Genomic DNA, 72,089 nt, shown 5'->3' with positions numbered 1-72,089 from the left:
TTTAACGTTCTCGTCTTGTTTTCTAAATCAGCCTACTTCAATGAGGACAACGGATATAGCCGTCGTTGAGTATGGTTTTTGTAAAGACTTGTATCACAGGCAAAATTGCATAATTTCATTTAGTTGTTTCACTAAAAGATATGGAAATAAATAACTTTTACGGTCTGTCTTTCATGTGAATTAATTTTTTTTCTCGCAATGCTATAATTTTTTATTCAAAGTAAAAATTCATCTAAAAAAATTGCGCATGCAAAACAACAATCAGTTCTCAATTTTAAGCTTTCAAATAAGACGTTTACTGCAGAAGAAGCCCTTCATTTATTGATGGAAAGTGACAGTGAAGACTTTTCTGAGTCAAACGAAGAGTTTTCTTGCAAATTAAATGAATTTGGAAAATAAGATGTAGGAAGCGAATTCCTTAGGACTGATGTTCGAGGAAAAAAACTAGACGAATAAGAATTTTCGAAGCTCTTAGGAATTGTCACAGTAAATAGATTAGACTTATTTGAATGACGAGTAACACACAAATGAATTTTAGTAGATGGCACAAAAGGCGCTAGCCCGTTAGAGCATTATAGTCCATTATAGCATTTATAGAAAAGAGAAAGAGAAGCAACATTACGATTATTTATTTTACAATATTACGATTATTTTGATTACAAACAGATAATTGCGATAACTATTAGCTAAAAAAAGTGTTTTTTATCTGATTTAAAGTTCACCAGCCATTGAGAGCCCTATGCTTTAGCAGAAGTGAAATCTTTTTCAAGCTTAAATGCCCCCTCTTAGCAATTAAAAGGTTTTGGCGTTATATCAAGTCCAGATTAATCGTTAGTATCATCCACAAACAATGCCACCTTAGATGTGAGAATTTCTGGGAGATTGGTAGAGTTAATTAAAAAAAGTATGGGGTCAAGGTTACCTGATACACCGTTATAAGAGAGCTTATAGAGAAGACCAGTATGCTAAACTTTATTAAAAGGCTGTATAAATATTGAGAGCCATAGCTTAACCTATCCACATTTATCTAACGCACGATAAATTCTATCAGTTATTTCCGTTAACAAATCAGCATTAAAACGAGATGATCGAAATCTTTATTGATGAACAGAAAGTAAGTTATTAGATTTAAGATAAAAGATTAAGTGATTGTTAATTAATGATTTAAAAACCTTGCATACAATAGTAAGAAGACTAATGGGACGATCGTTTGAAAAGTCAGATCGCTCTCCAGAATTTTTGAAAATAGGGATAACAGAAGCTTTTTAGCTGGCTAGAAAACAAGACTCTAATAAGCACTTGTTAAATAGTGATAAAAGTATAGACGACTGCTCCAGAAAACACTTCTATAAGACAATAACAGGTATGTTGTAGAAGATTCAGAACAGGAAATCACTTTAGATACAGAAGCTAGAGTGATACTAACGTCAAGCAATAGATTTACTTGTTTGTCGGCTATATCAGGTAGAATGCGACTAATGCAATCTATCAGAGACAGGAGATCCTATTAATGAGAAGTTATTTAGTAAATAAGTCGGCTTTGTTTTGTAGAGAGGTGGAAACATATTTACCTTTGTTATAGATACTGTTAAAGATTCTCCAGAAATCATAGTCTAAATTTTAAAAAGAAGTAAGAGACCTAACATTAGCGTGACTTGACGTATAACGAAACCTTTTACAATGGTTTCTTGCAATAGTAGACAGACGTTTGTTTTCAGGAGAATTGTTTTACTGATGGATATGAAAGTTATAGTTTCAATTTTCTTGAGGAAAACCATGGAGGAGAGTGCTGTTTGTCATCCAATCGTCGAGAGAGAATAAGAGGTTCCATGCCAGCCTGAATCCAAGAAGTTATGTAAAAGCACATTTGTCAGCAGGAAGACGAAAGATTTCCAAGTCAGCTTTAATTTAGTTTTTAAAAGTGCAATGATAAAGAGATTCTGATGATGATTTAGAAGAATGAGATAATAGTTTTCAGAGATCAAACCATGATATGATGAACCTCAGGGTGTATGTGGAGAAAATGAGCACTGACTGCGAGCAGAAACACGATATAAGTTGAGTTAAAGGTATATGATTCGCGATGTCTGGGAAGCGAGTTTTATAGTTGACTATTTGTGTAAAAGATTGCGAAAGGCAAAATTCGTGGGCCATCCTTAAAGTACGTACGCAGGAATGGGGAGAGAGGTTTTGCAAAAGCTTACAAATATCTACTACAATTCGTGTTTGTATTGATACAAACAATGAAGAAGTGTTAGGAAGCCTGACTTTTTATCAGCAACTAGGCATCCTACTGGTTTTTCATACCCGTTAGGTGGTTAAAGAAAAGCTTAGTTTCTCACAGGTTGAATGCATAATATAATGGCGCTTAAAAGATATGAATAACGCTAATGTTAAGTTAATTGATATTAATAACGCTAATGTTAAAACTGTGAACAGGTGCCAATATTTTAAACAAAATACAATTTTTCTGTATTTTAGCAGATCAGATATTAATACAAATAGAGAAATTAATAGATAGACTCAAAGTTGATACTGTAACTCCATTCCTTTTAGCTTTGTTGTTTTACTGCATTGGTTAGAGTTTAATTCTGCGCATTTGGTTTTGCCTTAATAATGTAACGTAATATTTTTGCAGATAGAAATAATATCGCACAATCTTTAAAAGGAATTGTGCTTTGATTCAAACCTCATATACCATAAATGTCTTCAAAAGCTAATGAAACACAATATTCTTGGGTAATGAATAAGATAATGCATTTTCAGAGTCATTTTGTCATATTCAGTTTTGAACAGGTAAAGAAAATTTTCAATGAGATATGTTAAATATGTAATTTGATCATGTTTAAATGTGAAAGAAAATAAATCGTCTTATATTTGACGAATCAGTAAAATTACTTCCCAAAATGATGGAAAACTATCATCATTTATTGAAAGGTAATTAATAATAATTATTGTAAATTTTTGTAAAAAGTTTTCTTTTTTCAAAAATTTTCTTATGCTTTTCCAGAGAGATGATTAATAGCAGAAATTGAATTGTTGCGTATTTTACATTTTTTGAATCATGAAATCCATATGGAAATGTTTTTATTTTTTAGGTTAACTAGTTAAAATTATGACTTTATGTTTATCAATAAATAAATGGATGTAAATAGCTATATGGTGTGTATTAAAAACAGTAGTCATACATAATACCAGTAGGGTTTTCAGATGCATGATTGACAAAACTCATTAAATATATATTCTATACCCGAAACTCATTCTAAATTGTCTTTTACACTAACATAGTGGTATTTAGGAGCATCTTCGCCTAAATCTATAAGTTTTTTTCAAATGGCTTTACTATTTGTAAATTTCACTTAAAAAACTTAATCAAACGATATTCTTGAATAAAAGAAAAAAATACATCATAGAGGTAGTCATTATCTAACGTATGGATTATATTCATAGTATCATTTTGTTAAATAAATTGTTGTATGACAAAAAGAATACAACTATAAAAACTTCTCTTATGTCAATTTAAAATTAACATAATCTTAGCCTGCAACTATGTGTCTTGCTCTTAATTTTAGAAACATTAAGCCTAATGAATTTTTCAAATTAGACATCTGTAGAAAAAGCCTTTGAAAATCTGTATCTTAAATTGATTTTTCTAATAACGAATCAAAATATTTTATTATAACCAATCAACAATTGTGGGTTTTAAATCTTTTTCAGTCGCATATAGTTCTCTTAATATGCTGTTGTAAACTGGAAAGCCTTTTAAAACTCAAATTACATGTTGAATAACAGCAGTTAATCTTCAGACTAAAATCATGCCGTTGGTAATTACTCTAATGCCTTTAAAGCATTGAAATCTTTTTAAGGCAGTGTTGGGTATTGACAAAAAGCTAAGCGCTAATGCGAATTAAAGACACCAATTATACGAAATTGATCATATTATTTGCTTATCAATCAATCTAGCTATTCAGTCACAAACCCTACATAGCAAATTTGATAAACTTTATTATAGAATAAACATTTTGGTCAAATAATAGTGTTGAGAATTACTCTACGTAGGTGGGGTAATTCCGAATACACCGTCGGTTATGTAAAAAAATTGCTGTTTGATAACGAATAAATTGCTAATTACAATTAAATTACAATTAAGTTACAATTAAATCACAGATAAAATCATAGGATATGCTCACTTTTGCCAGTCCTTACAATTGTAACACATAATCCAGTCTTCCAGAGGGGGATCATAAAAATTATATTGCAACTTAATACAACGACTGTCTTTCAAATTACTCCTTTATTTTTTTAGTTATTAAAACTTAAACAAATTACAATTAAGTTTGTTATATGTAAAAGCACTTCATTTTAGGGTTTCATAGCTAAAAAAATTTAAAGTGTTCCTAATTAATTGTATTTTGAATTATATCATTTATGCCTGGCTAACTCATTCAATTGAAAATAAGATATTAATCTCATGCTTACTTGAATCTCGTAAACTCAGGGTAATAAGTTGGAGCTCAAGTTGGTGTTCTTCAAGGTGCACTACGGCTCTTTAGCCGTAGTAAAGGCAACCTATAATGGGAAATGAAAACGCTGATAAAATAAGTTGTAACAAATATTTTTAATTTTTCCTTTATGTCATAATTAAATAAGATAATGTGATTATGAAAGCCTGTCCAAACCACACAACTGTTAAATTGACTTTCTTTTACTAGCCAGTAATCAAACGTTACTTGAAAAAAAAAGCGAATTTACAAAATTGCACATTTTACATTAAGAAATAAAACTCAATAAGCTTTACGCCAATATGTTCAGTTAAATAATCTGAAATAATAATCTAAAAAAAAAATTATCTGAAGTTTTTTTATATATATATTTATTTTAAATTTTCAGCTGTGTTATACCGTTAAATTGAAGAAGCAATAAAATTTAAACAATTTGCTGTGGCTAAATTTTTCATTGGAAAAAAAACAACATTTGTGCCATGAACGTAATCTGTTTTCCTGGCTGATCGAGGAAAGTTGGTGTATTGGTCAAATTACTCGCAAGTATCTTGCTATTTAGCTGCCATACCTGTAGCCACACTTCTAAAAGTAACTGGACGCAGCTGAAATAAGAGTTTTTTATTATTCTGGTAATTGTCTTATTTATAATATTGCATAAGCTTGTTTAATTTTATGTTGCACGTGTGCAAGATGCTAATGATCAAAACAGCGATATTTGACTCAATTATAGTAACTGTTCATTGTCAAGTATGGTTTCATCTTTACTTTATATTTTTTCGACAATATATGAAACTGCTTTGGAACGGATAGAAATGTTAGAGTTTACATTAAACATTGAAACTGCTTTTGATAGCCATGAAGAAGAATTATCTATGCCTCCAACTTGAAAGTTTGCAGGCTGCAATATAAGTGACACTTTGGAGACTGTCTATCAGTTTCTAAAAGATTAAAGAAATCTTCAGTAGTTTAGGGTTAAGTGTTTCCTTCTACAGTTGGAAACCATCATCATCATGAGCATTCCTTTCAATTCATTAAATTTATTCGTAGGTCGAAGAGAAAAAAGATCTTCTAGACTTATATGAAAAATATGAAACAAAAACACCTAATAAATCGATAGTGATTCATCAGTGAATTGATATTAGTTTTAGTTAATAGTTCCATGTACTATTTAATTAGTATTCTTTAAAATATATGATACATTCAATAATTGATTATGATTATGTTATATATGATGTTATATTGATTTTGATTATGATTATGTTATATATGATGTTATAATGTTTTATATAAATGCCTATTAAATTTTGTTGTGATTTTTATTTTTTATGCCCAGTCAGCTTATTTCTTATAGCAATGACTACTAATCTCAGACATCCATAACACCTTTAGGGTGCATTCACCACAGCTTTTTGCTGTGGCGAAGGCAACGTATTTTGGAGAATTTTATACTGCTGTGTAATTGTGGTCAAGTCAGGAGAAGCTTGCAAACACGTACAAAATTTTGAAAGGTATTCTTCCTAGTGTTATCATTTTATAAAAGTTTTATGATCTGTAAAACAGATTGAACCTAAAACTGCATCTATTTGTAACAAATTGCTTTTATTCTTTCATACTGTCATTTTAATATCACATTATGGAAAAGCCTTCTAAAACATACACAAGTGGAACCTGTCTAAAATATGTCACAATGTGGAAACTCGTCTAAACCATACACAAGTGGGAACCGTTAAACTTTTATTTTAACGAGGTATATTATATTTGTTTTTTTATTTTTTAGATGAACCTTCTTGAAATGGTTAGTGGAGATGATTGCTAAAGCTAATGGCCAAAGAAATATGTTTGTCATACTAAATGAGCACAAAGAAAGCAAAACGTTCTGCATGGTCGTTATGGGTAAGGCATAAAAATATTTGTATTCTGCATCCATTTTTCATTTATTAAACAAATATATTTTTATATATGCATATATCTATATATATATATATATATATATATATATATATATATATATATATATATATATATATCATGGGTCGGGAACCTTTTTTAACCTAAAAGCCATAAAGACTAAAAAAAATTCAAAATATGTGCAAGCATTGCTTTAAATTTATCAGCCCAGATACTTTTATTCCGAATCTTGACAAGCTCCAAGTGTAAGTCTGCAATATTTATTTCAGGAAATGCATTTAAATCCATCAATGTCAAATTGCATTTTAATAGCAGCATTACAAACTTTAATGTTTCCTGATATTTCCTGAAATCATGAAATCTGCTTGCAAATTGGTGAACAATTGTAGTTGTAGTTATCTCAAATAATTGTTTACGGTCAACCTTTTCTTTTTCTAAAATTATTTTCATCCTGAAGTTTCGTAAATTATTAAAATATATAAATTGGTCTCCTGAAATATCGTCTAAAAATAACTATAATTTTTGTTCAGAAGTAATCAGTTCTTCCAGCAGTTGGGAAAATACATTTCCTTTTCCTTGCATCTTTAGATTAAGTTTATTAAAATGTTCTGTCATATCAAGCAAAAAGTAAAAATTCTGGAACCATTCTGAATTCTTTAATAGTTTGCAATTGTTGTGAATATTTCTTTGTTTTTAACTGACTAAGGAAGATCAACTCAACGCACTGTTTGAAACCTCTTCTGCAATACTCAAAATTCGTTCCTTTACGGTTCTAGCCGAGAGTGGTATATCTTTAATCTTTGATAATATTAAATCTTTGTTTTTAAAATCATATAGAATTCCAGAAACAGTATACCTGCAATCCTTCAAAAACTCACCATCAAATGGTTTACCAGCTTTTGCAATTTGCAATGATAATACAAATATAATTTGAAAAGCAATTTTGTTGAATTAATTGTTTTCTTTGCAATTCATTAATAGCTTTTTTTCTGCATTCACCTTCGGGATATTTTTGGGCAAATTCTTTATGTTTTTCTTCAAAATGTCGTTCCACATTGCTTGATTTATTATTCTGGAGTTTCACGGAATATATTAAACATTGAGGATTACCATCACTTTCTATAACTGCATATTTGTTTGTCCATAGTTTATTAAATCTTCTATTTTCATCCGCAACTTTGCTTTTTTTGGTGCTCATTATGATCTACGAGTTTTAATGCGTTAAAAAAAATTTAAAAATATAATTGAATACTAAAGCTAAAATAAATAATAATTAACTTACCAGTCTTAATATATCAAAAGCTAAAATTAAATTACAATTACAAAATACATTTGAATAATTGAAAGTCAAAATAAATAATAAATAAAATAAGTTTGTTATACATAATATAAACTCAAATAATTGTTCAAATATATTTTTGCTTTTTTACTTTGCATTTGAAGCACCATCGCATCAACGAAATGTTTCTATTTCATTTTTGAAAAAATTGGCAGATAGGCATAAAGTACATAAAAATATGTGCAAAAAAATTTCGAAAATGATTAGTTTTCTCCTTCATTTTTGAAAAATTGGAAAAAATATACACATAAAAGAACAGTACATAAAAATATATGAAAAACTAGAAAACATAGAGACAAAAAATAGTGCATAAATATATGGGGGGGGGGGGGAATAAGTAATTTTCTTATTCATTTTTTGTAGAAATTTTCTCTAGAAAATACAAACGTAAAAATAAAAATAAATTAAAAAATTTTTAATATTGTAAATCTATACGAGAGCCACATTTCTACAACAAAAAAGCCGCATGCGGCTCCGGAGCCGCTAGTTCCTGACTGCTGATATATATATATATATATATATATATATATATATCAATCATAATAATCTTAATATCAATCATAATAAACTTGACATCAGTTATTGGCACTTAAACGTTAGCCTTGAAAAGTAAAACTGATATAGAAAATTTATTTCTTGATATAACAAGCTTGATATATAAAAGCTTTTTACAAAGTTCCACACCGTCTCCTACTTCTAAAATTAAAAGCCTATGGAATTGTTGACAAACTCTTCAAATGGCTAGAATGTTACTTAAGAGATCGGCAGCAGATGATGTTAGTGGTACATACTGAGAATAGATAAAAGGAAACAGTTGGGGCCCCAGAATTTACTTCTATGATATATATTAATGATTTTCCTGATTTTGTTTTAAGTGTTGTATTGGTATTTGCAGTTGATACTAAGTTATACGATTTGCTTTCTAATAGCTCATTATTCAAAAACCTCTAAAAAGATATGGGCATTAAAGCAAACTGGAAAAAATTATGGAAACTACGTTTTAATGTAAAAAAATGTAAATTTATGCCTTTAATGTAAATTTATGCCTTTAGAATCAACAAGCACAAAATTCATTTATTTACTCGTCTATACAAATCTTAACATCTCAATTAATTTTAAAAACTCTCTCTTCGAATAAAGCTTAGGTGACTACGTTGACATTAGTTTTTGACTTTTTTCTACTTTTGTTAAGTACTAAGGTTAACCTCGCCAATAAAATTGTTGGAATGATGAAAAGATCATTTGTTATTCTCAATATCTCGACATTTTGTGCTTTGTTTATTTACCTTGTTTGTTCTCACCTTGATTCTTGCAGCCCTTTGTACTATCTTAGGCTTTTAAAAGAATCAACAATTGATTAAAAATGTTCTACGCAAGTCTAGTAAATCTGTTTTTGGCTTGATTGGACTCACTTACAGCCAAAGACTACTGAGACTAAGTTTAATTAGCATTAGCTTTTGTTTCTTAGGTAATGACATGGTAGAAACTTACAAATGCATTCCCAATCTTTATAAATGCAGTAACAACCCTTTCGTGTCCTCATTAAATACCATCAGTATTTTCCCCATCAGCACCGGCAGTCAGGCTTATAAATTAAAAAATACATATTGTAAAGTAGATGTGCAAAAAAGCTATTGTAGTAAGCGAGTCACAAATTTGTGGAATAGTCTACCATCTGAAATAGTATGTCCATCATATGTCACAACATTAAAAACATCTAGATACAAATTGGGAACATCAAATATACAATTACATAAAAACGATTAGACCGACTCTTGATACAAAGTAACAAAAGGTTGATAGGCTTATTTTACATGCCTAATTATTCTATTTGTAAAATTATAACCTCAGATAATAAAATAGCAATAACATATATGTTATATCAAAACTCTTATAATAGTTATTTGGTTAAAGATACTATAAAATGCTCCAATGTCAAGTTTGTTTGCATATTATCTTTTAATGAAACCAACCCTCAAATATAAATAACAATTTTTTTTATCATTTTATTAACAAATTAGTTTATCATTTTTTTAAATCTAAAATAGTAAAGATATACAATTCTCTTTATGTATGCTGCAATATCTCAGTAAACAAACTCTTTTTTTATGACAGAGCACAATGTTTTTCATTATAGAAAAAAATACCATGAAATTAAACAATCACCAACAAATTTTAAGTGTTGCATATTAAAAAATCTTCATTTTCAAAAATATAAACTATTCCTAATAAATTGTATTTTGATTTTGATCTTTTATGCCTGGCTAACTCGTTCAATTAAGCATGATATCTTAATTTCATACTCAATTGAACCGCGTAATCTCAGGATAAAAAGTTAGAGCATCAAGTCAGGGTGCATTCACTACGGCTCTGTAATCGTAGTAAAGACAATTTATAATGGAAAATGAAAACACTCATTAACCCGACACCGCATACATTTTTTTCTTAATGGTTTAAAAAAAAAAATTTTATTAGATATCAAAAACTAAGTCGATAATTCGAAAAATTTAGAATATTCATGAATTTTTTCTTATGGGGGTCTTTTAGGCTTTGTTTCTTTAAAGCAACAATATGCAATCGAGTTTTAAAAAAGACGAGATTTAAGATTATAATTATGCCTAGAAACCTTGTAAATACTCAACAACAAAGTCAAATTTAGTAGCTTCCAACTTCTGTTTCTTTTTTTACTAAAATAGTAACATACAGTTATTGATTTTCTATGACATAAAAAAGACCTATACTTGCCTATTTTTCAAAATATTCCAAAAAAATTTTGAAAAAGGGATTTGGTACAGATTTCCATAAAAAATCTAATACAAAACAAACAAATTTGTTATTTTCTGTATTAATAAAATTTAACAAAACATATTAAACATTTTTTAAAAAAAAAATTCACCAGTTTCAATCAGTGTGAAAATATTTGAAGCAGTTTGGTTTTGCAGTAAAGCACAAGTTCACTTTGCATCTTTCACTGTAAACTCTTGTGATGTGCTGACATTCAGGATTCTTGCACCTTCCCTTTTTTACGTCATCCATGAATACAGGCCAATGATGATATCCATCGAAACGAATAGCTTTAATTGGTAGTGGGGCGTAGGACCACGCTTTTTTTTCTCCATAAATTCTTTTTCAATATTTAAAGAATTGGGTCTTCCTCTTTTGTTAGTTGTTGCCTTACCTTTTCTAATTAAACAATCAGCAATATTCATTTTGAACTCTCTGAGTTTCAATGTGTTGCCTTCATTTTGACGACGATATAAGATCCATGATTGAACCACAACCATGTCAAAAAAGTGGAAAAGCAATTGGTGGTACCATTTTTTAGACCGTATACTAATTCTGTGAAGACTAAGAAATCCATCTAATAGGTCTACTCCACCCATAAACATGTTATATGTTGTTACAATGGATGGACAAACAACATTTACTCTTTTGTTTGCTTTTCGATCAAAACGAGAAACATTAGAAACTGGGTTGACACTTTCATACGTTGACAATAGTGTTACACCATGATTATCAAACCATTTGATAGCCCTCAATTCAACACCGTCATAGGTGGTTGTCCATAACTCCACAGAACCTCTGCCATTCTTTCTCATGACTTGATCTGATGTCATTTTTATGTTTGAAAGACGATTTGCTCTTACTGTACCTAGACAACCAATTCCTTGGTCATGAAGTGTCTTAAAAAGATCAACACCTGTGTACCAATTGTCGCAGAATAATTTATACCACTTGTTCCTAGGAATATGCTGGAGTAATGTTAGCACTATATTTCCAGAAGCTTTTAAATTAGGTTGATTTAAGCACACATCAATGGCACCGGTATGAACTTGAAAGTTATAAATCAACCCATCAATACCAGATAAAACATACAGTTTGTAACCCCATTTCTTAGGTTTCTTAGGATTGTTTTGTTTGAGTCCAGATTTCCCTTTGAATGGAACTATTTGTTCATCAATACATAATAATTCTGATGGTTTTAGATTTAAAAATTGTTTTTGTAAATGATCGACAAGGGTCGGATCTTATAAAGCCGATCTGTGCAGTTTTTAGGACGGGTCAGATTGTCACTACAGTGTAGAAACTTTTTAATTTTTTCAAACCTGTTTACTGGCATTGTACCTGCAAATTTTTCAAAATAAAATTCTTTGCTCCAGTACAATCTAGTACTTGGCATCTTTACCAGACTCATTGCATACAAAATACCAATAAATTGTTCAAGTTCGTTGCATGACAAGTTCAATGGGGAAGAAGGATTGCATTGTATGGCATACCTATTTGATTCTTCTACAATAAGTTCAAAAATAGAATTATTAAGAAACTTTTTGTAAAATTCAATTGACTCCCAGTTCTTCATATCTTCATCATCACTTTGCATTGTCTCAAAGTCTAATGTTATTTTTTCAACTTTGTCTGGATCCTGATTTTTCCATACTAAGGGGCGTTTCTTCACTAAAAGTATAAAAAAATATACATCTATCATACTTTTAGCCATAAAAATAACAGATTATAACTAAAGTAAATTATGAATCATAAATAATGCAAAAAACTTATATATATATATATATATATATATATATATATATATATATATATATATATATATATATATATATATATATATATATATACATATATATATATATTTACTAGTGTATAAACTGTCTAAGAACATCATTAGTTGTATACAAAATGTTACCTTTATCATGACCTCCATTATTGCAAGGTGCAGATGCTGGGGATGTTGTGTTAATAGAATCATCATCATTTGTGTCACTATTACTTGGTTCTTTTAAAATTTCCTCATCAGTTTCACTCTCAATAGTACTTGAGGAAAATATTTCTTCATCAGTGTCACTTGAAAGGTCACTTTCTTCAGACAGATTAGTTGGTGGAATACGCAATCTGTGTGTAACCCACTGTTGTTGTTTTTTTGAACCATAAAAGCTTTTGCAATTCATCTAAAAGTTAAAGAAAATATTTTGTGGGCCAATAACAACTACATAGAAAGGGTTTAGAAAATTACTTTATATGTTAAAAAATATCCTAAAATGCATAATGTTGCTTTAAAGCAACACATAGTAAAATAAAGTTAGCAGAACCCATATATGGAAAAAATGGTTTTATTCCTTTTTATTACACTTAATAAAGATTAAAAATATTTAAAATAATTTTATATATACTCTAACCCTTTATATATGTATAGATATTTAGTTCAAAAATTACCTTTTTCAAAAGTAGCTAACCGCAGATTTCTTCTTGTTTGAAATTGATAATAAAGACATTTCTTAGGAACAAAAAAACAATTGATGTGTTTTAAACCGCGGGTTTATTAGTATATTTTACGGAATAACTAAACATATGCATATTAATTTAAATAAACACTATGAAATTAAGTCAAATTCTGTTTGTTTCTTTAAATATACAATATGCGGTGTCGGGTTAAAAAACATGTTTGTAATAAATATTTTCAACTCTTCCTTGATGTTATATTTACATAAGAAAGTGAAAACCTATCCAATCCAATCAAACTTTAAAATTCATCTACTGACCAGTAATTCAACTCTATTTGAAATAGAAATGGTTACATTTTACATTAAGAATTGCAACTCAATGAATTTTTACAATAAACTTTACAATAACATGCTTCCGCCATACTTTCAGCCATATTTTACATTAATTCACGGATACTTCACTAGACATTCTATTAGCAGTTTTTATATTCCGTCAACAACACTTAATTATCGGACTACTCAATTACTTGTCGTGGTCCACGTCTGTGGAACTCGATCCTCAATAATGTATATATACATAATAAATACTAGCCATTTTCAGAACTCAGTTTGTAATCTTGATTTAATATTGATATAACAATTCAGGGTTAGGGTTGATATTGATATAACAATATTATATATAGGGTTGATATTGATATAACAAAAATGAATTGATATAACAAAATCAATAAATGATTGGTGATTTACAAAACACGTCGGCATATTTGCTTAGAGCCGGAAATCAAACTATTTCTCAGTTACAACTTCTTGTCTTTTTAATGTAAACCTTTTATTGTTATAGCTGTTTTCATCATCTTCTATTTCTTTATTTTTTTCCAAATCTAAAGCGTGAAAGACATCTAGTTCTTGCCTTTTGATATTACAATTTGATATTCCAACTATTTTATGAACAGATTTTATATTACCTCATTATGTTTTTGTCATTATGTCATTATGACCATTTTATTTTCCATTCACTATTGTCCTTGGGATACTTTGTTTTACAATGCTGACATATTACAAATTCATTATTTGTTTTAGTCAAATCTACATGATCCCTATCAAATGACTTACGTGCTCTTAATTTCCTTTTTTGACCCAAATTGGGAAATGTGATGTTCAAGTTATGTTCATTATTTAACTCTCGTTCATTTAATGACATTTTAAGTATATTTTATGAAAGTCTAAGTTTATTATAGAAGTTTAAGTTTATTTATAAAAGTTTACTACTGAATCAGTATCAATATACTTATAATAGCTAGTATTTTAGTTAGTAATACGTATTTCATTCATTAATCGTAATTAAATATAATTATTATGCCGCGTTTCGTAAGTTTTTTTTTCGTTTAGAACTGTTTCGCAAGTTGCGCGGCAAAACAGTTTCGTTTCAAAAGAAATTTTTTTTTTTATAATTTTTTCGAAAATGAAACTCTAAGATGTTAGAATGTTGCGATACTGAAAATAAAATTTTATAAACATCATGGTATAAAAAGGTTTTAGTTTTAACCCTAACCCTAACCCTTCAAAACGTCGTTTAGCGAAAGAGGTTGTTTCGCAAGTGCGATTTCCGTAACCGCTAGTTTCATATATAGCAAAATAGTTTTATTTTGTAATTCACCTTGCGAAAGACTAAATTTTATATAAGCAATTGCGAAATGAACATGGACGATGTTGTTTGTTTAGTAATATTCGATATGAAAAAAAAGTTTCTGATTGTCAATATCCTTGCGAAGGAATTTTATTTTTTCGGAGTTGCACAAAATCTTCCGAGTAACAACTCTATTATAAAAAAAAGTTTGTGTTTCTAATGTGCCCAGATAGCACAAACTGATTGGCCCATTTTTGGCAGCCATTTATCTTAACGTTGGTCCGATGTTGGCTGACTGCTATGGGCCAACATTGGCGTGATACAACGAGCAACATCGTTGGCTAACTAGTACTGGCCAACATTGGCGTTATAAATTGCGCGACATCGGGCCAATGTGGTGGCTTAACATAAATATGTTGCTATCTCTTATAATTCTCAGTTATATGGGTCGTTTCATCTGACATTACGCAAGTTATTGTAAATGAAAAGATATGTAGTATGGAGGAATGTTATAAACAAAAAAAAATTATTAACATTATTTTGTTTTATTTTTAAGTAAAAAAGATAACGTGTACATCTAATTGATGACCTAGTCATTGTATTCATCTTCACTATTTGGATCAGATCGCGATTTTTTCAAACGTTGCGCTCTGCCACCGTGTATATCTTTAACTTAGCGAAACCAGTTCATAATAGCATTTTTTGTTTCATGATTTGTTGCTTTAGCTGCCCTAAAATTGGAGCGAACTGCTAGTATTACGACATTGCTCAATGCCAATGAACAAAAACTGTGTTTCCCATTTTTCTCCATCCAGTTCATTTCAATTGTTAATTCGCGCGTAAACAAACTTTTTATCACGTTTCTGTATTATTTACATCAGTTCCACCAGCTGCATAGCTGTATCATTTACATCAGATCTACCAGTCATTCCAAGGAAAGCAATCTGAAATTTAAAACAGTAAACTTTTTGAATAACTTATCAGCAAAAACTTTACGACATCGTTATATTTTTTTAAAGTGTAAAAAATTTTTAGTAAACTATTTTTTTTTTAACTAATTTTAAAAGTTGAATTTACCATAGCATTTTTAAAGTCACTTTATTCAAGCTTGTTACAAAATCTTTAGTCTCTACCCAAGTCGCTAATATTGTAAAACCTTCTGGAGCTTTAGTGTTTTGAGAGCATACTCCAAGCTTTTTCAATACTACATTCAACATTGCATTGTATGTCTTTATTTCCATGCATAGCTCCTTGATCTCCTACTTTTGTTCAACTATCAGTTGCAACATATCTTGGTTAATACCAATAAAATATTGTAGTAAATATATTTTAAAAGTGAATTATTAATTATTTTCGGTGGTCTAAGTTGTCTTCAATGTGACAAAAAATAATTTTCACTTAAGTATTATAAAATATTTTATATACTATTGAGCACAAAACTATAGTGTCACTCACGAGGACAAGTCTACATTAAATCAGATAATCACGGTAACAATGAACATTTTTGTGTACCCGTTGACTTTTTTCTGCGTAGAAATATGCAACTGCGTAAAAATAAGCAACTATTATTGATAATGAATAGTATGACTTAGGAAGAACACGAAGAGTATTAGCCCACAGTCTGGATTATTGTAAATGATTGTATGAAACAGATTATTTAATAATACGGTTGAAAATAAACAAATAATTTTTATCTTACTGTTAAATTTAATAATTAAGATGGTATCGTGTATTATACCAAATAAAAATAGTTACAAACGGAAAATAAATTGTATTATTACTAATGTGAATTTCATTATGAACAAATTTTAATTCTTCCAAACTATAAAATGCATTCATTTTGGATGCTTGACTTTGTACTTTAAAATCTAAAACATTATCTTCAACTTCTGTTGTGGAGGTTAATTCAACCCTTGTTGCAATATTCTATTGCTTTTTCATATGTATCTATTAAAACAAATTAGTTGAATATTTAATTTTGTTTTTAACTTAAGACTACAAAAAATGCATTTAATTAATTCATTCCATAAATTAATCAAATTTATAAAGAAATAAATATAATTTTTAGTTTGAACTGACAGTTCAAGTTCAATGTTAAGAAAAACCTGCAGTTTCAAATGAACGAATCTCTTCATGCATAGACCAATTGTCTGTATCAGGTGCTTGAGAAGTAATAACACCTTTTTTCATCTTTGAAGTACTTTGATAGGGTGGCCAATAACAATACTTTTTATCTCCAGACAACCACGTTAAAGAAACAGGTTCTACTTCATCTCCAATAAACTCTACAATTATATATTTACCACCAGCCATAGTTTTTCTAAATTAATAAACTTTCAACTGTGCGTCAAACAACAATATATATTAAAATCAAAATAACGTAAAACATAAAAAACTGTTTAAAGACAAATAATCAAATGCTTCAATTATATATATGTATCTAATATAACTATCGGCAATACATGTTAATTGCGTAATCTTTATATTTTTTTAATGAAATAAGAAATTCAAGATTATGTGTGAATTGAGTGGTAAAGCAAGATATCTAGTGTTATGCAAATTTATAAGTCTACACTTGCTTATTATATTCGACACTGGAAAACTAATCTGTTCGTGTTTACATCTTTTACAATACTGATGTGTAGGCAGCTTGATTGTAGGGGGTAGTCAAAATAAGCAATTGATAAAATAAACTTATGGCAGAGTAAAAAGCTTTTACGATCTTGTACAACAATGTTTTTAACAAGGAAATATTGATTTTCGCTTAGTAACACACAACAGTCTTTATAACATTCAGAAACACTTATTAAAAAACAGCTAGTGTTTTTAACTTTAAATACTTAGCAGAATTTGAAAATATTGATAAAATGGGACCTTGCTCGTGTTTGCCAGACATAACAAAATCATCGGAAATTGTCTTTATAACATTCAGAAACACTTAATAAAAAACAGCTAGTGTTTTCAACTTTAAATACTTAGCACAATTTGAAAATATTGATAAAATGGGACCTTGCAAGTGTTTGCCAGACATAACAAAATCATCGGAAACTGTATCTTGTTCTACAGAAAAACATGTCATCTCAGCTAATCATTTTACAACTTGCTGTATTGGCTGCTTCGGTTTTCTAATCAACTTTTTTAGTTTTCCCAAAAAATTTTGAATGGAAATGCACTAAAATTATCAAGAGGACCAAATCTTTCTGCGTCTGAGGCTAATTGCACAAGATTGTGAACATTATACTCTGAAAATTCTTTTTTCCGTACAAAGTATGTGCATGCTGAATGCATTCTTTTTAAGCAAACAATTTGAGGAGACTGCCAGCGTAATCTGAATGTATTTTACAAAATAGAGGGTTCACTAAAATACTTATTCCACAGACCAATAACAAAAAATGTTTATAAACATCATCATTAACAATTCCATTTAATCCAGCAATACCAGTATATAGAAGGAAATTTCTATGTTCAATTGCTTTTCATTAACTAGTTTCATGAATAGCACGTGGTTTATGAGAAAACTCGCTTGGAAAACATTTAGCCATGCAAATTAGTTTATCTGAAATTTCAGCAGATTTTTTTTCAGGGTAACGGGCTATAAGACCACCTATATATACCTATCCACTGTTTAACTAACTTACCAACAACACCTATACAGACACAATGCATATAATCAATTAGAAAATTTGTCACTATGCCTATTCCAAGCTCAAGTAATGGAGTTGAACCTGTATCGTGTTTTTGGTCATCCATTGCAGAAAAGCTTTAATTGGTACGCAATGGGCAATTCGCATCTGTGAATATTACTCTTCCGCACCATTCACTTTTAAGCACACATTTCTCACAGGCAGAGTATCCACTGTGAAGCCTAATTTTTTTTAAAAAAAAGTTCGTGCGTCACAAACAAAAGCACTTATTTGTATAGTTTAAAGAGCTCCGTTATATAAAACACCTTGTAACAACAATTATTTAGCTTTTGTAATAAATTGCTTTAAATATTCCTAAAGTGACTCTAGCTTGCTTTTCAACAACTAGTTTCATGTTTTACCCATGTATTTTTGGATTGCATAACATAACATAGTTTTAACGAAAATCAATCTAAAGTACTCTTAAATAAGGAAATGCCATCAACATTTAAACATTGTTATCACACTTTTTTCTGTCGTGTTGTTAGAGAGAAAGCATTTAATACCACTGCGCAGTCCTAAATGATAATAAGATCCATTGCCTAGTTCTCTAACTACAACACAACATGGAGTTTTAAGCAGTGTTCTGGAATCTTGAGGCACCAAGTGGTGATATAGATTCAATAATTTTAAAAGTGATGTTAATGATACATGTGTAATGCCAAACTTAACAGACCACTCACGCAACTGCTCTACAAGTTCTAATTGGATCAACTCACTATTAACTGTTTCATTATCACTGCTGTACTTACACTGTTGAAATAAGCCATCATAAGTATGATCATTGTAAAACCTTTTATCTAAATCATTTTCTATCTTATAAATAGATAAAATGTTGGGGTAAGGTTTTCAGAATTACTGTTACAATTTGATGAAGTAATCAATTTATCGTTAATAATATAAGCTCCATTTGTTTTCAGATAAATATTTCATTATAGAAGCTGCAGTTTTAGATATTCGTCGCCTCTTTGAAAAGTATGTTGATCTTGATTGATTATTTGATTCCATTATTAGTTTAACACTTTTTGTAAAACAATTTTAATACAATAAGGGTGGAATGCAAGAACCGAACTTCAAAGTTGAAGTCGAACTTCAAACCTAAAGTGCGACCTAAAGAGCGAATGCATAAAGCGAACTTCAACTCAAGTCAGACTTGAAAACCGCCAAAAATAGACTGTTTTCAAGTCTGAATTCAAACCAGACTTGAGAAAGCAAAAATTCCTTCCAAATGCAAGAAGCGGGTTTGAAATTTCAAGTCAGACTTCAAATCTGAAGTCTGACTTGAACGGAATGCATGAAGCGAACTTGAACTGATGTCAGACTTGAAAAACGAGAAATTTTGAATTTTCAAGACATTTTTTCTAGTCTTCTCCAGACCAATCTTGAAACCAAACTTAAAAGAAAAAAAAAACCGCCATTATCATTTTGCTGATGCGTAACAAAACTCTACTATTACCATATAACTTATTACAACCTTTGCAAATATAAAAATGAGTCTTTACCTAGCAAAACTAGTTATTTGGGTATACTAACGTAATTAATTTAGATGGTTACATTTGTCAAGGTATATTTGTCAATGAATTCATTACAGAAAACCAACATTGGGAAAATGTGTGTCTTTTAAAACATCCTGTAACTTGTATGATATGTAATGATCCAACATGCCATATTATGATGCCATTAGAAATGCTTATTAGCATTTTGAAATGTCGAACATCCTAGCATTATAAAAGGCTGTTGATTAAGGCACGTTTCTGCGATACAGTTTAAAAGTAAATTACATTTAGTTATAAACAGTTGCAGTTACACAAAGAAGTGATACGTGTGAAAGGAGTAAAAGAGAATTAACGAGAAGTGGTTATAATAATATGAAATATTAAAAAAACATTTTTTTAAACGTTCTAAAATAAGACGGTATGAGCTGAATTTTAGAAGAAGAAGAAGAAGAAGAAGAAGAAGAAGAAGAAGAAGAAGAAGAAGAAGAAGAAGAAGAAGAAGAAGAAGAAGAAGAAGAAGAAGAAGAAGAAGAAGAAGAAGAAGAAGAAGAAGAAGAAGAAGAAGAAGAAGAAGAAGAAGAAGAAGAAGAAGAAGAAGAAGAAGAAGAAGAAGAAGAAGAAGAAGAAGAAGAAGAAGAAGAAGAAGAAGAAGAAGAAGAAGAAATATGCCAAATCACATACCATGAATTATTAATGGCAGAGCCAATCCTTTAGAAGTTTATAATGGTATAGAATTTAAAAGGCGCTGCAGATTTTCCGAAAAAAATTTTTTAATATTAGCTTATTAACAGCAATATTAACAATCGAGGGTGCCCTCTTTCATCTGTACAACAACTGGCTATTGCATTTCGTTTTTATGTTACTAGTTTATTCCAAGTGAGTAGATATTAAAGAAATGGTATCAGACAATGGTACCTTTTTATTGTATAGTATTCTTATTGTACATTTTGTATTATGTTTTTAAATTACACCATTTCATAACAACAAATAAAATAATCAGATACTCAAGTAACAATAAATAAAGTACTTCACATTTATATTTGTATGATCTGATCTAATTAAGTATACTCTTTGAGAGAGTAACGGGAGAATCGGAGGAGCTGAAAGTTAATCAGTCAACTGTTTGTCGAGTAGTTGAAAACATTTCAATTCAAATTGTCAACAAAAGATATCAGTACATAAAGTTTCCAACAGAAGCTGATTCTCTGATAATTCAGCAAAGGTGATTATAAGTTTTCGTGGATACTTGCATTTTGCTTTTAAATAGAAACTTTAAAATTTTCTTTAATAACGAAAAGATTTATACAGGGTGACCACAAAGTATCCGCACAGATAAAGAGCTTAATAAAAAGCATGTAGAAAGTATTTGGAACACAAATTTTATTTTAAAACATTTATTGAACTATAACAATTATGATTCAAAGATTGAATTCGAATTTCCCTCCATCAGCAAAATAACAGCCCTGTAGGCGTCTCGGGAATGCTTCGACGGTGGCGAGCAAGTAGGCAGGGTCCAGAGAATCCCAAGCTTTCAGTAGTGATTTTTTTAAACTTTCAATATTTTTATGCGGCTTTTGGCATGCCTTTCCTTCTAGGACGCTCCAGACTGAGAAATCTATCGGGTTAAGATCGGGGCTCGATGGCGGCCATTGAGAAAAGTTGATAAAATCAGGAAAAGTTGCCGCACAAAAATCCTGAACTGTCTTCTTTTTATGGGCTGGAGCTCCATCTTGCATGAACGTCCAAATACGATTTCCAAGTTCTTTTTGAGCCCAAGGAACAATTTCTTTCTTGAGCATATCCAAATAATTGTCACCGTTGACCTTTATACCTTGTGGAACAAATATGAGCGGTGTCTTAACATGAGCCGTTATCCCGGCGAATACCATAACTGAAGCAGGATGAGAACTGCGTGAAACCGAGACATTTGGTTGAGATTTTGCTCAAACTCGATCGTTCTGCTTATTAAGAATGCTTTCCACTGTAAAAATCTTTTCGTCAGTGAACAAGATGTTGCGATAATCAATTCCGTTGAAACGGTGCAAAAGTCCAAGAGAACGGTCTTTATGTTTGACTTTAGCTGCTTGAGAAAGAAGTTGCGACTTGTTCTTTCTGTATGGTTTGAGCTTAAGCTTCTTTTTGATTATCTTTGCCATTGAAGTTCGTTTTATCCCCATTTTCTTTGCGAGACCTCGAGCAGATTGATTGGGGTTCAAACGCAGGCGATCGCGTACCTTTTTCACATTGCTCGCAGTGATCACTGTTCGAGGTCTTCCGGATTTTGGATGATTAGAACTTGTTCCCAACTCGTCAAAGCGTTTAATTGTGTCGTAAATTGTCCGTCTTGGCGCATGTAAACGGTTCTGAATGTAGCTCGCTGAGTAGCCTTTTTTGTGAAACTCGATGATAGATTGACGATAAGGAGAAACGCGCACCATTCTAAAAAAACCAATTGAACATAGTTTACAAAGTATATAAAGTAAAGTATATAAAGTTTATGACATAATATTAACCAAAAACAACAAATAAATAAGAAAATACATAAGTGCTTTTATGCTTATATTTTCACAAGATGAAACCGTCTCGTGTGCGGATACTTTGTGGTCACCCTGTATTTATTCACCATTGTTTAGATTTTACTAAATTCAAAGATTCCCAGGATGTATAGGAGCAATTGATGGAACACTTATTCCTATAATAAACCCTGGTGGAGAAAAACCAGAAATATATCGAAACAGAAAGCGATTTTTTTCTTTAAATCGCCAGGTCATTGCAGGTCCTTCAAAAAGAATTTTATCTGCTTGTGTTCAATGGCCTGGAAGTGTTCATGATTCACGAGTTTCCAACTCAGCTATTAAAGAAGTTTTAGAAGTTCGCCAACATGTTCATCTTATTGGTAATTCTGGCTATCGTTGTAAACAATATTTAATGACACCTTTTTCTAACCCAAAAAATGAAAGTGAAATCCGATACAATTACAGTTTGAGAAGTACACTTATGGCAGTTGAATGTTGTTTTACTATATTTTTTTTTTTTTTTTTTTTTTATTTTGCCGTTGATAAATATTACAAAAAAGAAATTATAATAAAAGAAAAATTCTGGCCGGAGCAAGAAGAAGACAGGTTTTCTTATCACCGAGCCCCGTCACACAAAAATTTACATGCACAATAAATGATAAAAGACAAAAAGACGGTATAAATAGTTAATCAATAGGTTAGTTAATCAATAGGTAATCAAATAGTTCAGCAATAAAATAATTTGTTAATCTAAATTATCTAAATTTGTTAAACTAAATAATCTTTGTTAAAATAAATTTGTTAATTAAATTTGTTAAAATAGTTAATCAATAGTTAGTTAATCAATAGGTAATCAAATAGTTTAGCAATAAAATAATTTGTTGCTAACAATCTTCCAGCAGAATAATTTTAAAAATAAAAAAGTAAAAACGACAGAAAATCATGAAAGTTTTTAAAACACTAAAAAAAATGCGTTGTTTAATTAAAAAAAAAAAAAAAAAAAAGCAATATATGTAAACAAAAGTATTTGGGCTGATTATTTAATATCATCAAAAATATGAACGAAAAAGACAATTTTATTTTCGTTATCTTTTATACTAATGGTTAGAAACCATTTTAATAAAAGCTAAAGAAAGTGATAAAGATTTAATTTATTTTCAAGCGATTCAGTTTAAACCTTTAAATTGTTTTCAAAAAAGGTAATATATCGAATTCCATGTAAATACCGTTTTAAATCATCCTTAAAACTTTGCAAAATGCAGTTTAAAACGAAGTTTTGTTTTTTACTAAAGATTGGAAGAAATTTTTTCCGAACTAAAGGTCCGCGATATTGAATTTGGTACGAACTTAATTTAAGAAGGTTTATGGGAACCACAAAGTTATTCACTGAAAATTTGGTTGGATATTTATGGGAGATTTCATTAAAGTAGGATTGAAATGTTACTGGAGAAAACCCAAGTTTTGCTTTAAACATAAATAACATTACTTGATGAATATTAAGCTTATAAATATTTAAAGCTCCAAGCTGACGTAAGAGAGGTTCGCATTGTGTTTTTCTATTTGCCCCAAATACTATCCTGCAAGCATGTTTTTGTTTACTATAAATTTTTTTGAGTTTAGTGTGATTAGTGCTACCCCAGGAAATGTTACAGTATGAAAGATAGCTGTGTATAAACGAAAAATATAAATTTTTTAAAGACTCGTCATTAAGAAAAGGTTTTGTTTGGTATAACATGGCAATATTTTTTGAGATTTTACCTTTAATATATTTAATATTAAAATTTCAATGACAATTTTTCATCTAAGAGCACTCCCAGAAAGTTTGAGGTCAATCCCCTTTTAATTATTTTATTATTGATTAAAAGATTGGGTAGTTTAAGAGGAATATTCTCGGCTTTACTAGGTTTATGGAATAGGATAAATTTTGTTTTCTCTACATTTAATGATAGTCGGTTACTTATAAACCACTCGTTGATCTTATCTAATTCTTCGTTAAATATTTTAAAAAGAACAGTAATATCTTTGTGAGAATAAAACCAATTAGTGTCGTCTGCAAATAAGATAGTATTTAATACTTTTGATGATAAATATAAGTCATTTTGATAAAGTAAGAACAATAATGGTCCCAAAATAGGACCTTGGGGTACTCCACAAGTTATTAACTTGTTTTTTGAGTCTTTTGTTTCTTTAAGTACAAATTGCTTTCTGTTAGTTAAGTATGATTTAAACCAAAGTAAACTTTGATTTTTAACACCATAGTTTTCTAATTTTTTCAAAAGAATTTCATGATTTACTGTGTCGAAAGCTTTGGATAAATCAATAAAAAACCCTATTGTATAGCAATCACTATTAAATCCATTTGATATATGCTTAACCAATTCAATTATTGCATGGTTAGTAGAATGATTTTTTTTAAAACCGTATTGATTTTTATATAAAATTTTATTTTCAGGTAGATATTTATAAAGTCTGTTGTACATAATGCGTTCAATTAGTTTAGAAAAGCAGGGTAAGACTGAGATTGGTCTGTAGTTTGAAATATTGGTCTCATCGCCAGATTTGAAAATAGGTGTTATTTTTGCAATTTTAGGTTTATCTGGAATATCACCTGATTTAAGAAGAAGATTAAAAATATGGAATAATGAGGGTTCGATAATATCAAAAACAGATTTAATTACATTAACATTAATTTGATCTATACCTGCACTTTTACTTTTTTCAGACTATTAAAAGCAGTATGTAGTTCACTTTTGGTTAAAATCGGTTCTTCCATAATTAAATCAGTTGTTGCAAGATATAAATCAAATTTTTTTTGACCAACTGGAATTTTCGCTGCTAGGTTTGGGCCAACATCAAGAAAAAAATTGTTTAATTTCTCAATAATAACTTCTTTATGATAAATCATTTTTCCCTCAATAATAAGTTTTTGCGGTAAGTTATTTTTTTCAATTTTATTTTTCCCAATTAAGTCTCTAATCACACTCCATGTTTTTTGAGGGTTTCCTTTTTTTTTTCAAGCAGTTTAGCATAGTAATTTACTTTTGATCGTTTTTTAGTTTTTTCAAATAAACTTTTATAACTTTTGTAATTAGTTTCATTTTTATAAGTTTTATTTTTTAAATATTTATCATACAATTTTTGTTTTTTCCTTGATAATTTTAGTAGGCCTTTCGTCATCCATGGGGATACAACCGACTTTGAGTTTATTACTTTCACTTTTAAACGAAATGCCTTATCATACATTTTAGAAAATTGGTTTAGAAATAAATCATAAGCATTATTTACATCGTGTGATTGCAGTACAAGATTTCAATCGACGTAATTATTTAATAAATTTTTAAATTGGCATATGGAACTTTCATTGATTTGTCACATGAATACTGTTGATTTGTGGGTAGCATTATTTAGAGTAACGCTCTCAGTAATAAGGAATTTAGGAAAATGATCGGTTAAATCAGTCTTGATTATACCAGTTTTAAAACGGCTATCATGAAAATTGTTAGTTATAACATTATCTAATAATGTCGATGATTTTTAGTTACTCTTGTTGCTTTGTTTATAGTTGGGATAAGGTTGTATTCGAGGAGAATATTAATAAAAGTTTTGCTTCACTATTTAAGGCATGGTTGAGTAAGTCAATATTGATATCCCCAACTACGTAAACATGCTTTTGCAATATATTTTTTGTGTTTAGGAATGTGCGCAGATAAGTTTTGAATGTTTTTAAACTACCAGCTGGTGTTCTATAAATAGCATTGATTATAAAATTATTAGCTAATTTATTTGTTATCTCAACGCATAATGCCTCACAATCTGTATTGTTTACATTAAGATCTTTACGCTGAATAAAATCAATAGAATTGTGAACGTATATGCTTATACCACCACCAACGCAAATATCGCGCATTTTATGAACTGATGTATAGTTTCTTAACTCAAAATTAGAATTTGTTTCATTGCTTTTAAGCCAAGTTTCTGTGAAACAAATTATTTTAAAATCATGATTAAGTTCTCCCAATAAACACTTAAAGTTCTCGAAGTTTTTATTCATACTTCGAATAATAATATGCAATATTGAAAATTTATTCTTATTCTCACAGAGATATTGAGTAGATTCAGGTATTGAATAGTACTCACTTTCTAATAAGGTTTCAGTATGATTATCAGAGTTATTATCGCTAAAAACAATATTTTTAGCATTAATATTAGAAGAGAGATTATTCTCCATTTCTAAAAGTTAATTTAAAATTTGAAAAACTAAAAAAAAATAAAAATAAAGTATCGTTAAAAGAAATATAAAATATTTACGTTGCTTTTCGAGACCATTCGCGAACCACCAACTTGTCGTATGAAATATACGCAAACATTCCAGCTTCTCGTTCTTTTTTCATGCCCTCCCGTAATTCTTTTATAATTAGCATCGTCTCCGCGCAATAATCCTCATTGATATAAATATTTTCCCCTTTCAATTTCCGAGAGTTTTTTAGAATGTTTTCCTTGTCTTTATAATTGAGCAATTTCAAAACTATGGATCTGACTTTTTATTGTCTCTAGAACCAGTTCTATGTGCCCTTTCTATTTTTATATCTTTTAACCCAAGGGTTTCTTCAAATAATTTTAACACTTTAGCCTCACTATCACTCCAACTTTCATTTTTGCTTTCCTTTAAACCATCGACTCTCAGATTGTTTCTTCTGTATCTATCTTCTATTTCTCAAAGCTTACTTTTTAGTTTTAATATCTCGCTGTTGTCTTTTAGCTTTGAACTTATCTCTTTTGTTTTTGATTTCACAAGTTCAAATTTTTCTGAAGCAGTATCGTCATTGGTTTGAATAAATTTTTTCATTTCAAGTAAATCATTTTCTAAGGAGACGACTATTAAAAAACGATTTCCTTGTCTTAACATTTCCTTACGAAAATTCCATAGCCATAATAATATCCTGATTTGTACAAAAGTTCCATAGCCATAATAATATCCTGTTTTGTGCTTCACAACATTGCCCTTCTAGAAAATGATCATTGGGAAGACAATGAAATACAAAATAGCAATAAAGATGATGGCGCTGAAGCATTCACAAGAGATATTTTTGGAGAAGCAAAAAGAAATCAAATTGTGGACCAATTTTTAAAAAAATCTTTTTTGTGTGTCTGATGATAGATTAAAGTCTTATAACAAGAACAATATCTGCAAATGTTTACACTGCAATTTCACATTTCAAATTAGTATTATATATCCAAAAACAATTTCCCATAGAAATAAAGTGATAAATTAAAACATTCTAAACCAAAAAAAACTACATCTGATGTCGTTTGAAAATAATTGTCCTTAAATAGAATAATTCTGTTGTCTTTTTTTTTTAATACTTATATTTTTTTTTTAATACTGTGACAATTTTTATTGTAAATTTCCATTATAATTTCATGTTATTATTGTTTGTATTATTGCTTTTGCTGAAGTAAGTTTATTTTTATGTTACCTATTTCTATTTGTTTGTGCATTAGTTCTTTATCAAGATCATGAATTTCATTATATTGCTTTTTTTCACTTTTTTTTAGAGAGAGATATCTTTTTTAATGTCGAACATTGTTCTTTTTTATGTGTTAATGAACCAGATAGTATCAATGGTTCAGTAAAAGTTTCCTTTTCTGTTTCTATGAGTGGCCCAAAAGTATCAGAAGTCCTGTCTCCATGTGTGATCTCCATTGACTCGTTCGGATTACCTATATAAATAAATGATCTATTTAAATGGTGTATATATATGTATATATATATATATATATATATATATATATATATGTATATATATATATATATATATATATATATATATATATATATATATATATATATATATATATATATATATATATATATATATATATATATATATATATATATATATATATATATATATATATAGTTTTAGCATTGAGAAAACCAAGTTGATTTAAAATAATTAATTTTGTCAGTATTTTTAAAAAACTTTAATTTTCATTAAAATATAAGAAAAAAGATAAAATTAAAAAATAAAATAAGTGGTATTAAAAATAAAAAAAAATAAAATAAAATTACATTGCAGTATAGCGTCATTCCCAAAAGGTGTCAAAATAGGATTCAATGACTTTGGTGGTAATATCTGCAGAACGCTTTCAACTTCCTGTGATGGAACAGGAGTTTGATTAAAACCACCGCCAGTTTTGTTTAGCTCTTTTCTTTCACTAAAATCCAAAGAATTGGTTAGAAAAACCGCATATTATTAACTTATATTAAGTAATATCGACAAAAAAATATGTTGTAAAAGTCTGACAGAGAGAAGTCCAACACTGTATAAACTTTACTGGTAACCATACAGTTTGGGTAAGAAAATCATTGTCCTACAATTCATATTTTAATAACATTTTTCGATATAAGTAACGTTTGCTAAGTGTACACAAGACTTGTTTTAGATGTCTAAAACATGTCTTATGTTTACTGGGTGTTTCCCTAACAAAATAATCTTTGTTTTTTTTCTTTATTTGCTACTTCAAAATCAAAAAGTTGTTTTGCTTTTTGCTTTGAGTTCATCCAGCATTTTTTTATTTCTTTTTGATCTCTTTTAATTCCGATGCCTTGGCTGTTAAATGATTGCGTAATTTCTGCTAACAAAGGTTTTTTTTTTAAGGGAGACATTCTCCGTCTTCTTTTCTTCGACGTCTTTGTAGTCTTTGATTATATTGATCAAAAGTGATTTTTCTTGCTGACTGAAAATTTGCCTTTTAAAATTCATTTTGCAAATATTTAAAAAGTAAGCAAAAAGTCTATAGTGGATATGCATTTTGAAATTTTTATTCTTTTATATGATGAGCAATTCCGATTATAAATATTTACGACAAAATTTTCATTTTGAAAAAAGGAAACAGAATAAGCAGTAAACAAAAAACTAAATAACACATTTATTTTTTATCTTTTCCTTTTTACAGCTTATAAATTGCAAAAGTGTCATGATTAACTAAACTATTACCTGTAGTTAAATTGTAATTTATATTATCATATAATTTATATATTGATCGTACGTTATACAAATATCATTAACACGAATTTGTTTCAGTAAAAGGTTTTTCCCGTAAAAAAAATTCATTGCCTTTACAGTGCGTTTCATAATTATAGCCGCATCCCCCATTTCTCTTAGTCCATGTTTTCCACAACGAATAAACAAATAGTATTAATGCTACTTCTTATGGATAAGTAAGAGTAGAAAAAGTACATGTGTTATAATCATTTTTGAATTACTTACAGCCAGCTATGGCCTAAAATCGATTTTACGTGCGTTTCATAATTATAACCGCAGTACGACCTATAACCATGAAGAAGGAAAACTAAGGCGTAGGTTTTTTTCTAATAACCGATATAGCCACCACTGTTCTTAATAACCTCAAAAATGCGATTCGGCATGCTTCTGATCAGATTCTCAAGCAACTGGACTTCAATTTCATTCCAAGCTTTCAAAATCGCCATTTTTAGTTCGGGCATGGTCTAAAACTGACGATTATTCGCATACACACGTCGTACAAGCACTCCCCATAAATTCTCAGTAGGACTTAAGTCGGGTGAACACGCGGGCCACTATAAAGATGGAATATTTTTCTCAATCAACCAAGCTGTAGTGCTTTTGCTGGCATGAACACTTGCATTGTCTTGTTGAAAAGTCAAACGACGGCGTGGAAAACGTCGGATGAAAGGTAGAAGATTGTTCTGAAGTACCAGTTGGTATTCTTCACTGTTCATTTTCGTCGAAGGAAACGCTAGTTGCAGTTTAGAGTGAACACAGAAAGCCCCCCATATCATTAGACTAGCACCACCAAAATTTCGTTTCGAGAAGAAATGTGGCTCTTTACGGAGGCCTCTCCAGTAGTGAGTTGTTCCATCTGGTCCATCCAGATTGAACTTTTTTTCATCACTAAAGATGACCTGATGTAGAAAAGTGAAAATAAAAACACCTTAATTCTTTAAATATAATTATTACTACCGAATTTAAAAATTCACTTCCTTCGTCCAGTCAAGAGACATATTGTTCCGACCAAAATCCAATCTCGCCTCTTTATGGCGTGGCAGCAGACGTGGCACAGGTAGCATTTTTTCTCGAACAATGTGTGGAGCATGTTGTATGGTCCTCCAAATCGTACATTTTGACACATTCAGGTCTAATTCTTGTTTAACCTCGAGACAACTCTTGTTAGAATTCGAAACACCTTGAATAATTTTGCGCTGGGTACGGTCACTGAGTCTTTTTGGACGTCCAGTATGCTCCTTTTGGCAGTAAGTAGCTGGACTAGCCAAGTAATTTCGTACTACGCAATCTGAACGTCCAATTAGTCGAGCAATTTCACGTTTGGGTTCTCCTATTTTATGTAGAATTTGTATTTGGGCTTTTTCAGCTTCAGTTAATGTTTTCCCGCGAGTCATATTGCTACAATGAGCAAATAAATAAATGAATTAGGTAAGGAATAGTAATATATAATAAAAATGTCATTACAGCATTAATAACACACATATTTAAAGTTAACTTACATTTTAAGTAAAAGTAATCACAACTGCGGTTATAATTATGAAATGCCCAAAATTATGAAATTTTTCGAGTCTCGTTTACGCATATGCAGGATGCCAACAGCACGCATATACTTTATATGCAGGATGCCAACAGCACGCTTAAGTAAAAGTCTAAATTTCGTAAAAAAAAATTCGTGTATCTACAACATGGGGTATTTTTAACTTGAACGATGGGCCACCGTTGGCTCAAAGGGTCGTTTTTTATTAATTTTACTGTTTAAGAACGAATGTTTGCATCCTAGGTCCAACGTTGCCCCAACAACAGTCTAAAATTATAAATATTTACAAATCGGTATAAATTGGTTGTCAAATGTTATAATTTATTGTATTTTGATGCCCAAACGTAAAATATAACATTCAGTAATAATTTAAAATAAATATTTTCTTTTTAAACGCAACATTTGTATTTTTGGTTGGCATTATGTCGGCATTAACATTGGACAAACATAAACTAAAAATATGTGCTAACTGGGTAGTAACGATACTTGTTCCTTATATGATGCAACATTTACTTCACTGAAACAGCGTTTAATGAAAACTTCTATCTATTGGTACTAGTTCAATATCAGTATTTATTGAAATAAAAATAGGAAAGTAGTATGAGGCATCATTTTTAAATAACCTCTTTTTAACAGAGTCGTTAAAAGTGTCTGTTTTCATAATACCATCTAATAAGGAAGCTGACTTTAAAATTACTCTTGTTGATTTATTAATTAACGGAATTGCACCGTTTTTAAAAAAATCATTATAAAAACCAATAGTTTAAGAATTTACGTGATATTTAATTGGGTCCAAATTTATGTAACCAATTATGTATTTTAATTTCTTTTCTATTGAACATTTTTTATGACATCAGTTATTAAAAATGACATAAAACTGTTAATTTTACCAGAAAGTGAACGATAGCAGCAGCGATTTTTAGTTTTTTTGGCAAAAATTTCAATTGTTAAAACCTCTTTTTATTGGCATCAGAAATTTCAGCCCTATTTATAAACCGCATTTATTCTTATATATCCTTCACTTAGAGAAAAAAGTACTCAACTGCCTCTTCTTTTTTTTTGTTGCGTGTACTAAAGATACAAAGTTAAAACCTGGTGGGTGAATATTCGTTTTAGTTATAGCCTCATCAGAACTAAACCATGTTTCTGTTAGGTTTATAACATTAAAAATATTTAAAGTTTTTTCAACACTGTTTTTTAAATTTTTGAAATTCTTTTTTAAACTTCTTATTTTAAAATGTTTCACATTTAACCAATATCTCGCTCAAGAAATTGTTTTGGTTCATTATTTTAATAATAAGAGTAATTGTTTAACAAAGCACCTGCTTTACTAAAATTAATTGAATCAGTTTCTTTGCTTATTGTTGGAAAAAATTTAAAAAAATTTGACTCAAAATTGTTTATATGTTTTGAGTGCACTTTTAAGTTTTTCAATATAGCCCACCTTGAAAAAACTTTTTTGTAAGGTACCCTGACAAAAATATCCGCGTCGAATTATATGGTCCTTTAAGGGCCAGCCCTAAGCAACCTAAAAAAAACCGCGCGTTACCAGTCAAAAAAATGCTTAGTAAAGCGTCGTTTTTTTTTTAGTTTCTTTTTTTTTTATTAAAGTAACAAAAATGTTATTATAACCATGGCCAACGTATTCCGCATTTTTGCCGAAAAAATAGAAGGGTATTAAAAAAATAAAAACACTTTAAAATCAAAACAAAAAAATAAAAAACATTTTTATTTTTGCAACTATTTTTTGTTCAGCAAGAAATAAATTATTTTCTAGCAGAAATTACTTCTTTTTTAATAGAAGTAAAATTTTGTTTAATAAATATTGACTTTGCCCAAAGAATGTAGTATTGTTTATATATTTTGTTATTCCACATAAGGGGCGGACTGAGGCTTCAAATCGGCCCGGGAATTTTACAATTATCTGGCCGACATCAAAGATAAAGAAAGTTTAGAAACGGGTTAAAAATTGATAAAACCTGAGGAAATATTCGAATTCACATAATATATCTGCTTTACTATGTAAACGATTGGATCTAGTTTTTTCAATGTTCGTATTTCTTTAACAGCTTGATGCATTATATTTTTGGCAACTTTTTTGATTACAACTAGATAAATAGAAGCAATATTATTGTAACTTTTTTCTGTCATAAGGGGAGGATGATTTAGTAATTTAAGAAATAGTTTCAAAGATTGATAACCTTTTCCTATTCTACGCATACTGTAAAACATTCTACTATTAATGTCGAAACTTTTTGTTTTTGATCTTTTTTTGGAAGTCCAGAACAATTTAAACCAACCACACATAGTACACTTCAATTCAAGTTCAAAAGCAATTCCTAATTTCTGCTTTTGATTAAGCTTTACTGAATCATGTGAACACTCTGGGCACAAAAGAATCTTAAAAGTTTCAGCTAACAATTCCATATCAACTATTCGGTTGCCTGTAATGTTTTTTGAACAGCAGTTATCAACAACTTTAACCATTGAACCATTTAACTTTGTATAAGAAACTGTTGTTGCTATGTTTTCTTTATTTGTGACTTTAGAGTTTTCAGTAAAATTTTTAGAGTGTTGGTTACCATAAAACTTCCTACTTTTATGTCTTTTAGATTTTAGAAACTTACTTTTATGTCTTTTAGATTTTAGAAACTTTTAGATTTTAGAAACTTACGAGATGATTCCATTTTAATTTGTAAATATTTTTCAACTTTTTAGTTATACTAGTTACATAAATATACAAAGCAATAGATAGAAAGCTTATAAATAGCATAGATAGATAAATATACATAGCAAAACAGCATCTTATAAAGCATACTACCTTGTTATAATACTAAAAAATAAAAAAATATATAAAAACCAATTTTGTAAAACATAAACAAACACCAGTCTGTCAAATAAGTAGTTTAATTAGTTAAATAACTCCATTATGCTTATTACGTCGTTGTACAAACAAAAAGCCTTCTGAACAAACAAAAAGCCATCTGTACAAACAAAAAGCCAAAATCAACTTTGAAAGAAGGGCTTAAAAAGATGAAAAACAACATTTAAAAACGGTTGCTATACGCGTTGCTAGGGTAATTTAAATAATGAACATCTAAATAAATGAAATTTTGACCAATATCAGCATAGATAGCAAAAATTTAAAAATCATCAATAGTTTCTACGATAAATTTGAGTTAAAATAAGTGTAGTTTTGAAAAATTAATTTTTTCAATAATTAACACTTTTTTAATAGGGTTGTGCCCCCTTAAATGGCTCCACTTGGAAAAAATAACTTTTGGAAAAATTAAAAAAACGCGGCTAATAAAAGTGAATTTAATTTTAAGAACGTGATTAAGAAGATACCAATACTATTTTTAAGCAATTAACAGTTTTTTAAGCAGATCACTTGTTCAAGTTAGCTCGTCAATTATTTGTCTCCATCTAGGAGCGTCAAAATTTCTTTTTCTGTGTTCATCATCATGAATGATTCAAAATTGTCTTGAGTCATGGTGCTCCGCAACCGATATTTAATAAATTTTAAAATGGAAAAGCTTGTTTCGCATGCAACTTATATACTTATAGACAAAACTTACTTATATGCTAAACCAATTCTTGTATATACTTCATTTACTAAATTGTATTAAATCAAAACCAGGTAACAACACATGAATTATAAAATTATTTCCAAGTTCTTCAATATTTTCTGATTTTTCTATGATTATGCTATATGTACTTAAAACGGAGTCTTTAATGCTATCCCGGTTCCAAATGAAACTGGTAAGCTCTGTACATAAATTTTCTGCTGTTGTTTGTTCATCAAATGGTAATAGATGTTCACTAGGCTGGGGTGAAAGAATTTTTTGTTATGGAAAACTGTTTTTTAGTGCAACTTAGTGTAGGGAACAAGCCTATAACAAAAAAAAAATGTGTGCCAGGTATAAGTGCCCCATTTTTACAACTGAACATTTTACAAATAGTTGGATTAAAACTCAATAAATATAGCTATATAAAGAAAATGCAAGAACAAAAAATACAGTGACTTGGTTTTTTACTTAATTACAAAATTTTTCTTTGTACCAAACGAAGGAATCATTGTTCTTGACATAATAATTGCCCGTATAAACCCATCTCTTGCTTCTGATCCATATACTGATTTAGCAGTATCTGTTACAAGTTTAACACAGCATTCAACACTTTGTGTGTCGTTTGGATATGCATTAATTTCAAGAGGTACATCAACAATTGATTGAATCTGTTTGGCTGTGAGGGTTAAGGTAAGAGGTGGTTCTGTGATTTGAACAACATTCCAATTAATTAGATCATCGTAGTCATTAGTATTTAGATTGATTTCTGGTACTAGAAATTGTCTAAATTTAAGGTCTGCTTTTAAAAGTTCGTTTCTTAATTTGAGAACAATATTTGTTGCTTTAACGCCCTTGTTTTTGTCGAGGTCACTCGTCGATAAAAGAAGGTTTTCAGGATGAGCAAAGTAGGCGTTCCGTTTTATGTAAGGTTTAACAATATTGACAACCAATGGAGGTAAATGTTTTAATAACTGTAAGGCCAGAAAAACATGCTTGGGTTCATTTGAGCAGAGGGGTTCGAACCTAATTGCAAACCAACTTGGTCCATTATGAAGGACGATGAATTGAGTTTAACTTTAGATTTTCATCCGGATTAATTATGGATACGTAAAGTCTGCAAACTCGATTAGCAAGATTTAACCACCTACTGTGATTTATAGGTCCAGGTTTTTTCCTGGCTAGCTCTTTGGTTACTATTCCAACTCTTATGGCAAGAATAATATTGTACATATATTACCATTCAATCTCGATATGAAAATATCCATATCACTACAATGTTTTCTTTTTTCAGTTCTTGAAGATATTTTTTATTTTATGCACAGGAAGTATGAAAATTTCTTTTCATCATCGTAATTCATGACAATCATTAGTAATTCTTTTAATCTTGTTATTATATATAAGAGGATTGTAATCATATTATAACTTCGAATATTTGACTATTACCATACCATTTTATTGACAAATACATCTTTATTAAATTATTTTTTATTATTAAATTAAATCTTTTTGACAATTACCACCCCATGATTGACAAAACTATGCTTTTAGAAACAGCGCATTTACAAAAATCATTCTGTAAAATATTTTTTAACGAGTTTTAAAATTCCACAAAATTCATGTCGACTTACGTCACCAACCGATCCCTTATTAGGATATCCCCTGAACAAACCCTAATTTTTAAAATAAGTTAATATAAACGAAACTTTATCATAAAAGTAAGATAAGCTATTATAAATGTATATTGATAAAAAAAATGTTGAAAAATATTTGCCCTTAATATACCCTTAACCATTAAAGGACCCATAAGAGTCCCTTAAGTCAATTTAAGGCTGGAGAGAAAAGAATTTTGATTAACATATAAGCAAAAGACGAATGTAAAATGTATATTCATTTAAAAATATATATCCCGTAAAATATTAGGGATCAAAAAATAAATAAAGTGATTTATACTTAGCGATATTTTGCGTCAACTTTCTTTTCTACTTATTCACGAATGTCGAAGGAAATGCATACTTCCCTTATTCTTTTTTTTTAACATTTTATCTTTTCATTTTATATTTTAAATCTTTTCTTATTTAAACAGTTTGGTAACAAAATTTTCGTTAATATAAATGTTCATTCCTCTAACCCTTACAGATCTCATTAGGATATCTATCTTGTCTTTATAGTTTAGGAGTTTTAAGATTATTGTTCTCTTTATTTTAGTATCTTTTGGTCCGGTCCTATGTGGTCGTTCAATTTTAACATCTTTGATTTCAAGTATCTCAAGTAGTTTCACAACTTGCTCTTCCTAGCTTTCGTGTTTGCTTTCTTTTATTTCATTTATCGGTAGGTTGTTCCTTCTTGATCCATCCTCTTTTTCCCTTAACTTGTTGTTTGTTTTATTTACAGCGTTTTTTTCTTTTACCTGACTCCTTACTTTCTTTGTTTATATTATTACTTTTTTAAGTTTTGATGTGACTATCTTCATCGTTTATATTTTTTACATGAATATATTTTTTAACATCGTTTAATTGTTTTTCTAAAGACGATACCTTTTGATTAGATATTTCCAAAGCTTTGGTAATACTCATTTATGTTGAAATGTTTATAATTTCTTTTTCGAGTTTGATCAATCTTTTGGTAATAATATCTAAAGTAGTTGACCAGACCCGTAAAAATAGGGATCTTTGTAAGTCTATTTTACGTTTACTTTTTGTATACTTTTTCCTTATATGTGTGTGTATATATATATATATATATATATATATATCCTAGCTTTACGGACCTGTTGAATACTTTATATCTTCATCAAACCTACCATTTCTATACTTATCTATTCCACACCAATCTTTTCTGTACCTCTGCTTAATTTACAATATTTTTTAGTAAAATAATTCGTGATGAAAAATTGCGTTAAGAGCAAAAAAATTAACATGGGCAACTTTTCTGCATGCGTGGAACTTATAACGGATTTTTAATTAGGTTTGTTTTTCTCCTAAACGCATATCATTGATAGCTCAGTGGTTTAGTGCGCTGTGATCAGTGACGTTTCGGTGTATGTAAGACCTCCTCTTAGCGAAATAAATTTTGATATTGATTTAATGTCGTTTATATATTAACACAAAAATAATAATAATATAGCAAAAAAGATTTTAAATAATGTTTCTATATTAATAATAAATAAAAATAAATTTCATAAAATTTGCCCATTCAGGCATTCAACAAATCATTTATATTGGTGAATGCTTTGATGAAGGCTTTTTTATCATAGTCATACAAAATAAATAGGTTACTAATAGAAAAGTTAACCTTTCTTTCTTTCTTTTAGGGTAAATTTACCTTCAGTTTCTGCAAAAATGTTTATAATGTTTGGTCCTCCAACTCAGTTGCATCTACTATTTCTTTCACAGTAAACTTTTTTGTGCTAAATCAAAGACTTAGACTAATCTAGTCTAAGTATTTGCTGGCTTATACTTAGGATTAGAGCAGGAATACTAGATATATGTAAGGTATAAGCTAGGTATAAGTAAAACAAAATACCTGGCCCATGTATTTTGAATTATGCAATGATATTTTGATATATTCAACATTTATTTAATGTAAACATTCATTCAAAATTATCTAGATGTATTGAAAAATTGAGCATTACCTGCGAGTAATTTCAATGTATTTTTTATAATACATTACATTTAATATGATTCAAACTAAACACACAGACATAAACAACTAGCATACTTGCAATCGCTAGAAAATATCTATGTAGAATATGTAGAATATATGTAGATATATGTATGCTTTTTTTAATCTATTATAATATGATATAATCATATTATGATGCATTTTAAAATGCTTATATTTATCTATCTAGCTATTGGCAATAGCTTTGCTTACTTTGCATAACTTGCAATAGTATAGCAAGAATGTCGAGTCTCCTTATGTGTATGTATTACAAAGTTAATCAATTTGATTTTAAATGTTTATTTGGTTTACTACAAGTATTTTAGATTTAATGTATATTAAATAACCAGTGTATTATATAAACTTAGATAAGCAGTTGATTAGATAAGATAAGATAACTAATGTACAAAAGATAACTGTTACTATCTTTTTTAATTTTTTTCTAATGGCTTTAGTTTGTATAAAAATGTTAAAGTTAAACCACTTTATCATACGATAAATATTTAATAAGTTTTAAAACACTTCATTTTATGATAAATGATTTTTTTCAATTTTAGATCTGTTAATTTTTCTTTTGTCTTTTAGTTGACGTGACCATTCTAGTAGGGATTTAGTGAACGAATAGATCTAGTAAGGATATTTATTATATTTTTACTTTACTAATAAGTAGTAGAGTTATTTTTTTGAATAGGCTAAAAGCTGTCAATCTGAACCGGCGAATTGAGTACGAATTAACCGAAAATAATAAAAGCGTTATCTTTTAGATTCAAATTGTAATGATTTTCCAAGAACAACCAGGTGGAGAAGGAAAACTATATTTCCATATTGAAATATATTTAATTAATGTGAAGTGCTGCCTAAATTAAAAATAAATTAGTTTGTGCACACACTTTTATATTTATTATGTTTTAAATTACTATACCTAATAAATCAGATATTTATTATATTCATTATGTTTTAAATAGTAAAGAAAAATATTAATAATTTTTGAATTTAATAGTGTTTGCATACACTCTAAAAAACATTGTGTTAAAAAAACACGAGCTTGTGTGTTTCGCAACACAAAACTTTTGTCATATATGAACAACACAAGATGATGTTAATTCAACATAATGCCTTGTGTTAAAAAAACAACACAAGGCATTGTGTAGAAATTTATTCATAATCTCGCATTTATCCGCAAAGTTAATTTTTGGTTTATTTCTAGATCATAATTTTCGTTTTAAGACATATTCCATACTGCGCAATCTTGAATTAAATTACTAAAAAAAGCCGCGATGATTGTTAATTCAAGTTATAAATTATAATCGAGGTATAATTTCATTTTATTGAAAACTTTGTTAAGAAATTGAATTCAAAAAGTATATATAAAAATTTCATTTTAAGATCTGAACCAAATTTACGTGATATATTAGTATATACTTTATCCATTTATTTTAAATAATGTATTATCTAGTTTGAATATGATATATTTATAAAATTGAATAAAAATATATTTTTAACTTAAATAGTTTCACAAAAATTTTTTTGCATACGCAATTACATTAAGGCTTTAGCGTTTCTTGATAAAAATGTTTCGAGCTGAATATACTACATTTGAGAAATCTTTTCGAATAATTTACGTGCTTTTGTGCTGGCAACAGATCCAGGCAGTTTATAAACTAATTCTTGAAATAAATTATATAAAACTTGTATTTGCTTTGGATATTCAAGATTAAAAACGAAAAAAGACTTGAAGAGATAGTCAAAGGCAACAGAAACTTTCGAAGGTTTTACTATAATTGCTTTCCCATCATACACAACGAAAAAAGACAATCCACACGACAAAATGAAAGGTTGCTGTCTTGCATTTGAGCGATTAAAAAACATTTCAAGAGTCTCGCCATCCTAAAAAAGTGTGATAAAAATTTTATGTTTGAAGTAAATCGAACAAATATTTAAAATAACAAGATATAGCAGATTGAACAGTAGTTAGTATAATTGAATTTTATACTTATTTAAAACTATATACTATTGGTATAATAATTATTATATAAGAAATTATTGAGATTTAAAAATAAATCTTACCTTTAGTTCTTCAATTAGGAAAACCATTGCTGCACTTGCTGAAACACGATATTTTCCCATAGTTGGCAAGAGATAAACAAGGGCCTTTGACAATTTTAGTACTAATGCATCTAAACAAAGTTATAAATTACATAGATAAAAGCAAGATTTTATAAATATAACTTTTTCGTTTGAGATTTTCTGAAAATTATTTACCTGTATTGCTATTCCCTTCTGTATCTGTATCGCCTATAATGTCAATGCATTTGCCAGTCAGCTTGCAGTATGCAACTATTTGTTTAGAATTTTTTGTTTCCAATAAAACTGGAACATTTTCTACATAATTTTGATTAATGGATTTGAATTCATCATCTAACTGAATAGTACAAGCAAACGCTACATATTTTTTTTTTATATAATGCAAAAGTTTAACCTAAAAACTACACCTAAAAAAAAAAATTTCTAGCAAAGAATGAAATTTTTACCAACAATGGAGTGTCCAAAAATCTTGGAAATTCCTCAAGAATCATACTAGCTGTTGGCGAATCATTTCGGATCCATATTTGCCTGCGTGATTTGTTCATAAGTTCTACTATCTCATTTTCATTTCGGTCTGTATAAACAAGATGCATCAATTTTGTCTTTATTAGTTCATATTCTTCGTTGTTTATTTGCATTGAGCCATCTCCAACAGCAAAAAACTCATTACCTAACAGTAAAAAAATATTACAAAACAAATAATATTTTTAAAGAACACATAAAATATAAAACTATAAAAATAATATTTATACTTTATTACATTAAAGTTGTATAAAACCTGTTTTACGTCCTTCCCTATTCGTAGGGGGAGTTTTGCAATTTTAAAAAAATGGCATTAACATGAGCATTAAAATGTTATGTGTTTAACTGTTACCCAGCGGGCACAGGACATAAAAAGACGTCTTTTTAACGTCTTTTTAACGTATCGAACGTCTTTTGAACGTTTTGGACGTCTTTTGAACGTTCAAAAGACGTCTTTTTTTGGTCCGATGCCCGCTGGGTAACGTTTGTTAAAACTTTTAATTTATTTTAAAATATTATATGTATCAATACAATTTTATTATGAATTTAATGTTAATAAATGCTTTATAAAGTTATTAAATGTTAAAAAGTGTTTTTTATAAAATATATAGAAAATTAAAATTATTCAACAAAAAAACTATAAATCTCCAATATAATTGTTTAACAAAAAAAAATTAAAAAATTAACATACTCTTTTTATTGCGAGAACTGTATTTTTTTATATCTGCTGGATAACGACGATAAATTTCTCTAAAACGATTAGTCAGAAAACCTTTCAATGTACCTGGACAGTAGTATAATTCCTATTTTGTAAAATACATATCTGTAATTAGAAGACAATAAAAAAACTTATCAAAATTAATCATATAACATTAATAAGTTTTGTGAACTAAGTAGTAAACAAACAAATGTTAATGGAAGATTTCTTTTTTAAAGTTTTGCTTAATTTAAGTACAAGTTATCACCACAATGAATTTTAATAAATACTGCAAGGGTAATTTGTTGAGACATAAAAGTTAGAATGAGGTCATGTAAACCTGGCGCAGTGATTGTGTTTTTCCTTAAATATAGGTTTCACATATTAGGTTCCATAATAATAGTATAGACTACTACATAATTGAAAAAAAACAAAAAACTTACATGTCCATTTCCGCTTCGACATGCCCTAAACTTAAAAGTTGAAACAATACTTTTTGCCATGGCTAATTGATGCTCTGGTGGAGGATAGCTGTAGAAGTTATTAAAGTTTAATTTAAATATATACAAATATATAGTTAATTCATAAATGTTATTAGCTATCAATTATGTAATTATATTATATACATTTACGCATATTATTATGTTACTAATTTAACTATGTAGTTATGTCAATTATAATAAATTAAATTAACTACATGATATAATTAACATACTTAATGGTACAGAAATAGTTTATTAACATAATTACATAACCATGAATTATAAAGATTTTTTTTTTATAATTATAAAACTTACTTTCCGTAGCAATCAATTAAGTATGAGCAAGCTACTTTGACAAGAAGACGATGCAAGCGATCATCCATTACAGTCTTCTGTGCCTCAATAACGATACTACTTTTTAAAGGATGATTTTCTATTGCATCCATTATTGACACAATCTAATAGAAGAAACCAATAAATGATTTTTTTAGTTTTATAAAGCTGTATAAAAAACTAAATTAAATAGAATCTTCTAGCAACCATATTTAATTTTTATTCAAAAACTCAGATGAAATGTTTATAAAACCTGAAAATTTAAAAAAATATGTAAAAAATATTTAAATGAAGTTAAACATAGATAAAATATAAATAAAGTTAAAATATAATAAAATAATAAAAAAGTATGCACCATCTTTTTTGAACCGCTTGATTTGTTACATACAACAGGAGTTACCACAGATGTTTCTATAGTATATCATAGAGTAAATCGTATATCTAACTGTTGCTATTTGCATGTCACATCAATAAAAAAATGACAAAATAATATAATTTTTTTTATTAAAAATAAATTGGATTAACATACCAATCAGGCCCCCACTTTGTGATTGAACAGGCTTAGATTTTGAACTTGCTAAAGCTGCTTCTAATTTCCGCCTTTTAAGAAGAGGTAGCACATTAGAAAGATCTGTTTCAACGTTCAAAAACTGCAAATCTTCTATTGAACTAGCACCTAGCTCTACCAGAAGTGGTAAGAGACGATCAATATCTTCCACTGGAAGAACTTTACTTAAGAAGTTATTAATTTCATCCATTATTATAAAAAACCTTTATTAAAAGTAAGAAAATTAATAAACACCGTCAATGTTTGAACAAAAATTGCTTATTTAGAACGACATTATCAAAAATTATCTTAAATAACAAGATGTTACTAAAATTTAAAAGTTTAGTCTTTTAAATTTAAAAAAAAACTATTGCTCATAATTTAAAAAATATATATAGTTTTCTAAAAAAATCCCTGAGTTTTTCAGGTTTTGCCTAAAGCTATTTCCAGCTATTCCAGGTTTTTCAGATTGAATGGTAATCCTGAATAAACACAAAAATACTTCAAAATGAATTCATAATTAAGAAAAAAAAGAAAGTAAATATTTTATTATGATAATTTTGTTTCATCAATAATAAAATCAAATCAATAACAAAAATTAAAAATTATTGTAATATATCCAGGTTAATATACTCATGTCTTGTTATAACAAAACTTTCTTCAGAATACTTTCTGAAGCCAGTTGATAATAACAGTACATGAGAATCAAATAAATTGTCTATTTTAACAACTTTATATTTAGATGTTTTACATACATTATAGCCAGCAATATAAGCATCATAGTGTTTGTTAAAATAAATTTCAACTATGAGTGTGCATTCATTTTCACGGACAAGTAGATACAGAATCTTTGCAAAACGTGGGAGACAAAGTTTGGTTAGCCCTAAAACTACAATAAAGTCTGGCATGTACTTTACACCATCTTTGATAACATAATTTGCACAAAAGCATTCTTCATAAAGTGGAATTTCACTAAAAACAGATATTGGCAAAGGTAAGCAAGCAGACATAATTTCAAGACCAGGACCTACTTCTATACTGAGTATACTTGCAAAATTTGACAAGTGAAGATGTAATTGTAATTGTTGATGCCATGCAATACTTTTGCAAACATTTTTAAAGTTGTGCAAAATGTGACATTGCTCCTTTGCAGGAGCATGTTTTCTTTCAAATCGCATACACCAATAACTTGGAAAAGGTCCCAGTTGTAACATTTTTGTAAGATAATGAATAAGAAAATGTTGTTTTGGAATAACAGTATAACCAGAAAATATTTCTGTAAACAAATTGTGATGAACGCTAATCATCTCTGTTAAATAAGTTATTAAATGAACAGTCAATTTTGGAGCAAAGATTATTCCACATATTTCCATTAGTAAATGAATTAAATGAAAATGCTGGTTATCAATTCCTACAACATCACCAAGCAACAAACAAAAAAAACCTTCCTAAACACCAACTTTGTGTTGCATTTATACCTAACCTTTTGTCTTTAGAAACAAGTTTTTCACGCGTTATTGGCAATGGCCTATTTTTTTTATCAATGCCAAAATTAAAAGTTTGCAGTCAGCCATTGAATTCGTCAATAGTCAACAGGCAATCAATTAGTAATAAGCGATGAAGAACAATTTTTAATTCATACTGTAAACAACCCTCAAGTATATCATGCATTGAATCTGGGCAAATGTTCTCAGCAACAGAAAAATACTGAAGCTCTGACAAGGGATTTTGTTTATATACACCAGACAATTTATTACTATCAGCATCACCAAAAATTGCTTGACAATCTGCAATGTGATGTTCCTTAGTTCTTAAGTCTAGATCTTCATAAAAAGTGTGTTGCATTTGTTCTTTTGTTGTATAGCAGTAATGGCAGCTCTTATTAGCATTAAAGTTTGAACTAAATCCAAAAATTTGGTGCAATGCAAAATTGTCCCCAGACCACATAACTACTGCACCATATATGCAAACGTAAGTTCCGTTTATACACAATTTAACTCTTTTCTCTAGAGCTACTAAGTCTTTTATTAATGGTTTTAAAAGTTTTTTATATCCATACTTTGCAACATCAGCTGCAAAACAATAAATTACTGGATATATGTTGGCCAATTTAGAGCATCTCTTTGTGTTGACATTTTTTATGGAAAAATAAACAGCACAAACTTGGTGAACTTTAGTTTTTGAACCTAAAGGGTTTACTGTTTCAAAATCATCAAAGTATAGTTGCAGCTGAAGAGCATCTGGATGTTTTTGATATAATAGGTGATTTTTATATTGTTCTGCATCACTATAACAAGTTAATTTATTTAATTTTGTATAAATGTTATTATATATTTTATCAACTGTGTGCTTAGAAATCACCATAGAAATGGTTTCTAGTATAGGAATATACTGCATAGTTTCATGAACATAACTTATCACATTACTTCTAGAAATTTTATGACACATTTCAGATCTGAACCCAACAGTTATTTCAATAGGTACAACTATCCCTTTTTGTTGTAATTGTTTTCTTTGCAAGTATGTAGATGTAATTAAACTACATTTTACACACTCACATTCAATATCGTTTAGGACATCGTTTACTCTACTAGCGACTGTTTCTTCATTGTGCATTGTTTTTTGTATACTTTCAATTACAGTGGATAAAATATTTTGAATACTTTTACCTACATACTGAATTACAACTTCACTTGTATTACGGCATCTGAGAGTCATTAAAACATCTATAATCATTTCTTTTATCTTTTCCCCATTTAATGCACTTGAACAAATATTATGAATGTTATATTTATTAATATGTGCTGATGTATAATTACCTTGGTGATCTATTAGCTCATCATTACTTTCCACAGGAGAAATATTTATACTTTCATATTCCAGATGAGGATCACTTGGATGCTTTCTATATAAATGATTATATAACTATATAATCATTTATATAGAAAGCATCCAAGTGATATATAAATGATTTTATATAAATTTTAAGGGTATGGACACTGTCATATGTTCTGCAACAACCACCTTGTCTGCAAGGAATTTTACAAATTTGTATTGAAGAAATACCATGGCGATAATGAAAATGTTTCAAAAGATCACTTACAGTCTCCAATGATACTAAAATGGACTCACAAAATACTCAAAAATAACCCATTTTTTATAGTTAATATTAATGAAGACATTGTGAGTAATTAAATACAAACTAAAAATTATAAATCTTATTTTGACAAAGCAGTAATGTAAATTTAAAAAATTCGTTATATGAAAATGATACAAATTCCATGAGGTTTTACGCATGCGTATCTTGAGACTTCTTTAACACAAGACTTGTGTCAGCAAGAAAATAGCAAAGTATTTTCGCTTCCAGGAAACGCATGCTCTTTTAAATCATATTTTTTTAATTTAACACAAACTTGTGTTACATGAAAGCAACACAAGATAAAGTGTTGCTTTTCAACACAAGGTTTTTTACAGTGTAAGTCTTTTATTCTAACTTTATTATTTTATTTAAATTACTACATTATCAGCAGCCAGGTTTGACTGGCGATAGAAATAGTGTTTTACATATTTCATATTGTTCAGACGAAGAAGTTAGCTTTTTCTAAACTACCATTTATTAGTAATAAAATATTTATTGCTGCTTTGTTCTATATAAATGTATCCAACATACAGGTAACATTTATTTATGTGCATAAGTCTTTCATTTTAACTCTATCACTTTATTTAAATTCCTGCGTTATCAGCAGGCAGGTAAGACGGGAAATATAAATGATGTTGAACATCATGCAGATAGCACAGACAAAGAAGTTTTTTAGAAAATTACAATTTGTAATTAATACTAAATTTGTTGCTGCCTTGTTCTGTACTAAAAGTTTCTAACACGCAGGTAACATTTATATATGTTAAGTTTGTGCATAAATCTTTTTATTTTAACTTTATCATTTTATTTAAATTACTACATTATAAGTAGGAAGGTGTAAGTGGCATTATCAATGATGTTGTTCACCGTGCATATAGCTTAGGCAAATATCTTATAATTATTTTTTTTAACTTATGATAAATTTATTGCTACTTTTTTATATATAAATTTTATCCAACATGTGCCAACGTTTATGTAGAACATTCAAAAATAAAGTAAATTATAATAGATCATTACTACAAGTATAAACAAACTAGTAAATAAAGAAAGTTATTTATATTATTATTTATATATTAGTTTTGTGATTTATTGTCTAGATTGGGGATTGTTTTAACTGTAGTAAAAACAATAACGAATATTAAAATGTGAATGGTAATTTGTTTGAAGGTTACCTGGTTCTGCACTTACAGTTGGCGGTGCGATCACAATTATAAATGGCCTTGATATTTTTTTGGGATTGAATTTGTTGTATTGATACTTCTTTTTATTTTGTTGGAGCTTGAAGTTGATAATTATCAAATTTATATATACTATTTTTATCAAATAGTATATATAAAATGTTAAGCATGTAAACTGTTATATTTCTTTAATGGTTGTTTTCGTAATCTATTTCAATAGCTTTTTAAATATATATCACTTTTAGTATGATGTTAGTTTTTTGTTTCTGAAAAACTCACACATGGTTTTCTATTGAAAACTCGTTGTTTTTCCATGAAAAATCGAGACGTGTTTCAAATTCCAATTGAAATTCCATGGTTTTTCCATAAGATTTTCATAGAAATTTTCCATAGAAAATCTCATTTTTGAGATTTTCATCTCATAGCTGATGTGTATTAGTCCTGATCGGGTTTACATCAATATTACTCTATTATCCTACTAACACAATAGACCATAAAATATTCCAATAAACTCTTCGATAGGAACTGCTTAGAAGAAGAACATCTATATTGGAAAAGAATGCTACAAATGCGTATCTTAAAAGCTAAAGTAATAGATGCAGATAAATTAGAAGCTAAAGTAATAGATGCAGATAAATTAGATTTATTCAAAGCGGTGCTAAATTTTCTCCACTCGTCGAGTGGACATCTATTCAAAGCGGTGCTAAATTTTCTCCACTCATCGAGAATCAATTGAACTTTAAAGATGCACAAACTATTGCGGAAAATAAATTTTCACAAGTCGCAAAGTTAAGACCAACAAATTTATTCAAAGCGGTGCTAAATTTTCTCCACTCATCGAGTGGACATTTATTCAAAGCGGTGCTAAATTTTCTCCACTCATCGAGAATCAATTGAACTTTAAAGATGCACAAACTCTTGCGGAAAATAAATTTTCACAAGTCGCAAAGTTAAGACCAACAAATTAAGTCAAAACAGCAGCATGAAACCAAAATATCCAAGTAAAACACCCATAAAGGGTGCAGCAACAAACTATTAGTGTAATAATGACTACAACAATGATAACCTCTTACATTACGGCTACAATCTTTGCCTGCATAAATCTAAAATCTTTAGCCTCTATAAATTAATAATCAGGCCTTATAAATACAATAATTAATGGAATACCAGTGCCGGTCCGTATAGGCTCTTACCATCATTTATCTAAATTTTATGTCTGGTAACAACTTAACTTTAACACAAATATTAGGAAATTAATTTGTCTTATTAAATATTTTTTAAATCATTTTATATTAATTTGTCTAATAATTTGTCAGATCATTGGCCAAAATGACGGTATCTTAATAATAGGAAAGCGCTCCTATTCAACTCAATTTTTTGTGATAAAACAACTACTATCATTGGTTTAAAATTTTATATAAACACTCAGCTCTGACACTTTGTTTTGGAGGAAAACGTGAACCAATCCAATTCCGCTTTACCCTATCTTTCACGAAATGTAAACTACATGAACTTATTCCTGGAATTCACACATCGCAACTCCGATTGCAACATCTTCACGACGACACAATCTTAATGCAGACTTTGTAAATAGTGAAATTACTCGGCTCTTAAATGATAATAGCCCAATTATTTATTATAGACCAAATTTAAAAACATATAATCAAAAATTCTCGTTTAGTAATCAATTTTCTTAGTACATAAGTATACATACTCCTCTGGATTTTTACCCTTGCCCTAGATTAGATGACCTAAATAAGATAGCTATAAACAGTATAATCAGTAAAATAGACCTAAAAAAATGTCTACCACCAAATCCTTCTAACAAAGAAAGATTATTGATAGAACGCCTTTGAAGCTATTTTGTAACTGTATGAATTTAAAAAAACCCTCATTTTGGTGCACAAATGCAATATCTATCTTTCAACGCATCATGGATGATTTTGTCTCAAAATGCTAACTACAAAAAATATACCCTTATGTATATGACGGTATTATATAAGAATTTAATCAAAAAGAACACGACAAAAAACTCACAACATTTAAAGTAGAAACAAACGATTTTGGAATAAATATAAACAATGAAAAGTCCAAGTTTTCTCAAACCTCGCTCTATTTTCTTAGACACCTAATAGAAAATTGAATGTTGAAACCAGATCCAAAAAGGTTCCAGGTCTTACAACAATATCCGACTCCAATTAACATTAAACAATTAGGCAGTTTGATAGGCTATTTTGTATACTATGCTAAATGGATCTCTAACACTTATCGTTGATGGAAACATCTACTTTTTTGCTGCTCCAAAATTCAATATTTTAACAGATCAAAAAGTTGTTTTCTTCCTTTTTTTATCAAATAAAAAGTCGCAAACTTACAAGATTGCGTTAGAATTATCCAAATGTCTGTTCAATGTTTCATATATATCTGTACCAGAAAATATTGGAGCAGATTCACTCTCTAGATATCTTGCCATAAATACTTACTAGAGTATACTACGACTATTACATATCAAACTATGCCACCGAGGAGTAGCATGATTGAACCACTACTGCTAGACACAAAATTTAACCAACACTATTGGTGAAATTTCTGACCGGTATGTTGTGCGCCTAAACCAACATTTTTTCAACTCCCGTCTGGTCAACTCATCTCCTTAACCTGACCATGGAAAAGACTTGCTATTAATTTTGTTGGCCCGGCGCCGCAAACAAATACCTTTTAGTTTTAATTGATGATTATTCCAGCTACCAATTGGCATTCTCTTTCTCCCAAATATCCTCTGACACAGTAATAAAACATCTTTTAGAAATATTTTTGGAACTCCTGTTTACATTCACTCCGATTGTGGCACTCAGTTTAAAGATAGAAAACTAAAACAACTTTCTTTTAGAAAACGGTGTCAACAAGACACAAACAATATCACATCGACCACATGGGAACGGATAATGTAAAAGACTGAACTCCACAATCATGAAATCAGTAAAACTTAACTCTACGAAGTTTTGAACTAGCAAAAACTGACTAGGAACTGGTACTCCCAGCAGCTTGATTCGATCACTTCTATGCACTTTAACAAATTCTAGCCCATACAACAGACTAACGGGTTTCAACTATCACTGTTGTTAATTTACCTGACTTTCTGGTAGAGTCAGGTATTACCGTCCTACATTAAAATCACCCCCGATTAAAAGGAGACCCATTAATAGAACCAGTCACCTTGCTTGAAACTATATCATCTCGCTATATACGTATAAAATATATTAAAGGCAAAATTAAAACTGTATTAACACAACTTTAGCACTATGTGTCAGTCCTCACATTAAAGAAGTAATCCAAACACCGGAAACCTTTGAGACATCATTTTTTGCCAAAGAAGGCAGATCGATAGTTAAAAACAACAGCAATAACTTTAAAAAAGGAGTATTAAGGGGTTTAAGGGGTAAACAGATTCTATCTATTGACCAGCCTCGCACCACTTCTTCATTTATTAGACTGGCGCAGATGTATTTTTAATACATTGTTTCCAGTTTAGGATGTTGAATGCTGGATCTTCTTGACTCAATGCATGGGTTTTGCTTGTGTCTCTGTTTTTATGACTAAGCAACTCGTTCTATTATCTCCTAATGAGGGTACAGCTCTAAAACTCAGTTATATGGTTCTGAGGCCGGCTGGTAGTCAGGTTTCCTGAACTCTGTGGTAGCTCTCAGAGAGGCTGATTCCATCAACAGTTGAAAAATATCAAAGTATTAACAGTGCCATGTTGTGCATGTCCTTGTTTGTACTTTTGGTGTGCATTGCCAAAGCCACATTTGGAGCCCTTTATTGCGCCTTAGGATTTATTAAGAGTAATCAGACAATTGCTTGGGCTATTAAACAATGTACTGAGTACTATCTATGCTTTGAGCCAAATTCTTTAAAAAATTTAAAAATGAATAAAGTACCAAAAACTATAAAACACAATAAACCATCATCATCACCAAGTTCTCTTAACCTATCGTTCACTAATATTCGTGGTCTTCGAAGTAACTTTTCTTCTGTTGAGTCATATCTCTTGCAAAGTTCACCAGACCTACTTGCTCTTTGTGAGACTAATTTGAGTTCGGCTGTCTCATCTTGCAATCTTAGTGTTGATGGTTATCTTCCTTTTATTCGTAAAGACTCCAATAGTCACATGCTAGGCCTGGGCATTTACATTCATAAGAATTTACCCATTTGTCGTGAAACTAGGTTTGAATCCACAGACTATTCTTTTATGTGCTTTCGATTAGCACCACTTCACTCTATTGCCTTTCTCTTTGTTCTATATCGCTCTCCTTCATCTTAAGACTGCACTCTTTTTGATGTTATTTCTGATCATATTGACCAAGCCCTCTCTCTTTATTCATCAGCTAATATAGTTGTTATCGGTGACTTTAATGCTCACCACTCTGAATGGCTTGGCTCTAGTGTCAGTGATTTTTCAGGCATTAAAGTCCATAACTTTTGTCTTTCTCAATCCCTAACTCCAATAGTCAACTTTCCAACTCGCTTTCCAGACAACCCGAATAATTTACCTTCTCTACCTAACTTATGTCTTGTTTCTGATCCTAGTCAGTGCTCAGTTTCTTCACATTTACCCTTAGGTGCTTCTGATCACAGTTTGATCTCTCTAAAACTAATATCTCATTCTTCTTCATCACCTGAATCCCCCTATTATCTTACCTCTTACAACTACAGTAAAGCTGATTGGGATTTATTCCGTGATTTTCTCCGTGATGGCTCTTAGGTAGAAATCTTTTGTCTACCTGTCGACAAATGTGCTTCTTACATACCTTCGTGGATTCAGGCTGGCATGGAATCTTTTGTTCCCTCTCGACGATTCCAGGTCAAGCCTCACTCTCCTCCATGGTTTTCCTCACACTGTGCTGCTGCAATTGCCAATCGAAACCATTACTTCCATATTTATCAGCAAAACAATTCTCCAAAAAACAGACGTCTGTTTATTACTGCTAGAAATCATTGTAAAAAGGTTTTGTCTAACGCCAAAGCCTGCTATTCTCAGGCCATGAAATCTCGCATCTCATCTCAAAAATTAGGCTCTCGTGACTTCTGGAGAATCTTTAATAGTAATAAAAATAATGGCAAATCTTTAATTCCACCTCTCTTGTATTGTTCAGATTTTGTCACCTCACCTTAAGACAAAGCTGAATTGTTTGCTAAAAACTTTTCATCAATATCATCTCTTGGTTCCACGAGTTGCGTTCTACCTGATATTGCCAACAAACAGGTTGATCCATTGCTTGACATTCGTATCACTCCAGCTTCTGTATCTAAAGTGATTTCCTGCCTAGACTCTTCTACAGCTTGTGTCCCAGACAACAAACCTGTCATTGTCTTGCGAAGTGTTCTCCGGAGCTATCGTCTATACTCTCAAAACTGCTCAACAAGTGCTTATCAGAGTCTTGTTTTCCAGCCTGCTGGAAAGCGGTATCGGTTATCTCTATCTTCAAAAATTCTAAAGAGCGATCTGATTCGTCTAACTACCGTCCCATTAATCTTCTTCCTATCATAAGCAATGTTTTTGAATCTTTAATTAACAAACACTTAATTTCTCATCTTGAATCTAATAAATTACTTTCTGACCATCAATATGGATTTCTATCTTCTCGTTCTACAGCTGATTTGCTAACAGTAATAACTGATAGGTTTTATCGTGTATTAGATAAAGGTGGAGAGGTTAAGGCCATCACTCTTGACATTTCAAAAGCTTTTGATAAAGTTTGGCATGCTGGTCTTCTCTTTAAGCTTTCTTCTTATGGTTTATCTGGCAACACCTTTAAGATTATTGAATCCTTCTTTTCCAATCGTAGTATAAAAGTTGCCCTCGACGGACAGCTCTCTTCTTCTTATTTTGTAACTTCAGGGGTTCCTCAAGGTTCTATCCTTGGCCCTATATTCTTTTTAGTTTACATTAACGATCTTCCAGATATTCTCACATCTAAGGTGGCATTGTTTGCTGATGATACTACCATTTAATCTTGTCGAGATAAGAAACCAACACTCTCTGATTGCTTGGAGGGGACATTTGAGCTTGAAAAGGATCTCACTACTGCTACAGCATGAGGCTCACAGTGGCTGGTGAACTTCAATACAGATAAAACTCAATTTTTTTCAGCCAATCGTTATCGCAATAATTTAGATCTCCCTATATTTATGAACGGTGATGTACTCGATGAGTCATCTACTCTTCATCTTCTAGGATACTCTTGTGTCACTTCTACTCAAAACTTGTTAGTTAATACAAACTGTCCACACTGTGCTAGATGACCGCCTTCAAAGCTTAATAAATAAAAAAATAAAGTTTTATATATGACTACTACAGTGGCATTGTAGTCGTTAGTACGTCGCAAACTATCAAAAAAAAGGTTGGCGACGTGTTTTCATGCTTGCAAACTCATTTATAATGCCTTCATAACTTAATGTTCTTGCAACCTCGTTCTCAATAGACAGTATTGCTAAGGAAGACAAACGTTCATCGACCAGTGTTGGCCTATTTAAAAATACAAAGAAATAAAGCTACATCTATTTATGTATAATGAAGCAAGATTATTTATACTAACCTATGAAATGTTTTAATTAGTTTTAACTTGCTGAAGCTACGTTCTGCACTTGCAACAGTAACTGGTAAAGTAAGAATGATTCGTAACGCAATAACTAGATTGGGATAAGTTTCTTGCAGCTCTTCTTTGTAGATGTAGTTTAGAAAGTCATATGCAGATTTTAGGAGAGCATTTTTTTCCTCCTTTATAACTATGACAAAACGTTTTAACTCCGATTCTAAATCCTCAGAATCTATATCAGCAAGCTTTATTTGCAAATTTTTGCAATAAGCAGACAGAGAATTTTCATTACAAGCTTTGATAAGACTCTCAGATCGTTAAAGAAAGTCATAAAGCTTTGTGACAATGCTGATCTGTTCAAAACGCTCTTTTACTGATGCAATTGACATATCAATTAGTGACAAAAAGTAATCTACTTCATACCAATGTTCAGATTACCGAGTGTGATTAACACACTCGTATGAATAAATCGATTTTTTTTAGAGAACGCACTTTCGGAAAAACCTTTTCAATGCCCAATACTTCTGCGATTTCTGATGCCTTAATACGTGCGTCAAAAAATCCATTTTTACGATACTCATAAAGAAATGCATTTGTTGCCTTTATTTCACTAGCTAATATGTAGCGAGAGGTTGCAGAAGACTGAAGCAGCTTACTTGATTTATTAATTTGAAATTAAACGTCATACCAAATAATAATTGATAATAAGAAAGGCCATGTTCTAATATATTCTGTCAGCGATCGTACTTCTGTGGCTGTTGCCCTATCTCTTTTTTCTAAGACATGTTCTTCCAATTTTTCAAGTGCCTCTAAGATTTCTTTTAAATAGAAGCGAAGTGGTTTAACACAGTTTATTCTACTTTCCAATCTGGTATCTGATTGTGGTTTGACTGAAATTGTCACGCATGATTTTAAAATTTCCCATCGAGGAGGAGACGATGAAAAGAGCGTGTATAACCTTGAAAGAACACCAAAAAAAGAAATTGCACTGATGAATGACAGTGCACCATCAACAATAACAAGATTGAGTGAATGCACATGGAACATATAAGCCCTTAGGATTTATTTCCTTGCTTGAATAACTTTTACTTTTACTTTCATATTAGCACCATTATCGTAAGATTGACCTCGACAGTCTAAAATATTTAGATCCCAATTTTTTATGCCTGATTTAAAAATGCATTGAAAAGCCCTTTTCCAGTGGTATCATTTACTGTGAGATATCCAAAGAAATTTTCGGAAATGTCGATACTTACTCCAGGAGTACATGTTACTGATCGCAGAATAATGCTCATTAGTTCTTTGTGCGAAACGTCTGGCGTACAATCTAAAATAATAGAATAGTATTTTGCCTTTTTTACCTTAGAAAAGTTTTTGGATTCAATCTCTCTGGCTAAAAGTCTAATCAACTCGTTCTGTGTGTCATTGCTCAAGTAGTGCTCCTTGGTTTCTTTGTCCTGAATTCTTTGCATAAGCTCATTGAGAACGGTATCATGCTTAGCTAGTAATTCAAACACCCCAAGAAAGTTTCCATTGCTCTTTGAACCAATGGCTGTGTCTGAACCACGGAATGCAAGATTTCTTGCAGAAAGAAATAAGGTAATGTCTAGTATCCTTACTAACACAGCCCTTCAAAATATCGGCTCTTTAGGAAGCAACTTTTGTTGTTTCTCGTCTATGGTAGCTTGATTTCCAATGCCTGCATTACCAAAATTGAGGAAAAAGAAATTAATTAAGAAAAAAATAGTAACAAAGCAATAAATTAAAGAAAATATCAGTTAACCTTTTCGTAAAGTCATCCATTGTTCAAAGCACTTGAAATGTGCACTGCATGTTTCGTGTTCTTTAATTTTTTTTGACAAGCCCCCTCAAGTGTTCATTCCTTGCCGGAATGGTGAAGAAGTTATCCTAAAAAGTTTGCAACAAAAACAAAACACTTTATTGCTGTTCAAAGAATATATGAGCCATATGCGTTCAAAGATTTCTCCATTCTTCATCTTGCGGTTATAATAATTCAGTGAAAATCGTTTTCTTTCTAAATTGTATGGAAAATCAATATCGATCTTTTTAAAACCACGTTTAACAATGTCACACCTCTGTGCGTCAGAAACATTATCTGGCCACTCAGAAGGATCATCACTGAGAAAAATAGGCGGAATTGTTATGCCATTTTACGTAGACTCACATATCAACCTATCTGACTCTACTCTAGTATTCAAATAATGCCTTATAATCATTTGAACTTTAAAATAAACAAATGCAAAGCGTAACAGTTTTCCAATGCTATACATTAGGCCATCCCATAATTTTTTTTTGACAACCAAATTACATGCGGAGTCGCTAATGAGTGGCGTAGAGGTAATATTTATAAGTCAAATTTTTTTATTTTTTATTTTTTCCTGTTAGAAGTATTCGCGCCGGTCGTTCGAAGTTACGCACTAGGCAATTTATGACCAAAATTGAGCAGTTTTCAACACAACGGCGCGAATCGATTCTGATGTCGAATCCAGTTAATTTTTTCATTTATATTCTCTTCATGTGTTCCCATACCAAAAAAAACACTGTGCTTTTCGAGTTAAGAAATACACAATGCTTACCGTTCACTGATTTTGATAGAAAAATCAACATTTGTGTTATTTCAAAGTGCCTTTTTGTTGATCTATGAGGTCATTTTCAGTCATGGTGCAATTTTTTTTTTTTTACTTCTTATTGGTATCAAATGATGTTTTTAAAAAAATTACTTTTATTGGAACCTAAGATTAAACAAAGCCAAACTTAAAATGGTTACCCCCAAAAGATTTGTTATAGGACTTTAAATATTTTGCTGTAGATTTAACTAGATCAAAATGTGTTGATATATTTCAGAAAATATATACTTAGATTTTGTGTGTGTTATTTTAAATTCTCATTAAATTTTAAGTGCTCATCACAGAGCACCGCGGGAAAATTTTTTACGAGTAAATGTCGTTTATATGACTAAACCGGCATCAATCCTCGGACCTCCGATATTAAAGTAAGAACTCTAAGTACTGCCATAGCTGCTATTATATTTATTATATATATAATAAATTCTTTCCTTTAAGACACATATCTCTAAAAATCACATAATTTAGTTTTTTTTTAAATACATTTTCAAGGTTTAGAGTCTACAGTAAGGTAATTCTAATTATTAGAGATATTGGAAAGGTTTTGAATTATTAACTCACAGCCAGTAGCGAGGGAGCAGGCGTTGTAACTGACTCCTTGTATCCATTCTTCGTCTTTTTAAATTGCTTTTTCCAAGAGTTTTTCATTTGGAGAAGGTTCTGAAGTTTTTCCTCGCTCTTCGCACGCTCTACATTATCTTGAATGAGTTTTACTGCACGTTCTGATGAGTCATTAACAACTTCGACAGATTTTACGAAGCTTTGAAACTCATTGTATCCTGGAAATTCTTTCCAAAAAATCTGAGGGAGTTTCATCCATAGACATTTTTCAGAAGTATGACCTAGGATATCAAAAATTAACCAGGAATCTGGCGAAATATATGATTCAAGACCTGGTGGTTGATCTAAATTAAACAAAAAACTGCTATCAGAAAGGATTTTAGTTTTGGTTCTAACCGTTCCTACATTTTTAATGCCACTCCGTTGGGTTGAATAAAGAACTTTTGCCATCTTTTCCATTTCGATGTAGTGATCTTTATTAGAACATGCTAGCGCCAGCACCACGGTTGATGGATCCAAATACCACATATGGTTTCGCCATGATTTTAATACCACTTCTGCGGCAGGCTCATACGCATTGTAATGGCACATCTGCCAATAGTTTCGTTGATCCTAAGAGTGTGAGTTAAAAATAATGCAATACAGATAGTAAGTAAGGTTGATAATCACACGTCTAACATCTAATGTAATAAGTGTCATTTATTTATGTCATTATTCTAAAACAATTTAGTTGGTATTTTTTTGAAACAAATTATTCTTAAATTATGAGACTAATATAAAAATATTTAGGAAATTAAGTTTTACTTCAAAAGCTGCAGAATCAGAAAACTCGCAGGTCAAAAACCACGATGCCCAGAAAAGAGAAATGTATTCAGCCATTCTGTTGATCTCTTTGACAATTTCATCACTCAGAAAAAGAACCTGTCTGATCTTAGGGAGAAGCAAATTGAACTTCATATAGTACAATGCCTTTGCCATGAACCTGGCGTGTGAAATAGCTCCGGTTTTGTGAATTTTATACCTAACTGTCTGATCTTCTTCAAGGAACATAACTACAAGCTCTGCCAGTTCACAATAATCTTTGCGCTTCTCAAAAGTCTAAATGTATATAATTTACAACTTAATTAAAAACTTTTATGTTTCTTCTTTCTATTTTTATAGTTGGTATATATATTTGGTATAAAGTTGTTTTAAAGTAATATATTTCTTTATTTTAACCTTACCTGACTATTTCTAAACTTGTTTTTATCTATCAGGTCCTTGCAAGTTTTTAGCGCCAATAGAGCCTGCTTCTCCAACCAAGTACCCTTAACATTCTGGTGATTAAATTTCAACAGCATCTTCTCGTTGTTTGCATCAATACCATGCCAGTTCTGCTTTAGAGATTTAAATAGTTGATTCTCTGGTCCAACAGATTTGTTTACTGCAACTTCATTGCAAAAGTGTTTTATATGGAAAACACTTTTGCAATGAAGTTGCAGTAAATCTCTCCTACATGATGGCGGCAGGCTAACAAGAGCAATGGTCGGCCATGAAAATTAGCTAATCTTGCACAAGCTCCTTTTAAATAGCCAGTGTTTGAAGCAGCGGTATCAAAACAAACTCCGTGGATGAACTGCCCTAGATCAAAAGAATCTAATAGATTTTGAATTGCTGTGAACTGAGCCTCACCACTGCCGTGTTCCAACCCTGGAGCGCCTAACAGATGGGACTGATTGTCATGCCTTATAAGCACACAAATTCGGTCTTTTGTCTCATCTATGCTACCCGTATAATCTTTGATAATTTTGCTATCAAAATGCACAATGATGGGTTTGCCGCTCGTCTTAACCATACTGGTTATGTTTGCTCTAAGAACACCAGCATCATTTCTTATTATTGTATCAAAAATCCTGTGAGTTGAGCTGTGGGATAATGTTACATTTTCTATATCTCCACCGGCATTGCAAAGAAAAGAAGAGATAAGTGCTGTTGCCTGGTTAGTAGAAATTCCCATCCCAATAGCAGTTCTGGCAGTTTTTGAAAAAATGTCTTTTGGTATCTTTAGAGTCATATTTTTAACTGTCTTCTTCTTTGATGCGTTACCAATCTTAAAATCATCTTCGGAACATGTATCATTAGAGTCATCAGTAATCATTTCACTTTCAGAGGAAAATCCGGAGAAATCATGGAAAGTTTTTTTTACTATACCAGAGATTTAGAGTTATTTCTTGATGCAGATCTATTATTAACATCTACAAACCGACCGTCCAACGCTCCAATCACCATCTTTCTGCAACTTAGCTGGTCCCGTATGAAGGTTAAATCTTCAATCTTATCTGCTTCCAGTCTTAGCCTAGCAGTCTTTAAACTACGTTCAAGAAGCGTAATGTCTTCTCCAGCCCAAAATAATCCTTTAAATTTAATTTTATTAGGTAAGAACAAGAAAAAGTAAACTATTTACTTCACAATAAATTAGCTTAGTACTGGCTGTTTGACTAGAAAATCTTAACATTTAATATTTATCCCCTACCTGTCATTGATTTCTCAAATTTATTTCTTGTCTCAAGATAACCAATTTCAATTTTTTTCTGGGATTTCTTCAATGCTATGTACTTTTCTACATACTTTTTGACATGATACATCATCCTTTTGTCACTGATGACTTTGAAGCCAGTTTTTCTCCAAGGAATTAAGATTCCGGAAAGGATACAACTGACATTGCAAAATTTATTGTTTGTTATGCATTTTAATCTAGAAGAACTTCCGTAAATTAAAAACATAACTTATTAAATTATCTTTACTATATTTGACATAAAACATGAAATAACGTTCTTATCTATTGATTTCTAAAGCTAAAAGCTTACTTGAAAGTTTTGGACATTAAAGGACAAGCGACGAGATCCTTCAGTGCTTTCTTTGGAAATTGTTCTCTTAAAAATAAGTAGCGTTGGATAACGTGAATCCTTAGGGGCAGCTGGTTTGTTTCCATTCTATCCAGAGTGACGTTAACTAGGAACATGTTCTTGCGACTCGATCTTCTTTTTTTAAACCCCTTCTTGGGACAGGGATACACATTTTCATAATTTGTATGAAGTTTAAAATTTTTTAAAAGTTTATTTAAAATATTATAAATGTTTAAATAACCTAATTCATTTAAATATAATTATAAAATATAACATGCATTATTATGTTATGTTGTTATAATAAACTTACTTGAGGTGGTAATATTAGATTTTTTAAAATTAAAAATTGTTAAGTAGCTCGATAAAAAAATTGTTTTCTTAACTGCGCTTTTTTTAAATATTACCCGATTTTTGCGTTTCTAAAGTACCACCTGGTAACAAATATGATAATAATAAAAATGCGCCCAATCGGTATGGATAAAAAACCTTCCATTCTTTGTATTGACGCAGTTAAATTGTTAAAGGTTTATAAATTTCTACTCGCGCTGATCATTTGAAACTGCCCATAAAAACTCAAAAAATGTAAAAAAGTTAAACTTTAAACGAATGGCGCGAGAATAAATACTCATCCAGAAAAAAAAAAAAAAAAATTCATTAACAAACCAATATCTTAGGAACATTTTGAGACACTCCGTGAAATAAAATTCGTTCATGAGGGTCAAAATGGGATGGCCTACTATACATTTGTTTCTTTAAAAACAATGCGTATGATTTAATTGAAACAAATAATAGACTTTTTATTTCATAGTATTAAAGCAAAAGTAATAACATATAGCATAGTAATAAAATAAATTATTACCAAGATAAATTGTGAATCGTCAAAAATAAAAAACTATTTACAATTTATAAATAAATAAACATTGAAATATGTAATCTAAATACAAATAATAATATATTCGCACCTAATAAAATATGCGAATTACAGAAATATATTTCTTCGCACGATCGGCTGCTGCTTAATGGTTTCTCTTTAACGGTTTGACAGATTTTTATAAAGCTCGCGTTTTTCATAAAATTCGGACCTTGGGAGTTAAACAATTTTTTCTTTTTTTTCTACATGAAAAATATTATTGCTTTTTTCACGCTTGCTTAATTTTGGTAATATCGTGTTTAAAAGCCCATGTTTTTTTATTAATAGTAACATTAACTATATATATATACAAATATTCTTATTATAAAAAATACAAAAAAAAAATAATTTCAAATTACAAAAAAGGCCCCTAAAAATGCTCCCCCCCCCCCCATTTGGGGTGCGGGGGAGCCTAGCCACGGCTCTGACAAAATAGTACCCAGTAACAGTAACTCAGGTTGGCATACTTAAAAAGAAAATTATTTTATGGTATTACTAATTGTTTGGAGGCTTTTAAGGACCTTGAGGAAAATTATTAAAACTTGTTAAAAAATACTTTTGAACCATAAATTTGTCCCTATTATAATAGGGACAAAATCTAGGAGAAAAACTTGAACTTTACTATCTCCTAAATAAAAATTGGCATAAAAGACAGCCCTTATAAAACCAGTATTTTTGGAAATTTATTATTTTGTGGTAAACATACCACAAAATAATAACAACTTTTCTAATTTTGCCAGAAATTTTATAATAAAATCAATGACTAGTCTATAATAAGTGATTGAATCAAGAGATGAATTCGAACTTAGGGAACTCTTAAATATTGTTTAAATGACCTAACAAGTTTCAACTATTATTTGTGGCCCATGAAAATTGTTTTTGGAGTGACAGCCTTAACGTATTAATAATGTGTGTTTTTTTTTGTTAAAGGACACCCTGACATAAATATTTATATATATATGTGGATATATATATATATATATATATATATATATATATATATATATATATATATATATATATATATATATATATATATATATATATATATATATATATATATATATATATGTGAATATACAGCGGTGGCCAAAAATTAAAGACCACTCATTTTTTTAATTGGTTTCTTAATCTTTAAATTAAAATTAAGAAGATTCTAATTGACATATTAATTTTTTTTTTTTTTAATATCTTGTTAATTAAAACATACGGATTAAAGTGGTATAATTTTTTCAATCAAATTCTAATTAAATAGCGTTTAACTTATTAAAAAACTGATGAGTACTTATAAATCTTCTTTAAATAAATTGGACAAAATTTAACGACCACTTTCAAATCTTTAATTTTCACTTATTAAAAATAATAATCCATTATTTTTTTTAACTGTCTTAATTGCATATTACGTTGGCTATAAAATAAAATGTCGAAACCTGAGTTTCGATATCAAATAAACATTTATTTTTTGAATTGCAATAAGGATATAAAAATATTGCAAAAATGCGTGCAAAGATTGAAGAAAAAGACAGATACGCGGCTCTTGTATTAAAAGAAGAAGGCTATAGCATCAGACAAATAGCAGAAAAGCTCGGAAGGTCTCACTCTTGCATTATTAACATAATTCAACGATACAAAGAGACCCGGTCAATTTATGATCGTCATAGGACTGGACGCAAAAAAATTTCAAATGACCGTGATGTTCGCTCGTTAGTGAGATTAATGAAAGAAAACAGACAAGCATCATCTACAGACTTGTCTACGAAATGGACACTGTCAAATGGTCTGAAAGCAAGCCCTAGAACTGTGCGAAGGGTCCTCCACAATTTAAATTATTTATGGCGTGCTGCTGCAAAAAAACCACGCTTAAATAAAAAACAAAAATTTGCCAGGAAAGAGTGGTGCAAACTACATAAAAATTTGGTCAACAGATCAGTGGAGCCGTGTGGTCTTTAGTGATGAAATGAACGTTGAGGTAGACAACAGAAAAGGTCGCGTAATGTTGCGTAGACTTCCAAGCGAAAGGTTCGATGAATCATGCATTTTGAAACGAGCAAAACAAGGCAGTGGTTCAATAGGCATTTGGGCCTGTATGAGTGCCTGTGGAGTTGGCGTTTTTCGTTTATTTGATGGTAGACTCAACAAAGAAAGGTACATCGAAATTCTGGAAAACTCGCTTATTCCTAGCATTGATTTATAGCAGTTGCAAGATGGATTTATTTTCCAGCAAGATAATGCACCGTGTCATAAAGCGCATGTTGTTAGCGATTGGTTCAATTCTAATAAAGTTCAAGTGCTTCCATGGCCTGCCAATAGTCCAGACTTGAATCCAATAGAGAATTTATGGTCGTGGCTTGATCACAAGCTTGGTAAAGAACAACTTTACAAATCTCTCATCATTTGAAAAATGTGCCTGATGAAGTAATCAAAACTTTAATGAATTCAATGCGAGAACGAGTACAAGAGTGCTTGAAAACAAATGGAGGAACAACACGTTTCTAAATTATTTTTTTATTGCTTTTTGAAATATTTTTGAAACTAGTCTTAAAATTTTGTCCATTTTTTTTCCCGTTTATATTTTTTACTAGTCAGTTTTTTAATTTTGTAACATTATTTTGTAAAAAAATTATAAATTCTTTTATAATAAATGTAAAATACAATAAAAATTCTTTCTAAAAATGTTTTTCTTTTTTTGATACCTTTTTCCAAAATAAATTTATCGCTGTATAAAAAAATATATATTCACATTTCAAAAAATGAAAACAATATTCATACAAGTTTATAGTTTTAACAGTAGCTGATGGTTCATTGTTATACATTATATTAACGTTTATTTAGATTTATCTAAATAAACTGAGGTAGTATATTATTGTTATAGATGTATTTTTTTTTTAAGTTATTATTATTAATATTCAGAATAAAAAACGTTTAAAAAAATTATTTACAAACATTGGAGAAACAGTGCAGTTTGTATCTCAAACGAAAACAAGAATTGTTTTGTGTCAGTTCCAGATATTGAATGCACACCAGCAAATTTTATAATTCATAATATGTTATGAACCCATCAGCAAGTATATATTTTTATCATTAAAAGTTTTGCCCTTCTGTGTTGAATTTTATTTGTTTTATTAGTAAAATTTTGCATTTATTTTCATAAGTTCTAAATGTTATATGTAATTTGTTGTACAGTTTCTTAAGAATGTTATTAACTTTAATGTTTCAATATTTAATTGAATCCCCTAAATACATACAGATAGTATTTGCATATTGGTAAGCATTGAAGAGCAACTTGGTGAACTACAAAACACATCAAATCTAATTTAGCTATAATTAGAAAGAATAACAAAGGTATACCAAATAATGATTTGCCTGACAGAGTGTCATTGCCACTAAAAACAGTAGAGAATTTAAGTACTCTATGAGAACAATTAAAAGACAAGAAAATACTTAAGCATATAGTAAATATTTTTTTATGATCCGTTGATGCATTTTGTATGATATTTTTATACAAATTATGTACTTGGTTCGAAAAACTCTTTTTTTTAGCAAATTAGATTTTATATTAATTTAAGTCTTTATAACTTTAAAACTTTAATTATTGTCAGGTTGTTTGTTTTTGCAGGTTAGTTATTTGGGACAAATTGGAGCTTAGACGAAGGAGACTGTATACGTCATTTACTAAGAACAAATTTTAAAAATGGCCTAGCTATAAAATCAAACTTTGCAGAATGAAGACAAAAAAATCAGAATAGGAAAAATGCTGATTGCATATGTTGCTTTTGGTAAGTAGTTTAGAGAAGTTATTTTTTCAATTGTGTACTACACACTAGATGATCTTAAAGTCGACAGCAATAAAATACCCGCGGAAAGTCGATGCTGCAAAAATCAGTCTAACATTACCAATTTTAATTTTTTTTTCTATTTCCGAAAATTGATAAAATGGCTTCTTTTTCTCTTGGGAATTTGATATTTCATAACCTTAATTTGATTTTAATTAAGTCAACTTTACCATTTTGAGCAAATTTTTTAAATTATAAGTCGACTTATAATAAAAAAAACCTTTTTTTATTAGATCTACTTAAAGTCGACAACAAAGAATAAGCCCTTATTCTGGATAGCAATTCTTGTATATACATGGGGCGATGACAGAAAAAGTGCCTATTTTTGTAACACGAGATCATCGTGGCCCAAAAAATTTTATTTATTATTTAAAATGTTTAAAAGTTAACTGAAAAAACAATGTTTTAAAGTCTGACTTTTGTTTTAAATTCTATTAAATTATATTTGAATATCGTTTATTCTTTGGGAAACAATTCGCATCTTTTTAGCTCTTTCGTTAATCGTTTTATTTTTAACTGTATCGTGGTCAAACCCGTATTTTAACACATGTGCTATATTTAAAAATAAAGATTACAAACATTTTTACTAAAATCAAAAAATAAGAATCGTTTTTGTAACAGCACCTTGAGAAAAGTGATAAAAATCAGAAAATGTTTATTATATATTTTGACATCTGCCATTGTTTTTTTTATATTCCCACCTTAATTGCTAAAAATGATACATGATTATGTATTAAAAAGATAAGTCTAGTAATATGAAAATCGTAAATTTTCGTTTATCTAATACACACTTACTTAGATATCCTGTATTAGAACTAACATACTCCATAAACCTTTGAAAAAACACGCTTTCACTTTCGTTATCCCATTGGTTATATTTACGACCTAAATAGAAATTGAATAACTTTACGCCCATTCACAAAGCTTAAAAGGTTGCACATATATCCAATTGTCTCAAATGCCCTAAAATTTTACTCTTTCCTTTACCCTTATGTCTAGACGTAAACTCGATACACTAAAATGAAAATTAAAAACACATTTATCAAAACTTGAATTATTAAAAGTTATCCTATAATTATATACAAAATAACTATTTGTTGTTTTTGTTTTTTAAAATTTTCTTGCTTTCTGTGCTCAAATAAGTATGATTGTATAACTGTTAATAACAAAAAAGTATGAAAATAATAAATTTGGCTTCCTTACTTTAAATATCAGATGATATTTAAAGTGTGGAAGCTAACCCAAGGTTATAAATAAGGATAATCATTTTTTTTTGGTTTTCTTTACTGCTTTTAAATTGTGGTTGTGGAACATAACACATCTAGTACCTCCACTTCAGCTGCCACTGAAAAAAACTTTTAATTGTCTAGTTTAATGTAATCATAAATTAATTTTTTTTTTATTTAATGTGACTATTAAAATTAAAGTGTTTAAAATAAGTGAAAAAAGTTGTAATATAAAATACAAAACTTTAAAACTCGTGCAATAAAAGTTATACCTGAGACAAAATTTTCTTCAGTTTTATTAGTTTAGTTATTGTTAGTTTTAAATTCAAACTTTTGAAAATAAAAATAAAAATTCGCTTGAACTGCTTTTCAGTAGAAGACAGATGTTCAAGAGTTTCATTCGTAACTTTTGGAACTAAAGTACAGAATAATAATAAAAACTAATTAAATACTAGATAAAAATGTTCATTTTAATGGAATCAGTAAAAATACAAATAAAAAATATAACAGATAACTAAAAATTTAAATAAGACTCATACCTAGTTTATTCAAACTGATTGGAGTGCTACTTCCAACACTAGCCTTAAATTTTGCTTTAGAACTTGCTAGATAAACTTTAGCTAGGTATATTGGCTTCTCTCGTTTTTCTGCAAACCGATTTTTATGTTCTTTTTTATCAATATTTATTATCTTTTTAAAATCTTGCTTTACTAAAAAAAAAGATTCATAAATGTAAAATTTAAATAACTTTTGCTTTGGGTTCACATTTCTTAAAAAAATTAGTCAAGCAAATTAAAAATACATTTATGCATAGAGGAGTTTTGATCAATAGCTTCAAGATGCTTTCCTGTTGAGAGACGCTGTTAATGAGCTGCTGGAGCTTGATAGATTGGTCAAACTCATTTGGGCATCTAAAACTCCTAAACTAACCACCAGTGTAGAAGGATAATGGCTATTATTTGTACCATTAACTTCTGATTCATCTATCAAGTTAAGTTTCTTGATTGCATTTTTCAGACTATGCCATCCAGAGCAGTGATAAAACTCCAACCTGATTGCTGAAACTGCAGCCTGACTTCTCCTGTATCAGTTAAAATTAAAACGGGGACTGAATGATTAACTCCTTTTCCAGACTGTAAGTAATCTTTATCCCACTTTCTAATTGACTTTTAGATAATGTATTTCTCATTCTTTGTTTATGTAGCCATACATTATTCTATGCGTTTTCCCATTCTTGAATTGTAAGTCCTGCAGGTTCACCACCTCGCCTACCATTAAATATAGTTAATCAAACACAAGCACAGTCTCTTAATTGAATAAAGGAATGTGCATCAATTATTTCATATTCGCTTGTCAGTTTTTCTATAGTAGTGACTATATGATTTCTTATAGTTTGAATATCTTCTTCGATTGGAAGCTGTGCAGGTTTTCTATGTTTTTCGTTTCTACGTTTATTTAAATCATAAGCAGCGTCTGAAAAATGTCATCTTTTATAAGTCCAAATATATACAAAAAATTTGTAACTTCTTTTAGACAAATCATCACGATTTATTTTTAATTTTTATTTTTAACTGAAACCTTAAGTAAATAATAGATGCCGCTTAAGTAAATAATAGATGCCACTTAAGTAAGTAATAGATGCCACTTAAACCAGATTTCATCTTATCACCACCTTTATCTGTGTAATTTTCAATTTCTTTTTTTAAATAGTAAATATTTTCTCTCAAACATATCTCCAGAATTACCTTGCTCCATTGCTAACAATTTAGCAGGATAATCTGTTATTTCGATTGTAAATCGGTTATAAATGTTTGCAATCTAGCGCATTGAGCACCTAACTGATTTCTCAACCTCCAACTTTTTATCAAACCTTCTTTTAACTTTAACATACAAGCGAGATTCTATCATTTAAATAATGCTATCACTTTTAGCTAACGTTCCAATTTCATCGTTAATTATGACATTCAAAATATTTATCATAAAATCATTGTCTGAAGGATTATATTTATCTAATGCCCCAATTGCAATAGATGGTATTAAGGCTTGACAAGAATCTTCACCACACTTTAACTGGTGTCTGGTTTTATAACTCTTTGCAAAGAAACCTTTGCATTTTAAGCACATTAGCAAGTTTTTAGAATTTAACAAGTTTTCTGATGGCATTTTTTTTTTTAACGTTGTGCTCTTTCCCTTAGAAACTTTTGATTATTGTTTTGAACTTAATTTAAGTTAAGCTTGCTGAATCCCTTGTTTTTTTAAAAAAAATCAAATGCTTTACGAGAAATATCAACAGAAGTCCAGTTCAAATAAGTTTCTCTCTTTACATATTTTGTAAAATGTCAAATTTGTTACCCTCGTCCTCTTGCTCAACATCGGTATTATCATGAGCCTCTTTTATTCGTTTCTTGACGCTTTTTCGAGCCTCGTAAAAAGCTGATTTCATTTTTTTTAGATGTGGCTTGAAAATAATACTAGTTTCATTTTCCTCAAACGCCTTCTGCAGTGCATCTAAAAACGTTGCGTCCTTATTAATCAATGGATCATCTGAAACATTTTTCAGTGATGGAATGGTATTGGAAGGATTGGCTGTAGCTTCAACCGCCACAGTTGGTGTTAGCCGCGTTGATAAAGAGCTTTTCTAACTTCTGGCATTAGGTGGACACCGTAATCATTCAGGACGTAAATTGCAAAATTCTTTTATGTGAAGGGATTGAAACGATTCGAGAGATTATTTATCGTTTTGATCATGTGCTCTAATCGATAAGATCCACTTGGGGACAACTCGTAATTGACATTATCGACTTCTACCTTTGCTATAACTTCTTTACCTTTGAAGACGAATTCAGGCTGCAATTTAATGTTTGAAACGCTTGAAACCTGTGTGAATACAGTAACGCGCTCACTGGAAAGATTATGATTTTCTTTAACAAATGTCTTTTCACCTTTAAACGACATTGTCTTCTCCTGTGAACTTTCATTTCTGTGGAGGGGCATTTGGTCCCCATTTATAATAGGAGGATCAACCCCATATTTCTCGATAAAGAACTTTCGAACTGCCCAGACATTTTGGAGATAATCACGAAGTCTTATCAGAAGATCTTCTTTCTTGATTGAATAGTGTTTGTTTGGCTTTCTTAAGCTGACTCCGTATTCATTTTCCCAGGATTTAATCCATTTATTACTAAATTTGAGTTTCTCTTGTTCAGGAACTGAGTTTTAAATGAGCCATTCGCCATAAAGTTGCTGTGCTTTCAGCTTAAACAAACGTCGCGGCAAACGTCCCTTCAACGATTCTCTCACGTCTACGAACGTCTATTTCGTCTTTCCTTTATTTTTTATCACTTCGGCATCGTACTCTTCTTTGAACTTTTCCACAATTTTTCCAAGCTCCATTTTTTCTACGTTACTATATTGGCTTCTTTCTGTCCTTTTAAAAATTATTTTCGTAGTCGCCATTTCGTTCTTACACTCTGATATTACAACGTATACAAGTAAATAAGTACTGTAAATGATATGACTTGAGCTCACGTCATATCATTTGCAGTACTTATTTACTTGTATACTTTTACTTGTATACATTTACTTGTATATCTCATGAGATAGAAAGAAGAAAATTTCTTTTTTAATGAATAATGACCTAACGATAGAAAGAAGAAAATAAAACGTAATTTTTTTTAAAACGAAGTTTTTTGAATGAATGATATTACGTAACGTAAGTAAGTAGTGAAAAAGAAAATTTTTATAAAAAATTGTCTTGTCTTGGATGGAATTTTTTCTAAAATTTATTACCCAGGGGGCTTGGAATAAGAATATCCTGGGCGGAAAATTTTTGAAAAAGATTTTCTAGGAACACTTTTATGAGTTAGAAAATGTCTTGAAAGTGCTGATTGATGTACACTAGGGTGTCTCAAAAAAAAGAATTTTTTCAAAAATCAAAATGTGGAAAAGCTCAATCGTTATCGTTATGTATTTGTAGCATATAGTGAAAATTTCAGCCGTTCAAATCAACTCTAAGGTAAAGAAGGTGGTTTAGTCAATTTCTTTGTAATAGAATATTATATTGCAAACTCTTTTTTTATTTTGTAATAACTTTTTTTTATGTTAGGAGAATTTAGCAAACACTTTTTTCAATTAATGTAAATGTTTTAATAACATTATTAATATAATTATTTTTTAGTTATTTACACATTTTTTTTTATAATGCATGACAAAAATTATTAAAAAATATTTTAAAAAAATTATTAAAAAATAGTATAATTAATAATTTTAATAAGACGTTAAAATGAAGAAAAAAAGATTTTTTTACTAATTCTTCTTACATAAAAATTGCGCGCCTGCATATGAAAGTTTTACATAATAAGTAAGTTTTCATTTCATTAATGTTTATTTTTCAATTGTAAAGCAACTTTTTTTAAATAATTTGTTAAGTGTAGGTAATTATAATAAAAAACAACACGTGTATGCAATGTATGATACGCTTTTTTTTTTTGCTTGGCAAAATAATATTTTTTAATAGTATTATTTGCTGTTACGAAACAAACTACTGTACTGTAAGCTATATTTTATACTATAAACTTATAAATATATATAATTTTATAAACTGTATTAGCTATATTTTCAGACAATGGCTTCAGGAAAAAAATGCCGCAATACAATAGTAGAGCCAGCTGAAGGTTTGAGACAGGCTGCAAGAAAGCGTAGATAGTTTTATTTGTTAGGCTTTCCACTGCAAAGCTTTGCTCCAAATCGACTTCCAATGACTGGAGAAATGCTCAGAAGATTTTACTGGCTCAACATTAGAAAAGAAACTAGGTAACGTCTAAAAAATTTCTGAATTTTATCTGTTTGTTTTTACTTAACCATTTGGCATTTTCTTAGCACTACCAAGATGAACTGTAAAGTTGGATTTGCCTTTGCTTCTGGAAAAAGTTATCTGAAATGCAGCAAGTTAGCTGAAGGAATGTGTGAAGAGAATTGGCGACAGACAATCAGAGGTGTTTGCATTTTGAGAGAACTAGTAAACTTGTGGGGCAAAGCTGGATTCGACAACAATTTCATACTCACAGAGCAGAAAATTCGAAACAAAATTACCAACAAGATCAATGAGTACTAATCTCTAAAAGACTCAAGACTCTAAGCCTACCAGAAGGAAGCTACTGCAAGAAAGTAAACAACTTTCTAAATGAAAGCAACTTTTTATTCCCAATTCATAAGGCCAACATCTTTAACTTGATAAAAAGTGATCTATTAAGGAGCAAAGAGGCTCAAAAAAGAGGACATTGAATTTCTAAAACACTGTCTCAAAGGACGCATGGTCAAGATGGCGGGTATTGATAACACATTTCAAAAAAATGCCTGTTTGGCTATGGAGAAAATAAGAATAATGGAAGAAAAATGCGCTCACAAGATAAAAAGCTCAGAAATCAAGAAAAAAAGAATAAAAGGAAGGTAGAAGAACTAGAACAAAGAGAGTTTGAAGTTTCCTGGTACACAGACAGTGATAGCCTTCCAGACTCTGACGAAGCTTTTATGCCTCCTACAAAGACCCAAAGGATTTCAGGGGAAGTAAAAGTTAGTCTTCAGCTAAGTATGGATGAACTCCTAAACAATTGGATCCCAATCATGACAAGATATGGTATTGGTGTTCGACCAGGAACCTGTTTATTGACATCTCTTTATAAAGCTGGCGGTATTAACATTGTGGAGTTGAAGATCTCAAGATCAACTTTGACTAGGAAAGCACGCACTGTAGTAGAGTCAGAAGCCCAGATCATCAGAGAGCAAAACATGGACAAAGTAAGAGGCTTAAAGCTAGTGATTCACTTTGATACTAAAATTGTAAGGCAGTACACCAGTGAAGAAGCAGTTTCCACAAGTCATGAGAGGATAGCTATAAGCGTTTCTTCTCCTGAAGCTGACCCTTTAGAATTTCTGCTTGGTATTTTGAAAATTAAAAGTTCCAAGGGAAGCGACCAGGCTGTAGCCATTCAAAGTATCCTCGAATACTATGAGCTATCAGATCAAGTTATTGGGGTGTGTGCTGATACTACAGCTAGCAACACAGGAAAGAACAATGGAGCTATTAGAAATGTTATTGTTCATGCTTTAGGGATGCCTGTTCTCTGGCTAATGTGCAGACATCACATATATGAGAGACATGTGTCTCATGTCATGGAACTTGTTTTTGGCACAACAAAAATCCAAGCCAACACCTCTATGTTTTACTTCAGAAGCTATGGCCGCAAATACATAGAGAAGTTAATAAACTTGGAAGAATTGTCAAATTTGAATGGTCTTAGGATGCATTTAGACCAGGTACTCTTT

General features: G+C 30.0%; 2 protein-coding genes across 2 annotated transcripts; both read right to left on the bottom strand.

Annotated features, from left to right (window-relative positions):
* Positions 1-39,704: 39,704 nt before the first annotated feature.
* Positions 39,705-42,365, bottom strand: LOC136076574 (uncharacterized). The gene is made up of 6 exons (XM_065789888.1): positions 42,225-42,365; positions 41,871-41,958; positions 41,422-41,533; positions 40,386-40,878; positions 40,191-40,300; positions 39,705-40,010 (listed from the first exon to the last, which is right to left on the bottom strand). The coding sequence occupies exons 1-4, from the start codon at positions 42,353-42,355 to the stop codon at positions 40,616-40,618; spliced, it is 594 nt and encodes a 197-aa protein (XP_065645960.1). The 5' UTR covers positions 42,356-42,365; the 3' UTR covers positions 39,705-40,010; positions 40,191-40,300; positions 40,386-40,615.
* A 14,309-nt stretch (positions 42,366-56,674) lies between these two features.
* On the bottom strand, positions 56,675-58,139 carry LOC136077096 (uncharacterized). Its single transcript, XM_065791658.1, has 2 exons — positions 57,716-58,139; positions 56,675-57,523 (listed from the first exon to the last, which is right to left on the bottom strand). The coding sequence occupies exons 1-2, from the start codon at positions 57,959-57,961 to the stop codon at positions 56,903-56,905; spliced, it is 867 nt and encodes a 288-aa protein (XP_065647730.1). The 5' UTR covers positions 57,962-58,139; the 3' UTR covers positions 56,675-56,902.
* Between the last annotated feature and the right edge of the window lie 13,950 nt (positions 58,140-72,089).

Source organism: Hydra vulgaris, chromosome 02, assembly GCF_038396675.1.
Source record: "Hydra vulgaris chromosome 02, alternate assembly HydraT2T_AEP".
Taxonomy (NCBI): Eukaryota; Metazoa; Cnidaria; class Hydrozoa; order Anthoathecata; family Hydridae; genus Hydra; species Hydra vulgaris.
Note: the sequence above shows the minus strand (reverse complement) of the source record. Positions and strands in the feature narration are given on the sequence as shown.

Excerpts from the sequence above, each read along its gene's own strand:
- LOC136076574 (XM_065789888.1), bottom strand. The coding sequence starts at position 42,355 with ATGGATGCAATAGAAAATCATCCTTTAAAAAGTAGTATCGTTATTGAG. Across the intron at positions 41,534-41,870 it reads GTCGAAGCGGAAATGGACAT|GAATTATACTACTGTCCAGG; the intron begins GTAAGTTTTTTG and ends TTTACAAAATAG. Across the intron at positions 40,879-41,421 it reads CAGTTCTCGCAATAAAAAGA|GTAATGAGTTTTTTGCTGTT; the intron begins GTATGTTAATTT and ends TTTTACTGTTAG.
- LOC136077096 (XM_065791658.1), bottom strand. The coding sequence starts at position 57,961 with ATGTTCCTTGAAGAAGATCAGACAGTTAGGTATAAAATTCACAAAACC. Across the intron at positions 57,524-57,715 it reads CTGATTCTGCAGCTTTTGAA|GATCAACGAAACTATTGGCA; the intron begins GTAAAACTTAAT and ends TCACACTCTTAG.